Source organism: Phyllobates terribilis, unplaced genomic scaffold, assembly GCF_046119375.1.
Source record: "Phyllobates terribilis strain yellow unplaced genomic scaffold, ASM4611937v1 Scaffold_4__5_contigs__length_816908805, whole genome shotgun sequence".
NCBI lineage: Eukaryota > Metazoa > Chordata > Amphibia > Anura > Dendrobatidae > Phyllobates > Phyllobates terribilis.
The window spans coordinates 671,973,078-672,045,166 of record NW_027362764.1 but is presented as its reverse complement, the minus strand read 5'-3'; positions in this window follow the sequence as shown (position 1 = coordinate 672,045,166).

Below are 72,089 nucleotides of genomic sequence, written 5' to 3'. Positions count from 1 at the left end.
ACCGCGATGCCTCCTGGTGGCTCGTTGCTTGTGGACCATTCCATTACGGTGGAAGGCAGGTAGCTCAATCTCCTCCAGGTCATCCACTTCTTCTTCAGTGTCCGACTGGTGAGGCATCCTGGACAGGGAATCAGCGTTGGCATTCTTGCGGCCTGCCCGATACTTAATGGTGAACTGGTAGTTTGACAGCCGAGCCATCCATCATTGTTCCATGGCTCCTAACTTGTCTGTTTCCAGATGAGTCAAGGGGTTATTATCAGTGTAGGCAGTGAACTTACTGGAGGCCAGGTAGTGCTTGAACCGCTCAGTGATGGCCCAGACCAAGGCCAGGAACTCCAAATTGAGGCTGCTATAATTCTCTGGGTTCCTCTCGGTCGGGCGGAGCTTCCTGCTTGCATAGGCGATCACCTTCTCTCGGCCATTCTGCATCTGACTTAACACAGCTCCTGCATCATCAGGATTAGTCTCTACTACAATTAGTCCCTGGTCCTTCAGTTCCACTCTTCCCACCTTTACTGCCACATCCTTAACCCCGATTAGGTTAAGGGGAAGGCCATTGGAGGCATACACAGAAAGGTTTGGAGCTGGCGGGCGAAGTTCGTCTATGGACTAGAACCTTTTGTAGAGGACATCTGGCATGATGGTTTCTTGATATCCAGTGTCCAGCAGGGCAGGTGTTGCGATGCCGTCCAGCACAATGGACAGGAAAGGTCTTCCTCCCATGAACCAATGTTACCAGATTGATGGGCCTGCTTGATTTACTTCTGGGTGTCGGCCCTCGGCCCCAGGGTTTGCTTGTTTAAAGGACAGTTCCGCACTGTGTGGCCTGCCTTCTGGCAGCGGTAGCAGATGAATTCTCCTGGAGGGTGACGTTGGTCGTTGGTCCTCCCACGGGGTGGCGTTGTCCTCCTCCGGGGTGGCGTTGTCCTCCTACGGGGTGGCGTTGTCCTCCTTCTTCTTCTCATCCAGGGGACATCCTCAGGGCTGTTGGTGAGTTATATCCTTCCATCTGGCTCGGGCTCCTCGTGTAGCTGCAGGGTGCTCAGGACAGTGGCAAGGGTTTTATTTTACTGGCGCACTTCAGAGCGTAGGCTGTCCAGCTCGCTAGGAGGCACTGTTTGCATCTTTGTTTCGGCCATTAGTGAAGGAGCAGTGGGTGCTGCGGCCACTGGGGTGGCCCCACCCTGGTAACGTTGGACAGCAGTATCTGTTGTTTCCAGGGGCTGTAGACCCTTTATAGCCATGTCCTTCAGGGTGACAAAGGTGGCATCTGGATGATCCAAGACCCACCACTGTACAGTTTTGCTCTCCTCCTGGGACCTTAACCCCCGGATAAACTGTTCCGTCAGCATTTTATTTTTATCTTGTATGCTGGCTGGGCTAACCTGTTTCAGGGCCCGCAGGGCTTCCTGTAAGCACCATGCATAGTCCCTGATACTGTCCTCAGTTTTCTGGACACAATGGTAGAACCTCATCCTGAGATCCGTCTCGGTGCGGTTTTCAAACACAGTCTGCAGTCTCTTAAAGATGATGGATACTGATTCCTGGTTTGCGGCTGGCCAGGTTTCAACCTCCCGCTCTGCAGCACCAGTCAATTTTCCCAAAACTACACCAGCTCTCTGTTTGCCTTTCAAAGAATACATATCTAGCACACTGCATATTCTTCTCTTGAATCCGGACAGGGTGTCCGATTTGCAGTTATACTGGGGGATCCACTTTGCTCCAGGGATATACGGCAGGGCCATAGGTAATAAAGGGGTCACGACCCCTGCTGGTGGAGCGGCCGCTCTGGCCTGTGCAGTGCCAGGCGTTAGTTGGGCATCAGAAGCGTTAACCAATGCTCCGGCGGCTTGCTGGTCGTCGGCCATGTTGGCGCCCCCTTGTGAACCGGAGGCTACCTTCTTCACTTTTTTTATCAGGTAGGCAGCAGCTCCGTGGGCGACGGTCTTCTTCCAGGACCTTGCGTCGCTCGCGTCTGACATCAGAGCGTCCTCTCGGCTCCTTCCAGGACCTGATGCTTCCTGGTTCGACTTCAGGGGCAGGGCGTGTCCTGGGCTTCGAGAGCTTTTCACAATCACGCCTCTCGGGTTCCCGCGGTTACGCCCCTCTTCTTCCCGCGCTGCAGATCGATAATGGCGGCGGTCCTCACCGCAATTTGACACACAGTTCAGTTCAATAAAGGCGCACAGTACCCGATGACAACGGGCACGCAATCCTGTTCGTGACGCCAAAACATGACGCGCCCCCAGGGCCGTGGGGTACTCGGCAGCCGGGCCTCTGGTTGCCGGTAGGATATCACGGTGGCTGGCCCGATCCGTGGCCCAGGGCGGTCAGTGAAATGGGGAAAACTTCTATTATTTGGGGTATTCTTTTCTAAAATTCTAAAAATCGTGACGCCACCTGTGGAATGCGGCTACGGGGTGCCGCCGCTGCAGAGCAGTTCTCTGAGGCAGATGGTAGGGCAGCTTGTGATGGAATGGCTCCCCACAGGTGGAGCGGGCCTCAGGGCAGCATGTGGGATATACTGGATGGTGGTGCAGGGGAGAGACAGCAGGACGGTCCCGGAGGAAGGATGGACACTCACACAGGGGTAAGCTTCAGTACCTTTACTGGTGATGCTGCAGGCACGGTCCAGGGTACTCCAGGTGAAGGGCGCATTTCTGGACTCTCCCCAGTGAGCAGGTATAGGGCCTCCTGATCCATTGCTTTATTCTCTAAGCTTCTGGCCTGCCTGGAGCTGGGCCTAGCTTTTTTACTGTCTCTCTCTGCACCTGCTGACCTGGTGGTAGGGCCTTCTCTTTGGAGATCACTTTTCTGGACGCTGGGACGTCCGTGACTCCTAGCGCTGGTACTTTAGTCAGTGTTCGGTGAACCTGGGACCTGTAGTCCTCCAGGGGTTCCGGTGGTTCCCACTGGGTGTAAAGGGGTCCCTGTAGGCGCGGACCCGGTGTCTGGTATATATATCGGGGTGAGCCTGGTATGCTTCTCTGCCTCCTCACTACTTCTTCCATTTCCTCTCGCCTTTGGCCCACTCAAGGCCCTCACTAGGCTTCCACACGTGCTGTAGGCCTTGGCTCGCCTAAGCACAGCAGCCAGCTTGCTTCTTTCTTCACTGCTCTCTGAGCGTCAACACACTCTCAGCTCAATTTGAGCTCTGTCCCTCTGTGTCTCAGCAGGAACTAATCTCTTCTCTAGACTGACTGCCTGGCTCCACCCTCCCTTTATATATCCCTAACAGGCTCCCTCTGCTGGTCTGAGGTGGTAGGGTGGAGGTGTGTGAATGTGTGAGGGCCTCTTGTGGAGAAGTCCATCCATGCACCCTTTTGGGTTCTGTGGCACCACTGCGCAGCAGGGCGCCACATTTACAGTAGACTGTGGGCCAACCTCTGTCTTCTAAAGTGAGGAATTCCCTCTTCTATTTCATAGAATAGCCTTGTAATCAGCGGTGTAACAATCAAAACCACAATTACAAGAGACTGACCACATTATTAAGACTACACTGTGGACTGAATGACCACAGCATTTAAAAGGACTGACAGTCCACAGCGTTTGAATTAGTTGTGGACTGACTGACAACAGCATTTACACTAGATGTGGACTACCTGACCACATTTACAGTAGACTGTGAACCGATTGAGCATAAAATTTAAAATAGACTGTGGACTGTCTGACTACAATTTTTATAATAAAATGCAGACCGACTGACCACAGTCTTTATCTTTGAAACAAGTAATTTTGGCCCTAGAGTGTTATACTTTTTGATGTGTATAGCATGTATATGTAGTGATAACATATTATCACTCTTTTGAATATGTACAGGTGACTGACGCCCATGGTGGGATTTCAAACGTTTCCTTGTAGACTCCAAGAAAAGAATGTTTAAAGTCACATAACAGGTAATTAATATTCATATTAATTACTGATAATAGTCAGTCTAGGCATAAGTTCTAGACCTGCGGAGGTGTGACAACACCTTTCTGATACATGAGAATATACTGTTAGTGGTTTACATATGTATATTTTCTATACACAACTCCTAGTATAACACAACCAAATCTTAGGTAGAGACATAAGGAACATTTCTTTTCCTTATCCTCTGTCTTCTAAAGTGAGGAATCCCTTATTCTGTTTCATAGAATAGCCTTGTAATCAGCGGTGTAGCAATCAATATCGCGATTACAAGAAATTGACCACAGTATTAAGACTACACTGTGGACCAAATTACCACAAAATTTACGAGGACTGACAGTCCACAGCATTTAAATTAGGTGTGGACTGACTGACAACAGCATTTACACTAGTCTATGGATTGACTGGAAGACAGCAATTACTGGAAAGGGATATCATACTCGGAAGAATAGAATGAAGAAGGCAAAGAGGAAGACCAGCAACCAATCCAAAGGATTAACACTATCAAGATAAAATGGTGAAGAAAACCATAGTGGACCTATCTAGTCTTGCACAAAATTGATCTTCCCAAAGATCGTTAATTCATCCAGTCGTCATGGCTAGAGTTTCAACCGAAGGCCGTTAATAATAAAAAATGGACTGACTGACCACAGCATTCACACTAGTTGTGGACTGCCTGATCATCTTTACAGTAGACTGTGGGCCAACCTCTGTCTTCTAAAGTGCGGAATCCTCTATTCTATTTCATAGAATAGCCTTGCATTTAGCGGTGTAACAATCAATACCGCGATTACAAGAGATTGACCACACTATTAAAATTACACTGTGGACTGAATGACCACAACATTTAAAAGGACTGACAGTCCACAGCGTTTGAACTAGTTGTGGATTTACTAACAAGAGCATTTACACTAGTCTAAGGATTGAATGGAAGTCAGAAATCAATCTAAAAGGACATCATACTTTGAAGTATAGAAGGAAGAAAGCAAAGAGCAAGACCAACAACCAATCCAATGGATTGATACTATTAAGATAATGGTGAAGAAGACCCTAGTGGACCTATTTAGTCATGCACAAGATTTATCTTCCTATAGATCGTTAATTCATCAAGTCGTCATGGCTCGAGTTTCAACCTAAGGCCTTTAATTATAAAGAATGGACTGACTGACTGACCACAGCAGACACACTAGATGTGGAATGACTGACCACATTTACAGTAGACTGTGAACCGATTGAGCTTAAAATTTAAAATAGACTGTGGACTGTCTGACTACAATTTTTATAATAAAATGCAGACCGACTGACCACAGTCTTTATCTTTGAAATAAGTAATTTTGGCCCTAGAGTGTTATACTTTTTGGTGTGTATAGCATGTAGCAGGAACATATTATCACTCTTTTGAATGTTTACAGGTGACTGACGCCCATTGACATGGTTGGATTTGAAATGTTTCCTTGTGGACTCCAAGAAAAGAATATGGAAAGTCACATAACAGGTAATTAATATTCATATTAATTACTGATAATAGTCAGTCTAGGCATAAGTTCTAGACCTGCGGAGGTTTGACAACACCTTTCTGATACATGAGAATATACTGTTAGTGGTTTACATATGTATATTTAATATACACGACTCCTAGTATAACACAACCATATCTTAGGTAGAGACATAAGGAACATTTATTTTCATTATCCTCTGTCTTCTAAAGTGAGGAATCCCTTATTCTGTTTCATAGAATAGCCTTGTAATCAGCGGTGTAACAATCAATACCGCGATTACAAGAGACTGACCACAGTATTAAAACGACACTGTGGACCAATTGACCACAAAATTTACGAGTACTGACAGTCCACAGCATTTAAATTAGGTGTGGACTGACTGACAACAGCATTTACACTAGTCTATGGATTGACTGGAACACACCAATAATTGGAAAGGGATATCATTCTCGGAAGAATAGAAGCAAGAAGGCAAAGAGGAAGACAAGCAACCAATCCAAAGGATTGACATTATCAAGGTAATGGTGATGAAAACCCTAGTGGACCAATCTAGTCTTGCACAAAATTGATCTTCCCAAAGATCGTTAATTCATCCTGTCGTCATGGCTAGAGTTTCAACCGGAGGCCGTTAATAATAAAAAATGGACTGACTGACCACAGCATTCACACTAGGTGTGGAGTGCCTGACTACAGCATTCACACTAGCTGTGGGCTGCCTGATCATATTTACAGTAGACTGTGGGCCAACCTCTGTCTTCTAAAGTGAGGAATCCCCTATTCTATTTCATAGAATAGCCTTGTAATCAGCGGTGTAACAATCAATACCGCTATTACAAGAGACTGACCACAGTATTAAGACTACACGGTGGACCAATTGACCACAAAATTTACGAGGACTGACAGTCCACAGCATTTAAAGTAGGTGTGGTTTGACTGACAACAGCATTTACACTAGTCTATGGATTGACTGGAACACACCAATAATTGGAAAGGGATATCATTCTCGGAAGAATAGAAGCAAGAAGGCAAAGAGGAAGACCAGCAACCAATCCAAAGAACTGACACTATCAAGATTATGGTGAAGAAAACCCTAGTGGTTCTATGTAGTCTTGCACAAAATTGACCTTCCCAAAGATCATTAATTCATCCAGTCGTCATGGCTAGAGTTTCAACCGAAGGCTGTTAATAATAAAATATGGACTGACTGACCACAGCATTCACACTAGTTGTGGACTGCCTGATCATGTTTATGACGCGCCCCCAGGGCCGTGGGGTACTCGTCAGCTGGGCCTCTGGTTGCCGGGGGGATATCACGGTGGCTGGCCCGGTCCGTGGCCCAGGGCGGTCAGTGAAATGGGGAAAACTTCTATTATTTGGGGTTTTCCTTTGGAATTATTCGTGACGCCACCTGTGGAATGCGGCTACAGGGTGCCGCCGCTGCGGAGCAGTCCTCTGAGGCAGATGGTAGGGCAGCTTGTGATGGAATGGCTCCCCACAGGTGGTGCGGTCCTCAGGGCAGCGTGGGGGATGTACTGGATGGTTGTGCAGGGAAGAGACGGGAGGACGGTCCCGGAGGAAGGATGGACACTCACACAGGGGAAGCTTCAGTACCTTTACTTTTGATGCTGCAGGCACGGTCCATGGTACTCCAGGTGAAGGGTCAACTTCTGGACTCTACCCAGTGAGCGGGTAGAGGGCCTCCTGATACGTTGCTTTATTCTCTAAGCTTCTGGCCTGCCTGGAGCTGGGCCTAGCTTGGTTACTGTCTCTCTCTGCACCTGCTGACCTGGTGGTAGGGCCTTCTCTTTGGAGATCACTCTCCCTGAACGCTGGGACCTCCGTGACTCCTAGCCCTGGTACTTTAGTCAGTGTTCGGTGAACCTGGGACCTGTAGTCCTCCAGGGGTTCCGGTGGTTCTTACTGGGTGTAAAAGGGGTCCCTGTAGGCGCGGACCCGTTGTCCCGTATATGTATCGGGGTGAGCCTGGTATGCTCCTCTGCCCCCTCACTACTTCTTCCTTCTCCTCTCGCCTTTGGCCCACTCAAGGCCCTCACTAGGCTTCCACACATGCTGTAGGCCTTAGCTTGCCTAAGCACAGCAGCCAGCTTGCTGCTTTCTTCACTGCTCTCTGAGCGGCAGCACACTCTCCGCTCACTCTGAGCTCTGTCCCTCTCTGTGTCTCAGCAGGAACTAATCTCTTCTCTAGACTGACTGCCTGGCTCCACCCTCCCTTTATATATCCCTAACAGGCTCCCTCTGCTGGTCTGAGGTGGTAGGGTGGAGGTGTGTGAATGTGTGAGGGCCTCTGGTGGAGAAGTCCATCTATGCACCCTTCTGGGTTCTGTGGCACTACTTCGCAGCAGGGTGCCACATTCCCCCATAGTAAAACTCAGTTCTCCTGGACTGAAGCATTTTTCCAAAACAGGTTGACAATAACATTTCTTCCCTTTATGGCAGGCACTTTCTTGAGCGTTACAGATAACATTATGAACAAATATTTATAAAGCAAGTTCAGAGTCTTTCAAGTAAATGGTGTCCATTTCACCGATGAAGGAATATGAGGGACCCGCCTGAAAACCCTCAACTTAGGCCCTGGGCGTGGCTACAGGGCATAGGTGATCCAGGTGCTGGACCACGTTTTCCGACACGCCAAACGGGTTTTTGTTCAGTGGTCACTTAAAAGGGCACTCCATGGAGTGCAACTATGTACAGGACAGTTTTTGGGCTGCTCACAGTCCTCAGCCTACAAGTCTTTTTTTACCCTTACGGGTAACTAAATGCTCATATATTTAATTTTAGTTTATACAATAAACATTATGCAATATCCTACTGGGTAACTATTTATACTACAGGTATTTTTAACTTACTCCTTATACCTGACAGGGACCTGGCCTTTTGTACTGCGTGTTGACCTACGTAGTACTGGGGTGTTGTTGTTGTCTGTGTTTGCATTGTCCGCTACCCTATCAGATCTACGTGTGGGTAAATTGTAGAACTGTCTTAACCTCTCTATGGGGCTGGCAAGTACACTGGTTACTGGGCCTTCTGACTCTGCTTCTACTGGTGATCCCTCTTCCGGGGATTCTTCCTGAGCAGTCTCTTCTTGGGCACTTCTGGGGCACTCTACTTGCTGTGGAGGGTCTTCTGGCTGTTGGTAGAAGTGGATCACAACTATTATCACTGCTCCTCCTAGTTGGGGCCAATCTGCCGGGAAATCTCCTAATTCAGTATGTATTACTGCTTCTTTAGGCTCCTCCGGTACGATGAGAGGCACTTCTTTCTGGGGCTTTAGCAGACCTGGACACAACTTCAGATGGTCTCTAGATACCGTTGCAGTGGTTTTTCCTCCGTCCTTGGTAATTACACAGGTCTTCCTGTTATCAAATTTGAATTTAACACAGTGTAGGGTTCCCTCTCCCACTGGTCATCAAGTTTGTGGTTTCTTCTTTTTCTCTTTAGCACAACTTCTCCAGGTGCTATTGGTTCTGCTGGCGCACTCTTGTTGTACTGTGCTTCCTGCTTGTCTCTTACCCTATTCAGACTGTCTTCGACACAGGCTTGTACTCTCCTGTACTGTTCCTGTCGCGTCGTGTCCCAGTCCTCAGTGGACTTATCTGCTTCTACTACACCATGCTCCAGGTCCATAGGCCAATTTCCGGGTCTTGCTCGCATGAGATATGCCGGAGTACAATTGGTGGAACTCACAGGTATGTGGTTGTACAGATCTACCAGGTCAGATAGCTTGTCTGGCCACTGGTTTCTTTCTTCTAGCGGTAAGGTCTTCAATAGGTCGATGACGATATTATTCATCTTTTCACATAACCCATTGGTTTGTGGGTGGTACGGTGTAGTCCGGATCTTCTTACACCCGTACAGATGGCAGAACTCCTTGAACAATTCGGCTTCAAAGGCAGGGCCTTGATCTTTCAGCACCTGCTCCGGGTATCCATGGGGCCTGCAGAAGTACACCTGAAACGTCTTCGCCGCAGTTTCTGCCGTCAGATCCTGGACGGGGGCGACCACCAGGAACCGGGAGTAGTAATCCACAATGGTCAGGGCATAGGAATATCTTGACCTGCTGGGAGACAGCTTGACATGATCCAGGGCCACGGTCTCCAAGGGTCGAGTTGTCTTGGTGGGTTGCAGGGGTGCCTTCTGGCGGCTGCAGTCTTTTCTTCTGAGGCTACAGGGTCCACAATCCCGGCACCATCTCTCTATGGAACTGCACATTCCAACCCAATAAAACCGACCTTTCATCAGGGTTTCTAGCTTCTTCTTGTGGAGACGCGTCCTTCTCCAGGGAGGAACCTTCCTGGGTTATCAGTTCTTTGATACGGCTGACAACCGGGTCGCTGTCCTGGGTCTCCTTTCAGCTGTGGTGAGGCAAAGGGTCTAACGTCTTACCGCGATGCCTCCTGGAGGCTCGTTGCTCGTGGACCATTCCATTATGGTGGAAGGCAGGTAGCTCAATCTCCTCCAGGTCATCCACTTCTTCTTCAGTGTCCGACTGGTGAGGCATCCTGGACAGAGCATCGGCATTGACATTCTTGCGGCCTGCCCGATACTTAATGGTGAACTGGTAGTTTGATAGCCGAGCCATCCATCGTTGTTCCATGGCTCCTAACTTGGCTGTTTCCAGATGAGTCAAGGGGTTATTATAAGTGTAGGCAGTGAACTTACTGGAGGCCAGGTAGTGCTTGAACCACTCAGTGATGGCCCAGACCAGGGCCAGGAACTCCAACTTGAAGCTGCTATAGTTCTCTGTGTTCCTCTCGGTCGGGCGGAGCTTCCTGCTTGCATAGGATCTCCTTCATCACCTCAAAGGATTCAGATTTCTCCTTACCCCACTGGAGAGGGGGGTTTCTGCCTCTTCTGGACTGTCCTACCAGGAGATCTTGCAAAGGTGCCGCTTTCTTGGTATAGTCCTTCACAAAACTCCGGTAATGCCCGACTAGTCCCAGGAACTGACGTATTTCCTTGAGGCTCTTCGGCTCCGGCCATTTCTGGATGGCAGCGACCTTCTCCGGGTCCGGTGCTACTCCTTCTGGACTGATGATGTGCCCCAGGTACTGTACCTTTCGCTTGAGCAGGTGGCACTTGGAGGGCTACAGCTTCATCCCATACCGGGACAGCGACTCAAATACCTCTGCCAGGTGCTTCAAATGGTCCTCGTACGATTTGGAGTACACTATCACGTCATCCAGGTATAGCAGTACAGTCTTGAAGTTGCGGTGTCCCAGGCAGCACTCCATCAATCTCTGGAACGTTCCAGGGGCGTTGCAGAGTCCGAATGGCATACTGTTGAGCTCGCAGAGTCCCATCGGGGTAGTGAAGGCCGTCTTTTCCCTGATCCTCCTCAGCAACAGCTACTTGCCAGTACCCACTAGTGAGGTCAAGGGTGGAGAAGTAATTTGCAGACTTTAAAGCAGCCAGGGATTCCACTATACGGGGCAAAGGGTATGCATCTTTGTGTGTTATGCGATTTACCTGTCTGTAATCTACACACATTCTCATGCTTCCATCCTTTTTCCTGACTAGAACCAGGGGAGCTGCCCAGGGACTACAGCTATCCCTTACTACCCCTGCCTTCTTCATGTCGTGCAACATCTCCTTCGCCTTCTGGTAGTGTGCTCGTGGTATGGGCCTGTAACATTCTTTGATGGGTGGATGGTCACCTGTGGGTATATGGTGTTGTACCCCTTTAATCCTCCCAAAGTCAAGTGGGTGTTTACTGAATACCTGCTCGTATTCCTGAACCACCCGGTGTACACCCTGTTTCTGATGGGCAGGAGTGGTGTCTGTCCCAACATGGAGCTGTTGACACCAATCCTCCACCTGTGTTCCCGGGTCATTATCCTCCACTCTGTCTGGTGAGGTTAAGGACTCCGCCGTGTGTATGGAGCGGTTATCTACTGTGTACAGTTTGACAACAGTGGCGTAGCGTGGTAATCTAACCTCGTCCTCCCCATAGTTTAGGAGGCGTATGGGCATCCTCCCATTGCGTACATCCACTACCCCTCTGGCAGTCAAGAGTGTAGGTCTATGCTCTGAGCTAAGGGGCTCTACTACCGCCTGGTAGCTCCATCCTTTGAGACCTATTGCTGCTCTACAACAAATCAGCATCTCACTCACAGGGGGGATCACAATGGGTATCGGGTCTGTCACCCGTACATTACCAATTTCACCACCTGCTAGCTTTACCTGTTGCTGGTACATAAGGGCTCGGATCTCTTTCTGGAGCACCCTCCGCTGCCCTGGTTTGGCAGTGTCGAGGGGAAGGCCATTGGAGGCATGCACGGAAAGGTTTGGACCTGGCGGGCGAAGTTCGTCTATGGAACAGAACCTTTTGTAGAGGACATCTGGCATGATGGTTACTTGAGATCCAGTGCCCAGCAGGGCAGGTGTCGCGATGCCGTCCAGCACAATGGACAGGAAAGGTCTTCCTCCCACGAACCGATGGTACCAGTTTGATGGGCCTGCTTGATTTACTCCTGGGTGTCGACCCTCAGCCCCCAGGTTTACTTGTTTAAAGGACAGTTCCGCACTGTGTGGCCTGCCTTCTGGCAGCGGTAGCAGATGAATTCTCCTGGAGGGTGACGTTGGTCGTTGGTCCTCCCACGGGGTGGCGTTGTCCTCCTCCGGGGCGGCGTTGTCCTTCTACGGGGTGGCTTTGTCCTCCTTCTTCTTCTCATCCAGGGGACATCCTCAGGGCTGTTGGTGAGTAGTATCCTTCCATCTGGCTCGTGCTCCTCGTGTAGCTGCAGGGTGCTCAGGACAGTAGCAAGGGTTTTATTTAACAGGCGCACTTCAGAGCGTAGGCTGTCCTGCTCGCTAGGTGACACTGTTTGCATCTTTGTTTCGGCCATTAGTGAAGGAGCAGTAGGTGCTGCGGCCACTGGGGTGGCCCCACCCTGGTAACGTTGGACAGCAGTATCTGTTGTTTCCAGGGGCTGCAGACCCTTTATAGCCATGTCCTTCAGGGTGGCAAAGGTGGCATCTGGATGATATAAGGCCCACCACCGTACAGTTCTGCTCTCCTCCTGGGACCCTAACCTCCGGATAAACTGTTCCGTCAGCATTTTATTTTAATCTTGTATGCTGGCTGGGCTAACCTGTTTCACGGCCCGCAGGGCTTCTTGTAAGCACCAGGCATAGTCCCGGATACTGTCCTCAGTTTTCTGGACACAATGGTAGAACCTCATCCTGAGATCCGTCTCGGTGCGGTTTTAAAACACAGTCTGCAGTCTCTTAAAGATGATGGATACTGATTCCTGGTCTGCGGCTGGCCAGGTTTCAACCTCCCACTCTGCGGCACCAGTCAATTGTCCCAAAACTACAGCAGCTCTCTGTTTGCCAGTCAAAGAATACATATCTAGCACACCGCATATTCTTCTCTTGAATCCGGACAGGGTGTCCGGTTTTCCGTTTTACTGGGGGAGCAACTTTGCTCCAGAGATATACGGTAGGGCCATAGGTAATAACGGGGTCATGACCCCTGCCGGTTGAGCGGCCGCTCAGGCCTGTGCAGCGCCGGGTACAAATTGGGCATCAGGAGCGTTAACCGGTGCTCTGGCGGCTTGCTGGTCATCAGCCATGTTTGCTCACCCCTAGTGAACCAGAGCCTACCTTCTTCACTTTCTTTATCAGGTAGGCCGCAGCTCCGCGGGCGACAGTCTTCTTCCAGGACCTTACGTTGCTCACATCTGATGTCAGAGCGTCCTCTCGGCTCCTTCCAGGACCTGACTCTTCCTGGTTCGACGTCAGGGGCGGGGCGTGTCCTGGGCTTCGAGCACTTTTCACAATCACGCCTCTCGGGCTCCCCCTGTTAGGCCCCTCTTCTTCCCGCGCTGCAGCGCGATAAAGGCGGCGGGCCTCACCGCAGTTTGACACACAGTTCAGTTCAATAAAGGCGCATAGTACCCGATGACAATGGGCTCGCAATCCTGTTCTTGACGCCAAAACATGACTCGCGCCCATGGCCGTGGGGTACTCGGCAGCCGGGCCTCTGGTTGTCGGGGGGATATCACGGTGGATGGCCCGGTCCGTGGCCCAGGGCGGTCAGTGAAATGGGTAAAACTTCTATTATTTGGGGTTTTCTTTTGGAATTTTTCGTGACGCAACCTGTGGAATGCGGCTACGGGGTGCCGCCGCTGCGGAGCAGTTCTCTGAGGCAGATGGTAGAGCAGCTTGTGATGGAATGGCTCCCCACAGGTGGAGCGGGCCTCAGGGCAGCGTGGGGGATGCACTGGATGGTGGTGCAGGGGAGAGACGGCAGGACGGTCCCGGAGGAAGGATGGACACTCACACAGGGGTAAGCTTCAGTACCTTTACTGGTGATGCTGCAGTCACGGTCCATGGTACTCCAGTTGAAGGGGGCATTTCTGGACTCTCCCCCGTGAGCGGGTATAGGGCCTCCTGATCCATTGCTTTATTCTCTAAGCTTCTGGCCTGCCTGGAGCTGGGCCTAGCTTGGTTACTGTCTCTCTCTGCACCTGCTGACCTGGTGGTAGGGCCTTCTCTTTGGAGATCACACTTCCTGGATGCTGGGAACTCCGTGACTCCTAGCGCTGGTACTTTAGTCAGTGTTCGGTGAACCTGGGACCTGTAGTCCTCCAGGGATTCCGGTGGTTCTTACTGGGTGTAAAGGGGTCCCTGTAGGCGCGGACCCGGTGTCTGGTATATATATCGGGGTGAGCCTGGTATGCTTCTCTGTCTCCTCACTACTTCTTCCTTCTCCTCTTGCCTTCGGCCCACTCAAGGCCCCCACTAGGCTTCCACACGTGTTGTAGGCCTTGGCTCGCCTAAGCACAGCAGCCAGCTTGCTGCTTTCTTCACTGCTTTCTGAGCGTCAACACACTCTCAGCTCACTTTGAGCTCTGTCCCTCTCTTTGTTTCAGCAGGAACTAATCTCTTCTCTAGACTGACTGCCTGGCTCCACCCTCCCTTTATATATCCCTAACAGGCTCCCTCTGCTGGTATGAGGTGGTAGGGTGGAGGTGTGTGAATGTGTGAGGGCCTCTTGTGGAGAAGTCCATCCATGCACCCTTCTGGGTTCTGTGGCACCACTGCGCAGCAGGGCGCCACATTTACAGTAGACTGTGGGCCAACCTCTGTCTTCTAAAGTGAGGAATCCCCTATTCTATTTCATAGATTAGCCTTGTAATCAGCGGTGTAACAATCAATACCGCAATTACAAGAGACTGACCACATTATTAAGACTACACTGTGGACTGAATGACCAAAGCATTTAAAAGGACTGACAGACCACAGCGTTTTAATTAGTTGTGGACTGACTGACAACAGCATTTACACTAGTCTAAGGACTGAATGGAAGACAGCAATCACTGGAAATGGACATCATACTTTGAAGTATAGAACGAAGAAAGCAAAGAGGAAGAGCAGCAGCCAATCCAAAGGATTGACACTATCAAGATAATGGTGGAGAAGTCCCTAGTTAACCTATGTAGTCTTTCACAAAATTGATCTTCCTAAAGATCGTTAATTCATCCAGTCGTCATGGCTCGAGTTTCAACCGAAGGCCATTATAAAAAAAATGGGCTGACTGACCTCAACATTCACACTAGGTGTGGACTGCCTGACTACAGCATTCACAGTAGGTGTGGACTGCTTGACCACATTTACAGTAGACTAGACTGTGGGCCAACCTCTGTCTTTTAAAGGGAGGAATCCCCTTTTCTTTTTCATAGAATAGCCTTGTAATCAGCGGTGTAACAATCAATACCGCGAATACAAGAGACTGACCACACTATTAAAATTACACTGTGGACTGAATGACCACAACATTTAAAAGGACTGACAGTCCACAGCGTTTGAATTAGTTGTGGACTTACAGACAACTGCATTTACACTAGTCTAAGGATTGAATGGAAGACAGAAATCAGTGGAAAAGGACATCATACTTTGAAGTATAAAAGGAAGAAAGCAAAGAGGAAGACCAGCAACCAATCCAATGGATTGATACTATCAGGATAATGGTGAAGAAGACCCTAGTGGACCGATCTAGTCTTGCACAAGATTGATCTTCCTAAAGATCATTAATTCATCAAGTCGTCATGGCTCGAGTTTCAACCGAAGGCCATTAATTATAAAGAATGGATTGACTGACTGACCACAGCATATACAGTAGATGTGGACTGCCTGTCCACATTTACAGTAGACTGTGAACCGATTGAGCATAAAATTTAAAATAGACAGTGGACTGTCTGACTACAATTTTTATAACAAAATGCAGACCGACTGACCACAGTCTTTGTCTTTGAATTAAGTAATTTTGGCCCTAGAGTGTTATACTTTTTGGTGTGTATAGCATGTAGCAGGAACATATTATCACTCTTTTGAAAATTTACAGGTGACTGACGCCCACTGACATGGGGGGATTTGAAATGCTTCCTTGTGGACTCCAAGAAAAGAATGTGGAAAGTCACATAACAGGTAATTAATATTCATATTAATTACTGATAATAGTCAGTCTAGGCATAAGTTCTAGACCAGCGGAGGTGTGACAACACCTTTCTGATACATGAGAATATACTGTTAGTGGTTTACATATGTATATTTTCTAAACACAACTCCTAGTATAACACAACCATATCTTAGGTAGAGACATAAGGAACATTTCCTTTCTTTATCCTCTGTCTTCTACAGTGAGTAATTCCTTATTCTGTTTCATAGAATAGCCTTATAATCAGCGATGTAACAATCAATACCGTGATTAGAAGAGACTGACCACAATATTAAGACTACACTGTGGACTGACTGACAACAGCATTTACACTAGTCTAAGGATTGACTGGAAGACAGCAATCAATGGAAAAGGACATCATACTTTGAAGTATAGAAGGAAGAAAGCAAAGAGGAAGACCAGCAGCCAATCCAAAGGATTGACAATATCAAGATAACGGTGGAGAAGACCTAGTGGACCTATGTAGTCTTTCACAAAATTGATCTTCCTAAAGATCGTTAATTCATCCAGGTATCATGGCTCGAGTTTCATTTTAAGGCCATTATTAATAAAAAATGGGCTGACTGACCACAGCATTCACAGTAGATGTGGACTGCCTGACTACAGCATTCACACTAGGTGTGGACTGCTTGACCACATTTACAGTAGACTAGACTGTGGGCCAACCTCTGACTTCTAAAGTGATGAATCCCGTATTCTATTTTATAGAATAGCCTTGTAATCAGTGGTGTAACACTCAATACCGTGATTGCAAGAGTCTGACCACACTATTAAAGTAACACTGTGGACTGAATGACCTCAACATTTAAAAGGACTGACAGTCCACAGCGTTTCAATTAGTTGTGGACTGACTGTCAACAGCATTTACACTAGTCTAAGGATTGAATGGAAGACAGCAATCACTGGAAAAGGACATCATAATTTGAAGTATAGAAGGAAGAAAGCAAAGAGGAAGACCAGAAACCAATCCAATGGATTGATACTATCAAGATAATGGTGAAGAAGACCCTAGTGAACCGATCTAGTCTTGCAGAAGATTGATCTTATTAAAGATCGTTAATTCATCAAGTCGTCATGGCTCGAGTTTCAACCGAAGGCCGTTAATTATAAAGAATGGACTGACTGACCACAGCATATACACTAGATGTGGACTGTCTGACCACATTTACAGGAGACTGTGAACCGATTGAGCATAAAATTTAAAATAGACTGTGGACTGTCTGACTACAATTTTTATAATAAAATGCAGACCGACTGACCACAGTCTTTATCTTTGAAATAAGTAATTTTGGCCCTAGAGTGTTATGCTTTTTGATGTATATAGCATGTAGCAGTAACATATTATCACTCTTTTGAATATTTACAGGTGACTGACGCCCATTGACATGGTGGGATTTCAAACTTTTCCTTGTGGACTCCAAGAAAAGAATGTGGAAAGTCACATAACAGGTAATTAATATTCATATTAATTACTGATAATAGTCAGTCTAGGCATAAGTTCTAGACCTGCGGAGGTGTGACAACACCTTTCTGATACATGAGAATATACTGTTAGTGGTTTACATATGTATATTTTCTATACACAACTCCTAGTATAACACAACCATATCTTAGGTAGAGACATAAGGAACATTTCTTTTCCTTATCCTCTGTCTTCTAAAGTGAGGAATCCCTTATTCTGTTTCATAGAATAGCCTTGTTATCAGCGGTGTAACAATCAATACCGTGATTACAAGAGACTGACCACAGTATTAAGACTACACTGTGGACCAATTGACTACAGAATTTACGAGGACTGACAGTCCACAGAAATTAAATTAGGTGTGAACTGACTGATAACAGCATTTACACTAGTCTATGGATTGACTGGAAGACAGCAATTACTGGAAAGGGACATCATACTCGGAAGAATAGAATGAAGAAGGCAAAGAGGAAGACCAGCAACCAATCCAAAGGATTGACACTATCAAGATAACGGTGGAGAAGACCCTAGTGGACCTATGTAGTCTTTCACAAAATTGATCTTCCTAAAGATTGTAAATTCATCCAGTCGTCATGGCTCGAGTTTCATCCGAAGGCCTTTAATAATAAAAAATGGACTGACTGACCACAGCATTCACACTAGTTGTGTACTGCCTGACCTTATTTACAGTAGACTGTGGGCCAACCTCTATCTTCTAAATTGAGGAATCCCCTATTCTATTTCATAGAATAGCCGTGTAATCAGCGGTGTAACAATCAATTCCGCGATTACAAGACACTGACCACTCTACTAATACTAAACTGTGGACTGAATGACCACAGCATTTAAAAGGACTGACAGTCCACAGCGTTTGAATTATTTGTGGACTAACTGACAACAGCATTTACACTAGTCTAAGGATTGACTGGAAGACAGCAATCACTGGAAAAGGACATCATACTTTGAAGTATAGAAGGAAGAAAGAAAAGAGGAAGACCAGCAGCCAATCCAAAGGATTAACACTATCAGGATAATGGTGGAGAAGACCATGGTGGACCTATCTAGTCTTTCACAAAATTGATCTTCGTAAAGATTATTTATTCATCCAGTCGTCATGGCTCGAGTTTCAACCGAAGGCCGTTAATGATAAAAAATGGGCTGACTGACCACAGCATTCACAGTAGGTGTGGACTGCCTGACTACAGCATTCACACTAGGTGTGGACTGCTTGACCACATTTACAGTAGACTAGAATGTGGGCCAACCTCTGACTTCTAAAGTGATGAATCCCGTATTCTATTTTATAGAATAGCCTTGTAATCATTGGTTTAACACTCAATACCGTGATTGCAAGAGTCTGACCACACTATTAAAGTAACACTGTGGACTGAATGACCTCAACATTTAAAAGGACTGACAGTCCACAGCGTTTCAATTAGTTGTGGACTGACTGACAACAGCATTTACACTAGTCTAAGGATTGAATGGAAGACAGAAATCAGTCTAAAAGGACATCATACTTTGAAGTATAGAAGGAAGAAAGCAAAGAGCAAGACCAACAACCAATCCAATGGATTGATACTATTAAGATAATGGTGAAGAAGACCCTAGTGGACCTATCTAGTCTTGCACAAGATTGATCTTCCTAAGGATCATTAATTCATCAAGTCGTCATGGCTCGAGTTTTAACCGAAGGCCATTAATTATAAAGAATGGACTGACTGACTGACTGACCACAGCATATCCTCTAGATGTGGACTGCCTGACCACATTTACAGTAGACTGTGAACCGATTGAGCATAAAATTTAAAATAGACTGTGGACTGTCTGACTACAATTTTATAATAAAATGCAGACTGACTGACTGCAGTCTTTATCTTTGAAATAAGTAATTTTGGCCCTAGAGTGTTATACTTTTTGGTGTGTATAGCATGAAGCAGGAACATATTATCACTCTTTTGAATATTTACAGGTGACTGACGCCCATTGACATGGTTGGATTTGAAATGTTTCCTTGTGGACTCCAAGAAAAGAATGTGGAATGTCACATAACAGGTAATTAATATTCATATTAATTACTGATAATAGTCAGTCTAGGCATAAGTTCTAGACCAGCGGAGGTGTGACAACACCTTTCTGATACATGAGAATATACTGTTAGTGGTCTACATATGTATATTTTCTATACACAACTCCTAGTATAACACAACCATATCTTAGGTAGAGACATAAGGAACATTTCTTTTCTTTATCCTCTGTATTCTACAGTGAGGAATTCCTTATTCTGTTTCACAGAATAGCCTTGTAATCAGCGGTGTAAGAATCAATACCGTGATTGCAAGAGACTGACCACAGTATTAAGACTACACGGTGAACCAATTGACCACAAAATTTACGAGGACTGACAGTCCACAGCATTTAAATTAGGTGTGGACTGACTGACTACAGCATTTACACTAGTCTATGGATTGACTTGAAGACAGCAATTACTGTAAAGGGATATCATACTCGGAAGAATAGAAGGAAGAATGCAAAGAGTAAGACCAGCAATCAATCCAAAGGATTGACACTGTCAAGATAATGGTGAAGAGAACACTAGTGGACCTATCTAGTCTTGCACAAAACTGATCTTCCCAAAGATCGTTAATTCATCCAGTCATCATGGCTAGAGTTTCAACCGAAGGCTGTTAATAAAAAATAGAGTGATTGACCACAGCATTCACACTAGTTGTGGACTGCCTGATCATATTTACAGTAGATTGTGGGCCAACCTCTGTCTTCTAAAGTGAGGAATCCCCTATCCTATTTCATAGAATAGCCTTGTAATCAGCGGTGTAACAATCAATACCGTGATTACAAGAGATTGACCACACTATTAAAATTACACTGTGGACTGAATGACCACAACATTTAAAAGGACTGACAGTCCACAGCGTTTCAATTAGTTGTGGACTGACTAACAACAGCATTTACACTAGTCTAAGGATTGAATGGAAGACATCAATCACTAGAAAAGGACATCATACATTGACGTAGAGAAGGAAGAAAGCAAAGAGGAAGACCAGCAGCCAATCCAAAGGATTAACACTATCAGGATAACGGTGGAGAAGACCCTAGTGGACCTATCTAGTCTTTCACAAAATTGATCTTCCTAAAGATTATTTATTCTTACAGTCGTCATGGCTAGAGTTTCAACTGAAGGCTGTTAATAATAAAAAATAGGCTGACTGACCACAGCATTCACACTAGGTGTGGACTGCCTGACTACAGAATTCACACTAGGTGTGGACTGCTTGATCACATTTACAGTACACTAGACTGTGGGCCAACCTCTGTCTTCTAAAGTGAGGAATCCCCTATCCTATGTCATAGAATAACCTTGTAATCAGCGGTGTAACAATCAATACCGCGATTACAAGAGATTGACCACACTATTAAAATTACACTGTGGACTGAATGACCACAACATTTAAAAGGACTGACAGTCCACAGCGTTTGAACTAGTTGTGGACTGACTAACAACAGCATTTACACTAGTCTAAGGATTGAATGGAAGACAGAAATCAATCTAAAAGGACATCATACTTTGAAGTATAGAAGGAAGAAAGCAAAGAGCAAGACCAACAACCAATCCAATGGATTGATACTATTAAGATAATGGTGAAGAAGACCCTAGTGGACCTATCTAGTCTTGCACAAGATTGATCTTCCTAAAGATCATTAATTCATCAAGTCGTCATGGCTCGAGTTTCAACCGAATGCCATTGATTATAAAGAATGGACTGACTGACTGACTGACCACAGCATATACACTAGATGTGGACTGCCTGACCACATTTACAGTAGACTGTGAACCGATTGAGCATAAAATTTAAAATAGACTGTGGACTCTCTGACTTCAATTTTTATAATAAAATGCAGACCGACTGACTACAGTCTTTATCTTTGAAATAAGTAATTTTGGCCCTAGAGTGTTATGCTTTTTGGTGTGTATAGCATGTAGCAGGAACATATTATCACTCTTTTGAATATTTACAGGTGACTGACGCCCATTGACATGATTGGATTTGAAATGTTTCCTTGTGGACTCCAAGAAAAGAATATGGAAAGTCACATAACAGGTAATTAATATTCATATTAATTACTGATAATAGTCAGTCTAGGCATAAGTTCTAGACCAGCGTAGCTGTGACAACACCTTTCTGATACATGAGAATATACTGTTAGTGGTTTACATATGTATATTTTCTATACACAACTCCTAGTATAACACAACCATATCTTAGGTAGAGACATAAGGAACATTTATTTTCATTATCCTCTGTATTCTAAAGAGAGGAATCCCTTATTCTGTTTCATAGAATAGCCTTGTAATCAGCGGTGTAACAATCAATACCGCAATTACAAGAGACTGACCACAGTATTAAAACTACACTGTGGACCAATTGACCACAAAATTTACGAGGACTGACAGTCCACAGCATTTAAATTAGGTGTGGACTGACTGACAACAGCATTTACACTAGTCTATGGATTGACTGGAAGACAGCAATTACTGGAAAGGGATATCATACTCGGAAGAATAGAAGGAAGAAGGCAAAGAGGAAGACAAGCAACCAATCCAAAGTATTAACACTATCAAGATTATGGTGAAGAAAACCCTAGTGGTTCTATGTAGTCTTGCACAAAATTGATCTTCCCAAAGATCGTTGATTCATCCTGTCGTCATGGCTAGAATTTCCAACGAAGGCCGTTAATAATAAAATATGGACTGACTGACCACAGCATTCACACTAGGTGTGGACTACCTGATCATATTTATGACGCGTCCCCAGGGCCGTGGTGTACTCGTCAGCCGGGCCTCTGGTTGCCGGGGGGATGTCACTGTGGCTGGCTAGGTCCGTGGCCCAGGGCGGTCAGTGAAATGGGGAAAACTTCTATTATTTGGGGTTTTCTTTTGGAATTATTCGTGACGCCACCTGTGGAATGCGGCTACGGGGTGCCGCCGCTGCAGAGCAGTCTTCTAAGGCAGATGGTAGGGCAGCTTGTGATGGAATGGCTCCCCACAGGTGGTGCGGTCCTCAGGGCAGCGTGGGGGATGTACTGCATGGTTGTGCAGGGGAGAGACGGGAGGACGGTCCCGGAGGAAGGATGGACACTCACAGAGGGGTAAGCTTCAGTACCTTTACTGGTGATGCTGCAGGCACGGTCCAGGGTACTCCAGGTGAAGGGTGAATTTCTGGACTCTACCCAGTGAGCGGGTAGAGCGCCTCCTGATCCGTTGCTTTATTCTCTAAACTTCTGGCCTGGCTGGAGCTAGGCCTAGCTTGGCTACTGTCTCTCTCTGCACCTGCTGACCTGGTGGTAGGGCCTTCTCTTTGGAGATCACTCTCCCTGGACGCTGGGACCTCCATGACTCCTAGCCCTGGTACTTTAATCTGTGTTCGGTGAACCTGGGACCTGTAGTCCTCCAGGGGTTCCGGTGGTTCCTACTGGGTGTAAAGGGGTCCCTGTAGGCGCGGACCCGGTGTCCGGTATATATATCGGGGTGAGCCTGGTATGCTCCTCTGCCTCGTCACTACTTCTTCCTTCTCCTCTCGCCTTCGGCCCACTCAAGGCCCTCACTAGGCTTCCACATGTGCTGTAGGCCTTGGCTCGCCTAAGCACAGCAGCCAGCTTGCTGTTTTCTTCACTGCTCTCTGAGCGTCAGCACACTCTCAGCTCACTCTGAGCTCTGTACCTCTCTGTGTCTCAGCAGGAACTAATCTCTTCTCTAGACTGACTGCCTGGCTCCACCCTCCCTTTATATATCCCTAACAGGCTCCCTCTACTGGTCTGAGGTGGTAGGGTGGAGGTGTGTGAATGTGTGAGGGCCTCTTGTGGTGAAGTCCATCCATGCACCCTTCTGGGTTCTGTGGCACTACTGCGCAGCAGGGTGCCACATTCCCCCCTAGTAAAACTCAGTACTCCTGGACTGAAGCATTTTTGCAAAACAGGTTAACAATAACATTTCTTCCCTTTATGGGAGGCACTTTCTTGAGCGTTACAGATAACATTATGAACAAATATTTATAAAGCAAGTTCAGAGTTTTTCAAGTGAATGGTGTCCATTTCACCGATGAAGGAACATGAAGGACCCGCCTGAAAACACTCAACTAAGGCCCTGGGCGTGGCTACAGGGCATAGGTGATCCAGGTGCTGGACCACGTCTTCCGCCACGCCAAACGGGTTTTTGTTCAGTGGTCACTTAAAAGGGCACTCCATGGAGTGCAACTATGTACAGGACAGTTTTTGGGCTGCTCACAGTCCTTAGCCTACAAGTCTCTTTTTACCCTTACGGGTAACTAAATGCAAATATATTTAATTTCAGTTTATACAATAAACATTCTGCAATACCCTACTGGGTAACTATTTATACTACAGGTATTTTTAACTTACTCCTTATACCTGACAGGGACCTGGCCTTTTGTACTGCGTGTTGACCTACGTAGTACTGGGGTGTTGTTGTTGTCTGTGTTTGCATTGTCCGCTACCCTATCAGATCTACGTGTGGGTAAATTGTAGAACTGTCTTAACCTCTCTATTGGGCTGGCAAGTACAATGGTTACTGGGCCTTCTGGCTCTGCTTCTACTGGTGATCACTCTTCCGGGGATTCTTCCTGAGCAGGCTCTTTTGGGGCACTTACAGGTTCTACTTGCTGTGCAGGGTCTTCTAGCTGTTGGTAGAAGTGGATCACAGGTATTATCACTGCTCCTCCTAGTTGGGGCCAATCTGCCGGGAATTCTCCTAATTCAGTATGTATTACTGCTTCTTTAGGCTCCTCCGGTACGATGAGAGGCACTTCTTTCTGGGGCTTTAGCAGACCTGGACACAACTTCAGATGGTCTCTAGATACCATTGCAGTCGTTTTTCCTCCGTCCTTGGTAATTACACAGGTCTTCCTGTTATCAAATCTTGAATTTAACACAGTGTAGGGTTCCCTCTCCCACTGGTCATCAAGTTTGTGGTTTCTTCTTTTTCTCTTTAGCACAACTTCTCCAGGTGCTAGGGGTTTTGCTGGCGCATTCTTGTTGTACTGTGCTTCCTGCTTGTCTCTTACCCTATTCAGACTGTCTTCGACACAGGCTTGTACTCTCCTGTTCTGTTCCTGTCGCGTCGTGTCCCAGTCCTCAGTGGACATATCTGCTTCGGGTTCTACTACACCAAGCTCCGGGTCCATGGGCCACTTTCCGGGTCTTGCTCGCATGAGATATGCCTGAGTACAATTGGTGGAACTCACAGGTATGTGGTTGTACAGATCTACCAGGTCAGATAGCTTGTCTGGCCACTGGTTTCTTTCTTCTAGCGGTAAGGTCTTCAATAGGTCGATGTCGATATTATTCATTTTTTCATATAACCCATTGGTTTGGGGGTGGTACGGTGTAGTCCGTATCTTCTTACACCCGTACAGATGGCAGAACTCCTTGAACAATTCGGCTTCAAAGGCAGGGCCTTAATCTGTCAGCACCTGCTCCGGGTATCCATGGGGCCTGCAGAAGTATGCCTGAAACATCTTCGCCGCAGTTTCTGCCGTCAGATCCTGGACGGGGGCGACCACCAGGAACCGGGAGTAGTGATCCACTATGGTCAGGGCATAGGAATATCCTGACCTGCTGGATGACAGCTTGACATGATCTAGGGCCACGATCTCCAAGGGTCGAGTTGTCTTGATGAGTTGCAGGGGTGCCTTCTGGCTGCTGTAGTCTTTTCTTCTGAGACTACAGGGTCCACAATCCCGGCACCATCTCTCTATGGAACTGCGCATTCCAACCCAATAAAACCGACCTTTCAGCAGGGTTTCTAGCTTCTTCCAGCCAAAGTGCCCCGCTTCATCGTGGTAGGCCTCCAACACCATCTGGATGTCCGTCCTAGGCACTACGATCTGCCATACCATCTCATGGGTCCTCGGGTTGACTTACCTTCGGCACAGCTTCTCTCTATAGATAAACAGGCGGCTTCTCTCATTCCAAAGTTGCTTGCTTGGCTTGTGGTGACGCGTCCTTCTCCAGGGAGGAACCTTCCTGGGTTAGCAGTTCTTTGATACGGCTGACAACCGGGTCGCTCTCCTGGGTCTCCTTCCCGCTGTGGTAAGGCAAAGGGTTTAACGTCTTACCGCGATGCCTCCTGGAGGCTCGTTGCTCGTGGACCATTCCATTACGGTGGAAGGCAGGTAGCTCAATCTCCTCCAGGTCATCCACTTCTTCTTCAGTGTCCGACTGGTGAGGCATCCTGGACAGGGCATCGGCATTGGCATTCTTGCGGCCTGCCCGATACTTAATGGTGAACTGGTAGTTTGACAGTCGAGCCAACCATCGTTGTTCCATGGCTCCTAACTTGGCTGTTTCCAGATGAGTCAAGGGGTTATTATCAGTGTAGGCAGTGAACTTACTGGAGGCCAGGTAGTGCTTGAACCGCTCAGTGATGGCCCAGACCAGGGTCAGGAACTCCAACTTGAAGCTGCTATAGTTCTCTGGGTTCCTCTCGGTCGGGCAGAGCTTCCTACTTGCATAGGCGATCACCGTCTCTCGGCCATTCTGCTTCTGACTTAACACAGCTCCTGTATCATCAGGATTAGTCTCTACTACAATTAGTCCCTGGTCCTTCAGTTCCACTCTTCCCACCTTTACTGCCACATCCTTAAACCCGACTAGGTTAAGGGGAAGGCCATTGGAGGCATACACGGAAAGGTTGGGAGCTGGAGGGCAAAGTTCGTCTATGGACCAGAACCTTTTGTAGAGGACATCTGGCATGATGGTTACTTGATATCCAGTGTCCAACAGGGCAGGTGTCGCGATGCCGTCCAGCACAATGGACAGGAAAGTTTTTCCTCCCATGAACCGATAGTACCAGTTTGATGGGCCTGCTTGATTTACTCCTGGGTGTCAGCCCTCGGCCCCAGGGTTTGCTCGTTTAAAGGACAGTTCCACACTGTGTGACCTGCCTTCTGGCAGTGGTAGCAGATGAATTCTCCTGGAAGGTGACGTTGGTCATTGGTCCTCCCACGGCGTGGCGTTGTTCTCCACCGGGGCGGCGTTGTCCTCCTACGGGGTGGCGTTGTCCTCCTTCATCTTCTCATCCAGGGGAAATCCTCAGGGCTGTTGGCGAGTAGTATCCTTCTGGAATGGGCTCCTCGTGTAGCTGCAGGGTGCTCAGGACAGTGGCAAGGGTTTTATTTAACTGGCGCACTTCAGAGCATAGGCTGTCCAGCTTGCTAGGAGGCACTGTTTGCATCTTTGTTTCGGCCATTAGTGAAGGAGCAGTGGGTGCCCCACCCTGGTAACGTTGGACAGCAGTATCTGTTGTTTCCAGGGGCTGTAGACCCTTTATAGCCATGTCCTTCAGGGTGGCAAAGGTGGCATCTGGATGATCTAAGGCCCACCACCGTACAGTTCTGCTCTCCTCCTGGGACCTTAACCCCTGGATAAACTGTTCCATCAGCATTTTATTTTCATCTTGTATGCTGGCTGGGCTAACCTGTTTCAGGGTGCGCAGGGCTTCCTGTAAGCACCAGGCATAGTCCCGGATACTGTCCTCAGTTTTCTGGACACAATGGTAGAACCTCATCCTGAGATCCATCTTGGTGCGGTTTTCAAACACAGTCTGCTGTCTCTTAAAGATGATGGATACTGATTCCTGATCTGCGGCTGGCCAGGTTTCAACCTCCCGCTCTGTGGCACCAGTCAATTGTCCCTAAACTACAGCAGCTCTCTGTTTGCCAGTCAAAGAATACATATCTAGCACACTGCATATTCTTCTCTTGAATCCGGACAGGGTGTGTTGCAGTTATACTGGGGGAGCCACTTCGCTCCAGGGATATACAGCAGGGCCATACTTAATAACGGGGTCACGACCCCTGCTGGTGGAGCGGCCGCTCTGGCCTGTGCAGCGCAGGGCGTTAGTTGGGCATCAGAAGCGTTAACCGGTGCTCCGGCGGCTTGCTGGTCGTCGGCCATGGTTGCACCCCCCTAGTGAACCGGAGCCTGCCTTCTTCACTTTCTTTATCAGGTAGGCCGCAGCTCCGCGGGCGACGGTCTTCTTCCAGGACCTTGTGTCGCTCGCGTCTGACGTCAGAGCGTCCTCTCGGCTCCTTCCAGGACCTGACGCTTCCTGGTTCGACGTCAGGGGCGGGGCGTGTCCTGGGCTTCGAGCGCTTTTCACAATCATGCCTCTCGGGTTCCCGCGGTTACGCCCCTCTTCTTCCTGCGCTGCAGATTGATAATGGCGGCGGTCCTCACCGCAGTTTGACACACAGTTCAGTTCAATAAAGGCGCACAGCAAACAGTGACAACGGGCACGCAATCCTGTTTGTGACGCCAAAACATGACACGCCCCCAAGGCCGTGGGGTACTCGGCAGCCGGGCCTCTGGTTGCTGGGGGGATATCAGGGTGGCTGGCCCGATCCGTGGCCCAGGGCGATCAGTGAAATGGGGAAAACTTCTATTATTTGGAGTATTCTTTTGGAATTATTCGTGACGCCACCTGTGGAATGCGGCTACAGGGTGCCGCCGCTGCGGAGCTGTTCTCTGAGGCAGATGGTAGGGCAGCTTGTGATGGAATGGCTCCCCACAGGTGGAGCGGGCCTCAGGGCAACGTGGGGATGTACTGGATGGTGGTGCAGGGCAGAGACGGCAGGACGGTCCCGGAGGAAGGATGGACACTCACACAGGGGTAAGCTTAAGTACCTTTACTGGTGATGCTGCAGGCACGGTCCAGGGTACTCCAGGTGAAGAGCGCATTTTTGGACTCTCCCCAGTGAGCGGGTATAGGGCCTCCTGATCCGTTGCTTTATTCTCTAAGCTTATGGCCTGCCTGGAGCTGGGCCTAGCTTGGTTACTGTCTCTCTCTGCACCTGCTGACCTGGTGGTAGGGCCTTCTCTTTGGAGATCACTTTCCTGGACGCTGGGACCTCCGTGACTACTAGTGCTGGTACTTTAGTCAGTGTTCGGTGAACCTGGGACCTGTAGTCCTCCAGGGGTTCCGGAGGTTCCTACTGGGTGTAAAGGGGTCCCTGTAGGCGCGGACCCGGTGTCCGGTATATATATCGGGGTGAGCCTGGTATGCTTTTGACTAGCCCAGGGGAATGGGGATGACTCGGTACCCAAGCCTTTAGCCTGGTCTTTAGGGATGTCGCGGTGGTCGGCTTCCGGGCCCGTACCCTGGGCCTCTCTTTAAAAAGGGGGTTGATATTTTTAAAGTTTATAAAAGAAAGAGTTCGTGACGCCACCTGTGGCTTCTGGTGAGGATCACCAGCGCTGTGCAGTCCACTGAGGCTGATGATAGGGCAGCTTGATGGTATTGCTCTCCACAGGTAGAGCTGGGCCTCAGGGCAGTATAGGAACAGGGATGCAGGACAAAGAGACTACACCGGGCCAGAGCAAGAACAGAGATGGACACAATAGTCACTTCAGTACCTTTTACTGGTGGAATTTCAGGCACTCCCCGGAGCACTGTAGGGTGAAGGGTGTATGTCCGGATCCTCCCCAATGAGCAGGTTTTGGGCCTCCTAGTTCTGGCTTCTGCGTAGTAAGTTTCTGACCTGCCTGGAGCTAGGCCTAACTTTGTCTCTGTCCTGCGCTGGCTGACCTTGTGGTAGGGCCTTCTCTTGGAGTGCACGCTCCCGACTTACGGGGCCTAAGTGTCTCCTGGCTCTGGTACGTATCGGCACTTTAGCGATCCTGGGACCTGTAGTTCTCCAGGGATTCTGGTTTATCTTACTGGGTCGTGGAGATCCCAGTAAACTTCGGACCCGGTGCCCGGTAACTTATTCTTAGTGGTGAGCTAGTAAGGCTCCTCTGCCCCCTATGTACTAACTCTCTACTCCTTCGCCTTCGGCCTACTCGAGCCCTCAATAGGCCGCTCACACAAACGGCAGCGTGCCGCGGTTCACCGATCTTATGGCGCCGGCACACCTACAGCTCACCTCACTGAGCTACACTGAGTCTTGATCTGGATAAGCTCCACTGCAGACCGACCTCTCTCAGGCTTTTACACTGCAGGAACTCTCTCAAGAGGTTTACTCTCTGTCAGTTCCAGTCTAGACTAACGGCTGCCTGGCTCCACCTTCCCTTATATATCTCCCTAAGGAGCTCCCTCTGGTGGTCTGAGGTGGATGGTGGAGATGTGTGAATGGTTATGGGGGCCTCTTGTGGAGGAATCCTTCAATACACCCTTCTGGGTCTGTGATGCCAAGCACAGCAAGGCTTCACATTCCCCCCTAGTTCAACTCAGCACTCCCGGGCTGAAATACATTTTATAAAGAAGAGAAACATGAAACATAAGCAATTCTTGAACATTCTTCCCTTTATGGGAGGCACGAATCTTAAACGTTGCATAACAAAACAATTACAGAGTGTCCTCAGAACCCAAGTCTCCTGTGGTGAGGTTCCCATACAGGATGTCCATCTCACAAGGTAGAGTACTTTGGTAGTTTTGAGGGACCTGTCCTAAACCCTCTACGTAGGCCCTGGGGTGGCTGCAGGGCATGAAGATCCGGTGTTGGACCTCCACACGTGCCACTCCTGACAGGTTTTCCTTCTGAGGTCACCTAAAGGGGCACTCCAGGGAGCGCAATTATATACAATAAGAGTTTTTGGGATGCACACAGTCCTCAGCCACGCAGTTCATTATGTAAATAAAGAATTTGTAGGAAAAAGCACAAATTAATAAGCATGCATGAAAACAAACAATTATTCAGTACATTATAATTTAATATATAATACCCCAGGGGTAACTATCTACACTCCCAGAAATTGTACTATTTTAGTCAGTGCACCTAGCAGGAGGTTTACCTTTTGTGCTGCGTACTGATCTGCGTAGTGCTGTGGTTGGTGGAGTGTCACTATCTGTATCCTCAGTTGCTCTACCAGTTCTACGTGTAACCATGTTGTAAAACTGCCTTAACCTCTCTCTGGGACTGGTAAGTCTACCATTGGCTGGGCCCTCTTGCTCTGCTCCTGCTGGGGATCCTTCATCCGGGGATACTTCTTGAGCTGGCTCTTCTGCAGCACTTACAGGTACAACTTGCTGTTGAGGGTTCTCTGGCTGTTCATAGAATTGGAGTACTGGAATGATTACTGCACCTACAATGTGAGGCCAATCCGCTGGGAAGTCTCCTAGGTCAGTGTGGATCACTGCTTCTTTAGGTTCTTCCTGGGTAGTGAAAGACACTTCATCTTGGGGTTTCAGTACATCTGGACACAACTTTAAGTGGTCCCTGGACACTGTAGCAGATGTTTTTCCTCCATCACGACTAATTATACAGGTCTTTTTGTTGTCAAATTTTGATGGTAACACAGTATAGGGGTCTTTTTCCCATTGATCGTCGAGTTTGTGGTTGCGTCTTTTCCTTTTTAGTACTGATTCACCAGGTGTGAAAGGTTCTGCGGGTGCGTTTTTGAATTTCCTGTTTTTCTCTCACCCGAGTAAGACTGTCCTTGACACAAGCTTGTGCTCTTCTGTATTGCTCTTGTCTGGTGGTGTCCCAGTCCTCAGTGGTCATATCAGCTTCAGGCTCCACAACACCAAGCTCCAGATCCATGGGCTGCTTTCCTGGCCTTGCCCGTATGAGATATGCCGGAGTGCAATTGGTGGAACTGACTGGTATATGATTATACAGATCCACTAGGTCAGGTAGTAGGTCTGGCCACTGATTTCTCTCTTCAAGTGGTATGGTCTTCAGTAGGTTGATGATGATGTTGTTCATCTTTTCACAGAGACCGTTTGTTTGTGGGTGATATGGTTTAGTTCTGATCTTTTTACACCCGTAGAGATGGCAGAACTCTTTGAACAATTCAGCCTCAAAGGTCGGGCCTTGGTCAGTCAGTACCTGCTCAGGGTATCCATGGGGTCTACAGAAGTACGCTTGGAACGTCTTTGCTGCTGTCTCTGCTGTCAGGTCTTTGACAGGGGCGACCACCAGGAAACGTGAGTAGTGATCCACCATAGTCAGAGCATAGGAGTACCCTGACCTGCTGGGGGACAGCTTGACATGGTCCAGGGCGACAATCTCCAGGGGCCGAGTCGTCTTGATAGGCTGCAGGGGCGCCTTCTGGCTGCTGAAGTCTTTCCTTCTTAGGCCGCAGGGTCCACAGTCCCGGCACCACCTTTCAATGGAGCTGCGAATTCCTACCCAGTAGAATCGACACTTCAGCAGGGTCTCTAGCTTTTTCCAGCCAAAGCGCCCCGCCTGATCATGGTAAGCTTTTAATACCATCTGGATGTCTGTCTTCGGGACCACTATCTGCCATACCATCTCATGAGTTTTTGGATTAACGTACCTCCAGCACAGCTTCTCACGGTAGATAAACAGCCGGCTTCTCTCGTTCCACAGCTGCTTTGCTTGGAGTGACGCGTCCTTCTCCAGGGAGGCACCTTCTTGGGTTATCAGCTGTTTAATGCGGCTGACAACTGGGTCGCTGTCCTGGGTCTCTTTCCAGCTGTGGTGAGGCAGGGGGTTTAACATCTTTCCACGCTGCTTGTTGGAGACTCTCTGCTCATGGATCATCCCATTCCGGTGAAAGGCAGGTAGCTCAATCTCTTCCAAGTCATCCACTTCTTCCTCCGTGTCTGACTGGTGAGTCATCCTAGACAGGGCATCTGCGTTGGCGTTCTTGCGGCCCGCCCGGTATTTGATTGTAAATTGGTAGTTTGACAGCCGAGCCATCCATCGCTGTTCCAGAACCCCCAACTTTGCAGTTTCAAGATGGGTCAAGGGGTTGTTATCAGTAAAGGCAGTGAACTTGCTGGAAGCCAGATAGTGCTTGAACCTTTCTGTGAGGGCCCAGACTAAGGCCAGGAACTCCAACTTGAAACTGCTATAGTTCTCTGGGTTCCTCTCAGTCGGACGGAGCTTCCTGCTGGCGTACGTGATGACTTTCTCTTGCTCTTCTGCTTCTGACTCAAGACAGCTCCCAGACCTTCGTTGCTGGCATCTGTATACAGCAGGAACGGTTGGCTGTAGTCAGGGTAGGCTAGGATCTCATCACCTGTCAGGATCTCCTTCATCTCTTGAAATGATTCAGCCTGTTCTTTACCCCAGTGGAATGGAGGGTTTTTGCCTTTGGGGGACTTCCCTACCAGGAGGTCTTGCAGAGGAGCTGCTTTCTTAGTATAGTCCTTTATGAACCTCCGGTAGTATCCTACTAGCCCCAAGAACTGACGCACCTCCTTGAGGTTCTTTGGCTCCGGCCACTTCTGGATGGCTGTGACTTTCTCCTGGTCTGGTGCTACCCCTTCCGGACTGACAATGTGTCCCAGGTACTGTACCTTCTTCTTGAGCAGGTGGCACTTTGAGGGTTTTAACTTCATCCCGTACCGGGACAGTGACTCAAATACCTCTGCCAGTTGTTTCAAGTGGTCCTCGTACGTTCTGGAGTACACAATTACGTCATCCAGGTAAAGTAACACAGTCTCAAAATTGCGGTGTCCCAGGCAGCACTCCATCAGTCTTTGGAACGTTTCGGGGGCATTGCAGAGTCCAAACGGCATGCTATTGAACTCGCAGAGTCCCATCGGGGTGGTGAAGGCCGTCTTCTCCCAATCCTCCTCAGCCACAGCGGCCTGCCAGTAACCACTAGTGAGGCCAAGGGTAGAAAAGTAATTTGCAGACTTCAAGGCAGCTAGGGACTCCTCTATGCGTGGTAAAGGGTATGCATCTTTATGTGTAATGCGATTTACTTGACGGTAATCTACACACATTCTCATGCTCCCGTCCTTTTTCCTAACCAGCACTAGGGGAGCCGCCCAGGGACTACAACTATCCCTTATCACTCCCGCCTTCCTCATGTCATGCAGCATTTCTTTTGCCTTCTGGTAGTGAGCTGGGGGTATAGGCCTATAACGTTCTTTAATTGGGGAATGGTTGCCTGTGGGGATATGATGTTGAACCCCCTTAACCCTCCCGAAGTCTAGTGGATGTTTACTGAACACCTGCGAGTATTCTTGAACCACCCGGTGTACACCCTGTTTTTGATGGGCAGGAGTGGTGTCTGTCCCAACATGGAGCTGTTGACACCAATCCTCCACCTGGGTTGCAGGGTCATTATCCTCCTCTTCTTCTGGGGAAGTTAAGGACTCCGCCTCATGGATACAATTGTTGTTGACAGCATGTAATTTAGCAACAGTGGCATAACGTGGCAGTTTGACCTCATCTTCCCCTAGGAACGGACAGGCACTGTCCCATTACGTACATCTACCACCCCCCTGGCGGTTAAGAGCGTGGGTCTGTGCTCAGAGCAAAGGGGTTCTACTACCGCCTGGTAGCTCTGTCCTCTAAGACCTATGGCAGCTCTACACCAGATGAGCATTTCACTCATTGGGGGAACAACAATGGGTATAGGGTCTGTTACCCTCACGTTACCGATTTCACCATCTGTTAACTGTACTTGCTGTTGATACATCAGGACGCGGATCTCTCTCTGGAGTGCCCTTCTCTGTCTCGGTCTGGCAGTGTCGGCGATCTGTTGGAGCAAGAACACAACCTCTCCCAAACAGTTACCAACAACATTAGTGCCTAGTACCATATATGGGTTGCTGTCATCAGGGTTAGTCTCCACTACAATAAGTCCCTGGTCCTTCAGCTCCACTCTCCCCACTTTTACAGTCACATTCTTAACCCAGAGTAGGTTAAGGGGGAGTCCATTTGAGGCATATACAGACAAATTTGGAGCTGGCGGACGCAGATCGTCCATGGACCAGAACCTCTTGTAGAGGACTTCAGGCATGATGGTTACCTGAGATCCTGTGTCCAGCAGGGCATGCGTTGGGATCCCGTCCAACACAATGGACAGGAAAGGTCTTCCTCCGACGAACCTGTTGCACCAGTCTGATGGGCCTGGTGAGTCTACTCCTGGGTGGCGGCCCTCGGACCCAGGGTTTTCCAGTTTAAAGGACAATTCTGAGTGATGTGTCCGGTCTTACGGCATCGGTAGCTGATTGGTTCCCTCGGTGGACGGCGTTGGTCACTGGTCCTCGGCGAAGGCTGTGTTGGCCATCCTCCTCCTCCGCATCCAGGGGACATCCTCAGGGCTGTCGGCTAGCACGATTTTCCCTCCTTCCTCAGGCTCCGTCCGCAGCTGCAGAGCACTCAGCACTGTGGACAGGGTTTTGCTCAACTGACGCACCTCAGAGCGCAGACTGTCCAGTTCTTTAGGGGACGTTGCTGGAACCTTAGCTTCAGCAGTCACTGGGGAAAAGGTGGGTGTTGCAGGCTCTGGAGTAGTCCCACCCTGGTAACGTTGGGTGGCATTTGTTTCCAGGGGCTGCAGTCCTTTTATAGCCATGTCCTTGAGATTGCCAAAGGTGGCATCTGGATGATCCAGGGACCACCAACGCACAGTCCTGCTCTCCTCTGGAGACCTCAGTCCCCGGACAAACTGTTCCTTCAGCATTCGGTTCTCATTCTCAAAGCTGGTCGGACTAACCTGGTTCAGAGCCCGCAGGGCCCCTTGGAGACTCCAGGCGTAGTCCCGAACATTGTCCTCTGGTTGTTGGGAGCAGCTGTAGAACCTCATCCGGAGGTCCGCCTCAGTAAGGTCCTCAAATACAGTCTGTAGTTTTTGGAATATTGTGGACACTGTCTCCCGGTCTGCGGCCGACCATGTTTCCACATCTCGTTCCGCAGCACTGGTCAGCTGTCCTAATACAATGGCAGCTCTTTGTTTGCCGGTCATAGAGTACATGTCCAAAATACCACATATTTTCCGCTTAAATCCAGACAGGGCATCTGGTTTGCCGTTGTACTGGGGGAGCCACTTTGCTCCAGGAATGTACGGTAAAGTCATAGGAATCACAGGTGTTACAGGCGCTGCTGGTGGAGCGGTGGCTTCGGCCTGCCCATTATCGGACACGGGCTGGGCTTCAGGGACGTTGACCGCTAGGTCGGCGTTCTGCTGTTCGACGGACATCTTAGCGCCCCCCTAGTTAACCGTGGCCTACCTTCTGGTTTTTCTTCCGGTAGGCCACAGCTCCGCAGGTGAGGGTTGCCTTCAGGACCTTGCGTTGCTTGCGTCCTACGTCAGAGCGTTCAGCTACGCTCCGTACAGGACCTGGCGCTTCCTGATTTTACGTCAAGGTGTGGGGCGTGTCCGGGACTTCAGGCTCTTTTGCAGGTACGCCCCTAATTTTCCCGCGGTTATGCCCTTCTTCTTGCTCAACGGCCAAACAATGGCGGCTATCTTCACCACAACTTTACGTACACAGTTCAGAATAAAGGCGCACAGTACCCGGTGGCAATGGGCAAAACACGGCGTCGTTGCAGCGGGCACGCAATCCTGTTCATGACGCCAGGAAAGAGATGACTAGCCCAGGGGAATGGGGATGACATGGTACCCGGGCCTTTAGCCTGGCCTTTAGGGATGTCGCGGTGGTTGGCTCCCGGGCCCGTACCCTGGGCCTCTCTTTAAAAAGGGGGTTGATATTTGTAAAGTTTATAAAAGAAAGAGTTCGTGACTCCACCTGTGGCTTCTGGTGAGGATCACCAGCGCTGCGCAGTCCACTGAGGCTGATGATAGGGCAGCTTGATGGTATTGCTCTTCACAGGTAGAGCTGGGCCCCAGGGCAGTATAGGAACGGGGATGCAGGACAAAGAGACTACGCCGGGCCAGAGTAAGAACAGGGACTGACACGATAGTCACTTCAGTACCTTTTACTGGTGGAATTTCAGGCACTCCCCGGAGCACTGTAGGGTGAAGGGTGTATGTCCGGATCCTCCCCAATGAGCAGGTTTTGGGCCTCCTAGTTCTGGCTTCTGCGTAGTAAGTTTCTGACCTGCCTGGAGCTAGGCCTAACTTTGTCTCTGTCCTGCGCTGGCTGACCTTGTGGTAGGGCCTTCTCTTGGAGTGCACCCTCCCGACTTACGGGGCCTAAGTGTCTCCTGGCTCTGGTACGTATCAGCACTTTAGCGATCCTGGGACCTGTACTTCTCCAGGGATTCTGGTTTATCTTACTGGATCGTTTAGATCCCAGTAAACTTCGGACCCGGTGTCCGGTAACTTCTTCTTAGGGGTGAGCTAGTAAGGCTCCCCTGCCCCCTATGTACTAACTCTCTACTCCTTCGCCTTCGGCCTACTCGAGCCCTCAATAGGCCGCTCACACAAACGGCAGCGTGCCGCGGTTCACCGATCTTATGGCGCCGACACACCTACAGCTCACCTCACTGAGCTACACCGAGTCTTGATCTGGATAAGCTCCACTGCAGACCGACCTCTCTCAGGCCTTTACACTGCAGGAACTCTCTCAACAGGTTTACTCTCTGTCAGTTCCAGTCTAGACTAACGGCTGCCTGGCTCCACTTTCCCTTATATATCTCCCTAAGGAGCTCCCTCTGGTGGTCTGAGGTGGAAGGTGGAGATGTGTGAGTGGTTATGGGGGCCTCTAGTGGAGGAATCCTTCAATACACCCTTCTGGGTCTGTGATGCCAAGCACAGCAGGGCTTCACACTTCTCTGCCCCCTCACTACTTCTTCCTTCTCCTTTCGCCTTTGGCCCACTCAAGGCCCTCACTAGGCTTCCACACGTGCTGTAGGCCTTGGCTCGCCTAAGCACATCAGCCAGCTTGCTGCTTTCTTCACTGCTCTCTGAGCGTCAACATACTCTCAGCTCACTTTGAGCTCTGTCCCTCTCTGTGTCTCAGCAGGAACTAATCTCTTCTCTAGACTGACTGCCTGGCTCCACCCTCCCTTTATATATCCCTAACAGGCTCCCTCTGCTGGTCTGAGGTGGTAGTGTGTGAATGTGTGAGGGCATCTTGTGGAGAAGTCCATCCATGCACCCTTCTGGGTTCTGTGGCACCACTGCGCAGTCCACATTTACAGTAGACTGTGGGCCAACCTCTGTCTTCTAAAGTGAGGAATCCCCTATTCTATTTCATAGAATAGCCTTGTAATCAGTGGTGTAACAATCAATACCACAATTACAAGAGACTGACCACATTATTAAGACTACACTGTGGACTGAATGACCACAGAATTTAAAAGGACTGACTGTCCACAGTATTTTAATTAGTTGTGGACTGACTGACAACAGCATTTATACTAGTCTAAGGACTGAATGGAAGACAGCAATCACTGGAAAAGGACATTATACTTTGAAGTATAAAACGAAGAAAGCAAAGAGGAAGACCAGCAGCCAATCCAAAGGATTGACACTATCAAGATAAGGTGGAGAAGACCCTAGTGGACCTATGTAGTCTTTCACAAAATTGATCTTCCTAAAGATCATTAATTCATCCAGTCATCATGGCACGAGTTTCATTTTAAGGCCATTATTAATAAAAGATGGGCTAACTGACCACAGCATTCACAGTAGGTGTGGACTGCCTGACTACAGCATTCACACTAGGTGTGGACTGCTTCACCACATTTACAGTAGACTAGACTGTGGGCCAACCTCTGACTTCTAAAGTGATGTATCCCCTATTCTATTTTATAGAATAGCCTTGTAATCAGTGGTGTAACAATCAATACCGCGATTACAAGAGACTGACCACACTATTAAAATTACACTGTGGACTGAATGACCACAACATTTAAAAGTACTGACAGTCCACAGCGTTTCAATTAGTTGTGGACTGACTGACAACAGCATTTACACTAGTCTAAGGATTGAATGGAAGACAGCAATCACTGGAAAAGGACATCATAATTTGAAGTATAGAAGGAAGAAAGCAAAGAGGAAGACCAGCAATCAATCCAATGGATTGATTCTATCAAGATAATGGTGAAGAAGACCCTAGTGGAACGATCTAGTCTTGCACAAGATTGATCTAATTAAAGATCGTTAATTCATCAAGTCGTCATGGCTCGAGTTTCAACCGAAGGCCGTTAATTATAAAGAATGGACTGACTGACCACAGCATATACAGTAGATGTGGACTGCCTGACCACATTTACAGTAGACTGAACCGATTGAGCATAAAATTTAAAATAGACTGTGCACTGTCTGACTACAATTTTTATAATAAAATGCACACCGACTGACCACAGTCTTTATCTTTGAAATAAGTAATTTTGGCCCTAGAGTGTTATGCTTTTTGATGTGTATAGCATGTAGCAGGAACATATTATCACTCTTTTGAATATTTACAGGTGACTGACGCCCATTGAAATGGTGGGATTTCAAACCTTTCCTTGTGGACTCCAAGAAAAGAATGTGGAAAGTCACAAAACAGGTAATTAATATTCATATTAATTACTGATAATAGTCAGTCTAGGCATAAGTTCTAGACCTGCGGAGGTGTGACAACACCTTTCTGATACATGAGAATATACTGTTAGTGGTTTACATATGTATATTTTCTATACACAACTCCTAGTATAATACAACCATATCTTAGGTAGAGACATAAGGAACATTTCTTTTCCTTATCCTCTGTCTTCTAAAGTGAGGAATCCCTTATTCTGTTTCATAGAATAGCCTTGTAATCCGCGGTGTAACAATTAATACCGCGATTACAAGAGACTGACCACAGTATTAAGACTACACTGTGGACCAATTGACTACAGAATTTACAAGGACTGACAGTCCACAGAATTTAAATTAGGTGTGGACTGACTGACAACAGCATTTACACTAGTCTATGGATTGACTGGAAGATAGCAATTACTGGAAAGGGACATCATACTCGGAAGAATAGAAGGAAGAAGGCAAAGAGGAAGAGCAGCTACCAATCGAAAGGATTGACACTATCAAGATAATTGTGAAGAAAACCGTAGTGGACCTATCTAGTCTTGCACAAAATTGAACTTCCCAAAGATCGTTAATTCATCCTGTCGTCATTGCTAGAGATTCAATCGTTGGCCGTTAATAATAAAAAATGGACTGACTGACCACAGCATTCACACTAGTTGTGGACTGCCTGATCATATTTACAGTAGACTGTGGGCCAACCTCTGTCTTCTAAAGTGAGGAATCCCCTATTCTATTACATAGAATAGCCTTGTATTTAGCGGTTTAACAATCAATACCGCGATTACAAGAGATTGACCACACTATTAAAATTACACTGTGGACTGAATGATCACAACATTTCAAAGAACTGACAGTCCACAGCTTTTGAATTAGTTGTGGATTTACTAACAACAGCATTTACACTAGTCTAAGGATTGAATGGAAGACAGCAATCAATGGAAAAGGACATCATACTATGAAGTTTAGAAGGAAGAAATCAAAGAGCAAGACCAGCAACCAATCCAATGGATTGATATTATCAAGATAATGGTGAAGAAGACCCTAGTGAACCAATCTAGCCTTGCACAAGATTGATCTTTCTAAAGATCGTTAATTCATCAAGTCATCATGGCTCTAGTTTCAACCGAAGGCCATTAATTATAAAGAAAGGACTGACAGACCACAGCATTCACTCTAGTTGTGGACTGCCTGATCATATTTACAGTAGACTCTGGGCCAACCTCTGTCTTCTAAAGTGAGGAATCCTCTATTCTATTTCATAGAATAGCCTTGTATTTAGTGGCGTAACAATCAATACCGCGATTACAAGAGATTGACCACATTATTTAAATTACACTGTGGACTAAATGACCACAACATTTAAAAGGACTGACAGTCAACAGCGTTTGAAATAGTTGTGAATTGACTAACAACAGCATTTACACTAGTCTAAGGATTGAATGGAAGACAGCAATCACTGGAAAAGGACATCATACTATGAAGTATAGAAGTAAGAAAGCAAAGAGCAAGATCAGCAACCAATCCAATGGATTGATACTATCAAAATAATGGTGAAGAAGACCCTAGTGAACCTATCTAGTCTTGCACAAGATTGATCTTCCTAAAGATCGTTAATTCATCAGGTCGTCATGGCTCGAGTTTCAACCGAAGGCCATTAATTATAAAGAATGGACTGACTGACCACAGCATTCACACTAGTTGTGGACTGCCTGATCATATTTGCAGTAGACTGTGGGCCAACCTTTGTCTTCTAAATTGAGGAATCCCCTATTCTATTTCATAGAATAGCCTTGTATTAAGCGGTGTAATCATCAATACCGTGATTACAAGAGACTGACCACAGTATTAAGACTACACTGTGCAATGAATGACCACAGCATTTAAAAGGACTGACAGTCCAAAGCATTTGAATTAGTTGTGGACCGACTGACAACAGCATCTACACTAGTCTAAGGATTGACTGGTAGACAGCAATCACTGGAAAAGAACATCATACTTTGAAGTATAGAACGAAGAAAGCAAAGAGGAAGACCAGTAGCCAATCCAAAGGATTGACACTATCAAGATAACGGTGGAGAAGACCCTAGTGGACCTATGTAGTTTTTCACAAAATTGATCTTCCTAAATATCGTTAATTCATCCAGTCATCATGTCTTGAATTTCAACCAAAGGCCGTTAATATAAAAAATGGGCTGACTGACCACATCATTCACACTAGGTGTGGACTGACTGACTACAGCATTCACACTAGGTGTGGACTGCTTGACCACATTTACAGTAGACTAGACTGTGGGCCAACCTCTGTCTTTTAAAGGGAGGAATCCCTTATTCTGTTTCATAGAATAGCCTTGTAATCAGCGGTGTAACAATCTATACCGTGATTACAAGAGACTGACCACAGTATTAAGACTACACAGTGAACCAATTGACCACAAAATTTGCGAGGACTGACAGTCCACAGAGTTTAAATTAGGTGTGGACTGACTGACAACAGCATTTACACTAGTCTATGGATTGACTTGAAGACAGCAGTTACTGTAAAGGGATATCATACTCGGAAGAATAGAAGGAAGAAGGCAAAGTGGAAGACCAGCAATCAATCCAAAGGATTGACACTATCAAGATAATGGTGAAGAAAACCCTGGTGGACCTCTCTAGTCTTCCACAAAATTGATCTTCCCAAAGATCGTTAATTCATCCAGTCGTCATGGCTAGAGTTTCAACCGCAGGCCGTTAATAAAAAATAGAGTGATTGACCACAGCATTCACACTAGTTGTGGACTGCCTGAACATATTTACAGTAGACTGTGGGCCAACCTCTGTCTTCTAAAGTGAGGAATCCCCTATTCTATTTCATAGAATAGCCTTGAAATCAGCGGTGTAACAATCAATACCGCGATTACAAGAGACTGACCACTCTATTAAAATTACACTGTGGACTGAATGACCACAACATTGAAAAGGACTGACAGTCCACATCGTTTGAATTAGTTGTTGACATTCTGACAACTGCATTTACTAAAGTCTAAGGATTGACTGGATGACAGCAATCACAAGAATAGGACATCATACTTTGAAGTATAGAAGGAAAAAAGCAAAGAGGAAGACCAGCAGCCAATCCAAAGGATTGACACTATCAAGTTAACGGTGGAGAAGACCCTAGTGGACCTATGTAGTCTTATACAAAATTGATCTACCTAAAGATCGTTAATTTATCCTGTCGTCATGGCTCGAGTTTCAACCGAAGGCCGTTATAAAAATATGGGCTAACTGACCACAGCATTCACACTAGGTGTGGATTGCTTGACCACATTTACAGTAGACTAGACTGTGGGCCAACCTCTGTCTTTTAAAGGGAGGAATCCCCTATTCTATTTCATAGAATAGCCTTGTAATCAGCAGTGTAACAATCAATACCGCGATTACAAGAGACTGACCACACTATTAAAATTACACTGTGGACTGAATGACCACAACATTGAAAAGGACTGACAGTCCACATCGTTTGAATTAGTTGTTGACATTCTGACAACTGCATTTACAAAAGTCTAAGGATTGACTGGATGACAGCAATCTCTGGAAAAGGACATCATTCTATGAAGTATAGAAGGAAGAAAGCAAAGAGTAAGACCAGCAACCAATCCAATGCATTGATACTATCAGAAAATGGTGAAGAAGACCCTAGTGGACCGATCTAGTCTTGCACAAGATTGATCTTCCTAAAGATCATTAATTCATCAAGTCGTCATGGCTCGAGTTTCAACCGAAGGACATTAATTATAAAGAATGGACTGACTGACTGACCATAGCATATACACTAGATGTGGACTGCCTGACCACATTTACAGTAGACTGTGAACCGATTGAGCATAAAATTTAAAATAGACTGTGGACTGTCTGACTACAATTTTTATAATAAAATGCAGACCGAATGACCACAGTCTTTGTCTTTGAATTAAGTAATTTTGGCCCTAGAGTGTTATACTTTTTGGTGTGTATAGCATGTAGCAGGAACATATCACTCTTTTGAATATTTACAGGTGACTGACGCCCATGGTGGGATTTCAAATGTTTCCTTGTAGACTCCAAGAAAAGAATGTGGAAAGTCACATAACAGGTAATTAATATTCCTATTAATTACTGATAATAGTCAGTCTAGGCATAAGTTCTAGACCTACGGAGGTGTGACAACACCTTTCTGATACATGAGAATATACTATTAGTGGTTTACATATGTATATTTTCTATACACAACTCCTAGTATAACACAACCATATCTTAGGTAGAGACATAAGGAACATTTCTTTTCCTTATCCTCTGTCTTCTACAGTGAGGAATTCCTTATTCAGTTTAACAGAATAGCCTTGCAATCAGCGGTGTAACAATCAATACCGCGATTACAAGAGACTGACCACAGTATTAAGACTACACAGTGAACCCATTGACCACAAAATTTACGAGGACTGACAGTCCACAGCATTTAAATTAGGTGTGGACTGACTGACAACAGCATTTACACTAGTCTATGGATTGACTTGAAGACAGGAATTACTGTAAAGGGATATCATTCTCGGAAGAATAGAAGGAAGAATGCCAAGTGGAAGACCAGCAATCAATCCAAAGGATTGACACTATCAAGATAATGGTGAAGAAAACCGTAGTGGACCTATCTAGTCTTGCACAAAATTGATCTTCCCAAAGATCGTTAATTCATCCAGTCGTCATGGCTAGAGTTTCAACAGAAGGCCGTTAATAAAAAATAGAGTGATTGACCACAGCATTCACACTAGTTGTGGACTGCCTGATCATATTTACAGTAGACTGTGGGCCAACCTCTGTCTTCTAAAGCGAGGAATCCCCTATTCTATTTCATAGAGTAGTCTTGTAATCAGCGGTGTAACAATCAATACCGTGATTACAAGAGACTGACCACAATATTAAGACTACACTGTGGACTGAATGACCACAGCATTTAAAAGGACTGACAGTCCACAGCGTTTGGTTTAGTTGTTGACTTACTGATGACTGCATTTACAAAAGTCTAAGGATTGACTGGAAGACAGCAATCACTGGAAAAGGACATCATACTTTGAAGTATAGAAGGAAAAAAGGAAAGAGGAAGACCAGCAGCCAATCCAAAGGATTGACACTATCAAGATAACGGTGGAGAAGACCCTAGTGGACATATGTAGTCTTTCACAAAATTGATCTTCATAAAGATCGTTAATTCATCCAGTCGTCATGGCTCGAGTTTCAACCGAAGGCCGTTATAAAAAGATGGGCTAACTGACCACAGCATTCACACTAGGTGTAGACTGCCTGACCACATTTACAGTAGACTAGACTGTGGGCCAACCTCAGTCTTCTAAAGGGAGGAATCCCCTATCCTATTTCATAGAATAGCCTTGTAATCAGCGGTGTAACAATCAATACTGCGATTACAAGAGATTGACCACACTATTAAAATGACACTGTGGACTGAATGACCACAATATTTAAAAGGACCGACAGTCCACAGCGTTTGAATTAGTTGTTGACTGACTAACAACAGCATTTACACTAGTCTAAGGATTGAATGGAAGAGAGCTATCTATGGAAAAGGACATCATACTTTGAAGTATAGAAGGAAGAAAGCAAAGAGCAAAACCAACAACCAATCCAATGGATTGATGCTATCAAGATAATGGTGAAGAAGACCCTAGTGGACCGTTCTACTCTTGGATAAGATTGATCTTCCTAAATATCAGTAATTCATCAAGTCGTCATGGCTCGAATTTCAACCTAAGGTCATTAATTATAAAGAATGGACTGACTGACTGACCACAGCATTCACACTAGTTGTGGACTGCCTGATCATATTTATGACGCGCCCCCAGGGCCGTGGGGTACTCGGCAGCCGGGCCTCTGGTTGTCGGGGGGATATCACGGTGGCTGTCCCGGTCCGTGAAATGGGGAAAACTTCTATTATTTGGGGTTTTCTTTTGGAATTATTCGTGACGCCACCTGTGGAATGCGGCTACGGGGTGCCGCCGCTGCGGAGTAGTCCCCTGAGGCACATGGTAGGGCAGCTTGTGATGTAATGGCTCCCCACAGGTGGAGCGGGCCTCAGGGCTGCGTGGGGGATGTACTGCATTGTTGTGCAGGGGAGAGACGGCAGGACGGTCCCGGAGGAAGGATGGACACTCACACAGTGGTAAGCTTCAGTACCTTTACTGGTGATGCTGCAGGCACGGTCCAGAGTACTCCAGGTGAAGGGTGCACTTCTGGACTCTACCCAGTGAGCGGGTATAGGGCCTCCTGATCCGTTGCTTTATTCTCTAAGCTTCTGGCCTGCCTGGAGATGGGCCCAGCTTGGTTACTGTCTCTCTCTGCACCTGCTGACCTGGTGGTAGGGCCTTCTCTTTGGAGATCACTCTCCCTGGACTTTGGGACCTCCGTGACTCCTAGCCCTGGTATTTTAGTCAGTGTTCGGTGAACCTGGGACCTGTAGTCCTCCAGGGGTTCCGGTGGTTCCTACTGGGTGTAAAGGGGTCCCTGTAGGCGCGGACCCTGTGTCCGGTATATATATTGGGGTGAGCCTGGTATGCTCCTCTGTCCCCTCACTACTTCTTCCTTCTCCTCTCGCCTTCGGCCCACTCAAGGCCCTCACTAGGCTTCCACACGTGCTGTAGGCCTTGGCTCGCCTAAGCACAGCAGCCAGCTTGCTGCTTTCTTCACTGCTCTCTGAGCGTCAACACACTCTCAGCCCACTCTGAGCTCTGTCCCTCTCTGTGTCTCAGCAGGAACTAATCTCTTCTCTAGACTGACTGCCTGGCTCCACCCTCCCTTTATATATCCCTAAGAGGCTCCCTCTGCTGGTCTGAGGTGGTAGGGTGGAGGTGTGTGAATGTGTGAGGGCCTCTTGTGGAGAAGTCCATCCATGCACCTTTCTGCATTCTGTGGCACCACTGCGCAGCAGGGCGCCGCATTCCCCCCTAGTAAAACTCAGTACTCCTGGACTGAAGCATTTTTGCAAAACAGGTTAACAATAACATTTCTTCCCTTTATGGGAGGCACTTTCTTGAGCGTTACAGATAACATTATGAACAAATATTTATAAAACAAGTTCAGAGTTTTTAAAGTAAATTGTGTCCATATCACAGATGAAGGAACATGAGGGACCCGCCTGAAAACCCTCAACGTAGGCCCTGGGCGTGGCTGCAGGGCATAGGTCATCCAGGTGCTGGACCACGTCTTCCGCCACGCCAAACGGGTTTTTGTTCAGTGGTCACTTAAAAGGGCACTCCATGGAGTGCAACTATGTACAGGACAGTTTTTGGGCTGCTCACAGTCCTCAGCCTACAAGTCTCTTTTTACTCTTACTGGTAACTAAATGCACATATATTTAATTTCAGTTTATACAATAAACTTTATGCAATACCCTACTGGGTAACTATTTATACTACAGGTATTTTTAACTTACTCCTTATACCTGACAGGGACCTGGCTTTTTGTACTGCGTGTTGACCTACGTAGTACTGGGGTGTTGTTGTTGTCTGTGTTTGCATTTTCCGCTACCCTATCAGATCTACGTGTGGGTAAATTGTAGAACTGTCTTAACCTCTCTATGGGGCTGGCAAGTACAATGGTTACTGGGCCTTCTGTCTCTGCTTCTACTGGTGATCCCTCTTCCGGGGATTCTTCCTGAGAAGGCTCTTCTGGGGCACTTACAGGTTCTACTTGCTGTGGAGGGTCTTCTGGCTGTTGGTAGAAGTGGATCACAAGTATTTTCACTACTCCTCCTAGTTGGGGCCATTCTGCCAGGAAATCTCCTAATTCAGTATGTATTACTGCTTCTTTAGGCTCCTCCGGTACGATGAGAGGCACTTCTTTCTGGGGCTTTAGCAGACCTGGACACAACTTCAGATGGTCTCTAGATACCGTTCCAGTAGTTTTTCCTCCATCCTTGGTAATAACACAGGTCTTCCTGTTATCAAATCTTGAATTTAACACAGTGTAGGGTTCCCTCTCCCACTGGTCATCAAGTTTGTGGTTTCTTCTTTTTCTCTTTAGCACAACTTCTCCAGGTGCTAGGGGTTCTGCTGGAGCACTCTTTTTGTACTGTGCTTCCTGCTTGTCTCTTACCCTATGCAGACTGTCTACGACACAGGCTTGTACTCTCCTGTACTGTTCCTGTCGCGTCGTGTCCCAGTCCTCAGTGGACATATGTGCTTCGGGTTCTACTACACCAAGCTCCAGGTCCATGGGCCACTTTCCGGGTTTTGCTCGCATGAGATATGCCGGAGTACAATTGGTGGAACTCACAGGTATGTGGTTCTACAGATCTACCAGGTCAGATAGCTTGTCTGGCCACTGGTTTCTTTCTTCTAGCGGTAAGGACTTCAATAGGTCGATGACGATGTTATTCATCTTTTCACATAACCCATTGGTTTGGGGGTGGTACAGTGTAGTCCGGATCTTCTTACACCCGTACAGATGGCAGAACTCCTTGAATAATGTGGCTTCAAAGGCAGGGCCTTGATCTGTCAGCACCTGCTCTGGGTATCCATGGGGCCTGCAGAAGTACGCCTGAAATGTCTTCGCCGCAGTTTCTGCCATCAGATCCTTGATGGGAGCGACCACCAGGAACCTGGAGTAGTTATCCACCATGGTCAGGGCATAGGAATATCCTGACCTGCTGGGTGACAGCTTGACATGATCCAGGGCCACGATCTCCAAGGGTCGAGTTGTCTTGGTGGGTTGCATGGGTGCCTTCTGGCTGCTGTAGTCTTTTCTTCTGAGGCTACAGGGTCCACAATCCCGGCACCATCTCTCTATGGAACTGTGCATTCCAACCCAATAAAATCAACCTTTCAGCAGGGTTTCTAGCTTCTTCCAGCCAAAGTGCCCCGCTTGATCGTGGTAGGCCTCCAACACCATCTGGATGTCCGTCCTAGGCACTACGATCTGCTATACCAACTCATGGGTCCTCGGGTTGACGTACCTTCGGCACAGCTTCTCTCTATAGGTAAACAGCCGGCTTCTCTCATTCCACAGTTGCTTGGCTTGTGAAGACGCGTCCTTCTCCAGGGAGGAACCTTCCTGGGTTATCAGTTCTTTGATACGTCTGACAACCAGGTCACTGTCCTGGGTCTCCTTCCCGCTGTGGTGAGGCAAAGGGTTTAACGTCTTACCGCGATGCCTCCTGGAGGCTCGTTGCTCATGGACCATTCCATTACGGTGGAAGGCAGGTAGCTCAATCTCCTCCAGGTCATCCACTTCTTCTTCAGTGTCCGACTGGTGAGGCATCCTGGACAGGGAATCGGCGTTGCCATTCTTGCGGCCTGCCCGATACTTAATGGTGAACTGGTAGTTTGACAGCCGAGCCATCTATCGTTGTTCCATGGCTCCTAACTTGGCTGTTTCCAGATGAGTCAAGGGGTTATTATCAATGTAGGCAATGAACTTACTGGAGGCCAGGTAGTGCTTGAACCGCTCAGTGATCACCCAGACCAGGGCCAGGAACTCCAACTTGAAGCTGATATAGTTCTCTGGGTTCCTCTCGGGCGGGTAGAGCTTCCTGCTTGCATAGGCGATCACCTTCTCTCGGCCATTCTGCATCTGACTTAACACAGCTCCTGCATCATCAGGGTTAGTCTCTACTACAATTAGTCCCTGGTCCTTCAGTTCCACTCTTCCCACCTTTACTGCCACATCCTTAACCCCGACTAGGTTAAGGGGAAGGCCATTGGAGGCATACACGGAAAGGTTTGGAGCCGGCGGGCGAAGTTCGTCTATGGACCAGAACCTTTTGTAGAGTACATCTGGCATGATGGTTTCTTGAGATCCAGTGTCCAGCAGGGCAGGTGTCGCGATTCCGTCTAGTAAAATGGACAGGAAAGGTCTTCCTCCCATGAACCGATGGTACCAGTTTGATGGGCCTGCTTGATTTACTCCTGGGTGTCGGCCCTCGGCCCCAGGGTTTGCTCGTTTAAAGGACAGTTCCGCACTGTGTGGCCTGCCTTCTGGCAGCGATAGCAGATGAATTCTCCTGGAGGGTGACGTTGGTCGTTGGTCCTCCCATGGGGCGGCGTTGTCCTCCTCCGGGGCGGCGTTGTCCTCCTACGGGGTGGTGTTGTCCTCCTTCTTCTTCTCATCCAGGGGACATCCTCAGGGCTGTTGGCGAGTTATATCCTTCCATCTAGCTCGGGCTCCTCGTGTAGCTGCAGGGTGCTCAGGACAGTGGCAAGGGTTTTATTTAACGGGCGCACTTCAGAGCATAGGCTGTCCAGCTCGCTAGGAGGCACTGTTTGCATCTTTGTTTCGGCCATTAGTGAAGGAGCAGTGGGTGCTGCGGCCACTGGGGTGGCCCCACCCTGGTAACGTTGGACAGCAGTATCTGTTGTTTCCAGGGGCTGTAGACCCTTTATAGCCATGTCCATCCAGATGCCACCTTTGCCACCCTGAAGATCTAAGACCCACCACCGTACAGTTCTGCTCTCCTCCTGGGACCTTAACCCCCGGATAAACTGTTCCGTCAGCATTTTATTTTCATCTTGTATGCTGGCTGGGCTAACCTGTTTCAGGGCCCGCAGGGCTTCCTGTAAGCATCAGGCATAGTCCCGGATACTGTCCTCAGTTTTCTGGGCACAATGGTAGAACCTCATCCTGAGATCCGTCTCGGTGCGGTTTTCAAACACAGTCTGCAGTCTATTAAAGATGATGGATACTGATTCCTGGTTTGTGGCTGGCCAGGTTTCAACCTCCCGCTCTGCGGCACCAATTAATTGTCCCAAAACTACAGCAGCTCCCTGTTTGCCAGTCAAAGAATACATACAGTATCCAGCACACTGCATATTCTTCTCTTGAATCCGGACAGGGTGTCCGGTTTGCTGTTATACTGGGGGAGCCACTTCGCTCCAGGGATATACGGCAGGGCCATAGGTAATAACAGGGTCACGACCCCTGCTGGTGGAGCGGCCGCTCTGGCCTGTGCAGCGCCGGGCGTTAGTTGGGCATCAGAAGCGTTAACCAGTGCTCCGGCGGCTTGCTGGTCTTCAGCCATGGTTGCGCCCCCCTAATGAACCGGAGCCTACCTTCTTCACTTTTTTAATCATGTAGGCCGCAGCTCCGCGGGCGATGGTCTTCTTCCAGGACCTTGCGTCGCTCGCGTCTGACATCAGAGCGTCCTCTCGGCTCCTTCCAGGACCTGACGCTTCCTGGTTCGACGTCAGGGGCGGGGCGTGTCCTGGGCTTCGAGAGCTTTTCACAATCACGCCTCTCGGGTTCCCGCGGTTACGCCCCTATTCTTCCCGCGCTGCATATCGATAATGGCGGCGGTCCTCACCGCAATTTGACACACACTTTAGTTTAATAAAGGCGCACAGTACCCGGTGACAACGGGCACACAATCCTGTTCGTGACGCCAAAACATGACGCGCCCCCAGGGCCGTGGGGTACTCGGCAGCCTGGCCTCTGGTTGCCGGGAGCATATCACGGTGGCTGGCCCGATCCGTGGCCCAGGGCGGTCAGTGAAATGGGGAAAACGTCTATTATTTGGGGTATTCTTTTGGAATTATTCGTGACGCCACCTGTGGAATGCGGCTACGGGGTGCCGCCGCTGCAGAGCAGTTCTCTGAGGCAGATGGTAGGGCAGCTTGTGATGGAATGGCTCCTCACAGGTGGAGCGGGCCTCAGGGCAGCGTGGGGGATGTACTGGATGGTGGTGCAGGGGAGAGACGGCAGGACAGTCCTGAATGAAGGATGGACACTCAAACAGGGGTAAGCTTCAGTACCTTTACTGATGATGCTGCAGGCACGTTCCAGGGTACTCCAGGTGAAGGGCGCATTTCTGGACTCTCCCCAGTGAGCGGCTATAGGGCCTTCTGATCCATTTCTTTATTCTCTAAGCTTCTGGCCTGCCTGGAGCTGGGCCTAGCTTGATTACTGTCTCTCTCTGCACCTGCTGACCTGGTGATCATATTTACAGTAGACTGTGGACCAACCTCTGTCTTCTAAAGTGAGGAATCCCCTATTCTATTTCATAGAATAGCCTTGTAATCAGTGGTGTAACAATCAATACCGCGATTACAAGAGACTAACCACACTATTAAAATTACACTGTGGACTGAATGACCACAACATTGAAAAGGACTGACAGTCCACAGCGTTTGAATTAGTTGTTGACTTACTAACAACTGCATTTACTAAAGTCTAAGGATTGACTGGATGACAGCAATCACTGGAAAAAGACATCATACTATTAATTATAGAAGGAAGAAAGCAAAGAGGAAGACCAGCAACCAATCCAATGGATTGATACTATCAGATAATGGTGAAGAAGACCCTAGTGGACCGATCTCTTCTTGCACAAGATTGATCTTCCTAAAGATCATTAATTCATCAAGTCATCATGGCTCGAGTTTCAACCGAAGGCCATTAATTATAAAGAATGGACTGACTGACTGACCACAGCATATACACTAGATGTGGACTGCCTGACCACATTTACAGTAGACTGTGAACCGATTGAGCATAAAATTTAAAATAGACTGTGGACTGTCTGACTACAATTTTTATAATAAAATGCAGATCGACTGACCACAGTCTTTGTCTTTGAAATAAATAATTTTGGCCCTAGAGTGTTATACTTTTGGTGTGTATAGCATGTAGCAGGAACATATTATCACTCTTTTGAATATTTACAGGTGACTGACGCCCATTGACATGGTGGGATTTGACATGTTTCCTTGTGGACTCCAAGAAAAGAATATGGAAAGTCACATAACAGGTAATTAATATTCATATTAATTACTGATAATAATCAGTCTAGGCATAAGTTCTAGACCTGCGAAGGTGTGACAATACCTTTCTGATTCATGAGAATATACTATTAGTGGTTTACATATGTATATTTTCTATACACAACTCCTAGTATAACACAACAATATCTTAGGTAGAGACATAAGATGTGATGCTCTCAGCCCTGCCCTTGGAAAAGATGGGGGATACTCGGAGCCGGGTCAGATGTTGAGGGGGGATGCAGCCGTGGCCTGGACCCGTTCCGTGCCCAGGGCCGTCACATTAAAAATGATGTTAGGGCTTTCCGGGTTGAGTGGTAATTGTCGACTACGCCACCTGTGGTGTCTGGTGATGGGGCCACCAGCGCCGCTACAGTCCGCTGAGGCCCGGTGTCATAGCGGGCGGCTAAAGTTCTCGCTGCTCCCCACAGGCGGAGCGCGATCTCAGGGCAGGCAAGGCAGGATCGAATGGGAGTCGTAGTGTGGGAGTACGGGCACCGCGTCGCGTGGTATGGCGCGTAATGAACAGTCCGGAGGCCATAGGGATGAACTTCCAAGGCTTTATTCACAGTTCTCTCAAGCAGCGCAAGGCTTTTCCCTGCTCCTCGCGGAGTCCTGCGGCCACCAGGGACGGGGGTCTGACTACCTCCGAGGAAGTCCAGTGTGAGGTAGCATCCCTACACCAGAGTGTTCCTGCACTACAGACTTTACCCTTTCCCTTCTATGCGTGTGTAGATAGGCCGGGTCTCCCTCTGAGCTCCTCTCAGGTGTAGGGCTCGGGTGGCAATTCCTCTCCATCCGAAGCCTGGCGGGATCTTCAGGGCCTAACCGGGCTTTCCCAACCTGGACATAGAGTACGAGGTCGGGTGTCGGGGGCCGGTACCCCTCTTACAGCCGGAATCCCTCTGAATAGATCAGGTAGGCGAGGACAGGTGGCGTGCTCCGCTCCGTCTGCATCCTCCCCGGGACCCATTTGCTAGGGAGCCACACTCTAAAGCTCCCGGGCCTTCTTGATCCTGGTCCTTGGCCGGGTTGAGACATTCCTTGTCTGCAACCTACCTCTCGCCCCATAGATCGGGGTATGAGAGCTGTGTCCCATGCCGGTGCAGGCCCACACAGGATCTGCGCTCCCGGAGGGAAGTCACATTACACACAGTATTTTGACAGCACAGTGACAGCCGACAGACTAGCAAAGGCTAGACTAAGGATGGACCACTTGACAGACAGACTGCCAGAGACCAAGATCAAAGATGGCATTCTATTAAGTATGAAATTTGAAATGTAACTTACTAACTGTAACTCCACCCACACCCACTAACTGGTTCCTAATACTTTGTGTTCCCCAGTCTCCCTGTAACCAGGGGAGCAGCACTAGTGCATACTAGCTCCCTCTGGTGGAATGTGGTGTTGGATGCAAAAAGCTAGGTCACTACCATCACACCAGCCTTACCTCAGAGGAGGAACATCACACTCCATTAAAGAGGTGCAGCATTCCTGTGGCGGTCAAACCCTCAGGGGCGCCACATAAGGAACATTTCTTTTCCTTATCCTCTATCTTCTAAAGTGAGGAATCCCTTATGCTGTTTCATAGAATAGCCTTGTAATCAGCGGTGTAACAATCAATACCGCGATTACAAGAAACTGACCACAGTATTAAGACTACAGTGTGGAACAATTGACCACAAAATTTACGAGGACTGACAGTCCACAGCATTTAAATTAGGTGTGGACTGACTGACAACAACATTTACACTAGTCTAGGATTGACTGGAAGACAGCAATTACTGGAAAAGGACATCATACTTTGAAGTATAGAAGGAAGAAAGCAAAGAGGAAGACTAGCAGCCAATCTAAAGGATTGACACTATCAAGATAACGGTGTAGAACACCCTAGTGGACCTATGAAGTGTTTCACAAAATTGATCTACCTATAGATCGTTAATTCATACAGTCGTCATGGCTCGAGTTTCAACCGAAGGCCATTAATAAAAAAAATGGGCTAACTGACCACAGCATTCAAACTAGGTGTGGACTGCCTGACCACATTTACAGTAGACTAGACTGTGGGCCAACCTCTGTCTTTTAAATGGAGGAATCCCTTATTCTGTTTCATAGAATAGCCTTGTAATCAGCGGTGTAACAATCAATACCGCGATTACAAGAAACTGACCACAGTATTAAAACTACACTGTAGACCAATTGACCACAAAATTTACGAGTTCTGACAGTCCACAGCATTTAAATTAGGTGTGGACTGACTGACAACAGCGTTTACACTAGTCTATGGATTGACTGGAAGACAGCAATTACCGGAAAGGGATCTCATACTCATAAGAATAGAAAGAAGAAGGCAAAGAGGAAGACTAGCAACCAATCCAAAGGATTAACACTATCAAGATAAAATGGTGAAGAGAACCCTAGTGGACCTATCTAGTCTTGCACTAAATTGATCTTCCCAAAGATCGTTAATTCATTCAGTCGTCATGGCTAGAGTTTCAACCGAAGGCCGTTAATAATAAAAAATGGACTGACAGACCACAGCATTCACACTAGTTGTGGACTGCCTGATCATATTTACAGTAGACTGTGGGCCAACCTCTGTCTTCTAAAGTGAGGAATCCCCTATTCTATTTCACAGAATAGCCTTGTAATCAGCGGTGTAACAATCAATACCGCGATTACAAGTCACTGATCACACTATTAAGACTACACTGTGGACTGAATGACCACAGCATTCAAAAGGACTGACAGTCCACAGCATTTGAATTAGTTGTGGACTGACTGACAACAGCATTTGCACTAGCCTAAGGTTTGACTGGAAGACAGCAATCACTGGAAAAGGACATCATACTTTGAAGTATAGAAGGAAGAAAGCAAAGAGGAAGACCAGCAGCCAATCCAAAGGATTTACACTATCAAGATAACGGTGGAGAAGACACTAGTGGACCTATGTAGTCTTTCACAAAATTGATCTTCCTAAAGATAGTTAATTCATCCAGTCATCATGGCTCGAGTTTCAACCGAAGGCAGTTAGTAATAAAAAATGGGCTGACTGACCACAGCATTCACACTAGGTGTGGACTACATGACTACAGCATTCACACTAGGTGTGGACTGCGTGACCACATTTACAGTAGACTAGACTGTGGGCCAACCTCTGTCTTATAAAGGGAGGAATCCACTATTCTATTTCATAGAATAGCCTTGTAATTAGCGGTGTAACAATCAATACAGCGATTACAAGAGACTGACCACGCTATTAAAATTACACTGTGTACTGAATGACCACAACATTGAAAAGGACTGACAGTCCACAGCATTTGAATTAGTTGTGCACTCACTGACAACAGCATTTACACTAGTCTAAGGATTGAATGGAAGACAGCAATTACTGGAAAAGGACATCATGCTTTGAAGTATAAAAGGAAGAAAGCAAAGAGTAAGACCAGCAACCAATCCAATGGATTGATACCATCAAGATAATGGTGAAGAATACCCTAGTGGATCGATCTAGTCTTGCCCAAGATTGATCTTCCGAAAGATCGTTAATTCATCAAGTCGTCATGGCTCGAGTTTCAACCGAAGGCCATTAATTATAAAGAATGGACTGACTGACTGACCACAGCATATACACTAGATGTGGACTGCTTGACCACATTTACAGTAGACTGCGAATGAGCATAAAATTTAAAATAGACTGTGGGCTGTCTGACTACAATTTTTATAATAAAATGCAGATCGACTGACCACTGTCTTTCTTTGAAATAAGTAATTTTGGCCCTAGAGTGTTATACTTTTTGGTGTGTATAGCATGTAGCAGGAACATATTATCACTCTTTTGAATATTTACAGGTGACTGACGCCCATTGACATGGTGGGATTTGAAATGTTTCCTTGTGGACTCCAAGAAAAGAATATGGAAAGTCACATAACAGGTAATTAATATTCATATTAATTACTGATAATAGTCAGTCTAGGCATAAGCTCTAGACCTATGGAGGTGTGACCACACCTTTCTGATACATGGGAATATACTGTTAGTGGTTTACATATGTATATTTTCTATACACAACTCCTAGTATAACACAACCATATCTAAAGGTACAGACATAAGGAACATTTCTTGTCCTTATCCTCTGTCTTCTAAAGTGAGGAATCCCTTATTCTGTTTCATAGAATAGCCTTGAAATCAGCGGTGTAACAATCAAAGCCGCGATTACAAGAGACTGACCACAGTATTTAGACTACACTGTGGACCAATTGACCACAAAATTTACGAGGACTAACAGTCCACAGCATTTAAAGTAGGTGTGGACTGACTGACAACAGCATTTACACGTCTATGGATTGACTGGATGACAGCAATCACTGGAAATGGACATCATACATTGAAGTATAGAAGGAAGAAAGCAAAGAGGAAGAACAGCAGGCAATCCAAAGGATTGACACTATCAAGATAACCGTGGAGAAGACCCTAGTGGACCTATCTAGTCTTTCACAAAATTGATCTTCCTAAAGATTGTTAATTCTTTCAGTCGTCATTGCTCGAATTTCAACCGAAGGCCGTTAATAAAAAAAATAATCTGACTGACCTCAGCATTCACACTAGGTGTGGACTGACTGACTACAGCATTCACACTAGGTATGAACTGCTTGACCACATTTACAGTAGACTAGACTGTGGGCCAACCTATGTCTTTTAAAGGGAGGAATCCCCTATACTATTTCATAGAAGAGCCTTGTAATCAGCGGTGTAACAATCAATACCGCGATTACAAGAGACTGACCACACTATTAAAATTACACTGTGGACTGAATGACCACAACAGTTAAAACGACTGACAGTCCATAGCATTTGAATTAGTTCTGGACTGACTGACAACAGCATTTACACTAGTCTAAGGATTGAATGGAAGACAGCAATCACTGGAAAAGGACATCATACTTTGAAGTATAGAAGGAAGAAAGCAAAGAGTAAGCCCAGCAAACAATCCAATGGACTGATACTATCAAGATAATGGTGAAGAAGACCCTAGTGGACCCATCTAGTCTTGCACAAGATTGATATTCCCAAAGATCGTTAATTCCTCAAGTTGTCATGGCTAGAGTTTCAACCGAAGGCCGTTAATAATAAAAAATGGACTGACTGACCACAGCATTCACACTGGTTGTGGACTGCCTGGTCATATTTGCTGTAGACTGTGGGCCAACCTCTGTCTTCTAAAGTGAGGAATTCCCTATTCTATTTCATAGAATAGCCTTGTAATCAGCTGTGTAACAATCAATACCGCGATTACAAGAGACTGACCACACTATTAAAATTACACTGTGGACTGAATGACCACAACATTTAAAAGGACTGACAGTCCACAGTGTTTGAATTATTTGTGATCTGACTGACAACAGCATTTACACTGTTCTAAGGATTAAGTGGTAGACAGCGATCACTGGAAAAGGACATCATACTTTGAAGTACAGAAGGAAGAAAGCAAAGAGGAAGACCAGCAGCCAATCCAAAGGATTGAAACTATCAAGATAACGATGGAGAAGACCCAAGTGGACCTATGTAGTCTTTCACGAAATTGATCTTCCTAAAGATCGTTAATTCATCCAGTCATCATGGCTCGAGTTTCAACCGAAGGACGTTAATAAAAAAAATGGGCTGACTGACCACAGCATTCACACTAGGTGTGGACTGCCTGACTAAAGCATTCACACTAGGTGTGGACTTCTTGACCACATTTACAGTAGACTAGACTGTGGGCGAACCTCTGTCTATTAAAGAGAGGAATTCCTTTTTCTGTTTCATAGAATAGCCTTGTAATCAGCGGTGTATCAATCAATAAATTAGGTGTGGACTGACTGACAACAGCATTTACACTAGTCTATGGATTGACTGGAAGACAGCAATTACTGGAAAGGGATATCATACTCGGAAGAATAGAAGGAAAAAGGCAAAGAGGAAGACCAGCAACCAATCCAAAGGATTAGCACTATCACCATAAAATGGTGAAGAAAACCCTAGTGGACCTATCTAGTCTTGCACAAATTTAATCTTCCCAAAGATCGTTAATTCATCCACTCGTCATGGCTAGAGTTTCAACCGAAGGCCGTTAATAATAAAAAATGGACTGACTGACCACAGCATTCACACTAGTTGTGGACTGCCTGATCATATTTACAGTAGACTGTGGGCCAACCTCTGTCTTCTAAAGTGAGGAATTCCCTATTCTATTTCATACAATAGCCTTGTAATCAGCGGTTTAATAATCAATGCTGCAATTACAAGAGACTGACCACACTATTAAGCCTACTCTGTGGACTGAATGACCACAGCATTTAAAAGGATTGACAGTCCTCAGCATTTGAATTAGTTGTGGACTGACTGACAACAGCATTTACACTAGTCTAAGGATTGAATGGAAGACAGCAATCACTGGAAAAGGACATCATGCTTTGAAGTATAGAAGGAAGAAAGCAAAGAGGAAGACCAGCAGCCAATCCAATGGATTGATACTATCAAGAGAATGGTGAAGAAGACCCTAGTGGACCTATCTAGTCTTGCACAAGATTGATCTTCCTAAATATCATTAATTCATCAAGTCGTCATGGCTTGAGTTTCAACCGAAGGCCATTAATTATAAAGAATGGACTGACTGACTGACCACAGCATTCACACTAGTTGTGGACTGCCTGATCATATTTACAGTAGACTGTGGTCCAACCTCTGTCTTTTAAAGGGAGGAATCCCCTATTCTATTTCATAGAATAGCCTTGTAATTAGCGGTGTAACAATCAATACAGCGATTACAAGAGACTGACCACACTTTTAAAATTACATTGTGGACTGAATGACCACAACACTGAAAAGGACTGACAGTCCACAGCGTTTGAATTAGTTGTGGACTGACTGACAACAGCATTTCCACTAGTCTAAGGATTGAATGGAAGACAGCAATCAATGGAAAAGGACATCATGCTTTGAAGTATAGAAGGAAGAAAGTATAGAAGGAAGAAAGCAACGTGTAAGACCAGCAACCTATCCAATGGATTGATACTATCAAGATAATGGTGAAGAAGACCCAAGTGGATTGATCTAGTCTTGCACAAGATTGATCTTCCTAAAGATTGTTAATTCATCAAGTCGTCATGGCCATTAATTATAAAGAATGGACTGACTGACTGACTGACCACAGCATATACACTAGATGTGTACTGCCTGACCACATTTACAGTAGACTGTGAACCGATTGAGCATAAAATTTAAAATAGACTGTGGACTGTCTGATTAGAATTTTTATAATAAAATGCAGACCGACTGACCACAGTCTTTATCTTTGAAATAAGTAATTTTGGCCCTAGAGTGTTATACTTTTTGGTGTGTATAGTATGTAGCAGGAACATATTATCACTCTTTTGAATATTTACAGGTGACTGACGCCCATTGACATGGTTGGATTTGAAATGTTTCCTTGTGGACTCCAAGAAAAGAATGTGGAAAGTCACATAACAGGTAATTAATGTTCATATTAATTACTGATAATAGTAAGTCTAGGCATAAGTTCTAGACCTGCGGAGGTTTGACAGCACCTTTCTGATACATGAGAATATACTGTTAGTGGTTTACATATGTATATTTTCTATACACAACTCCTAGTATAACACAACCATATCTTAGGTAGAGACATAAGGAACATTTCTCTTCATTATCCTCTGTATTCTAAAGTGAGGAATCCCTTATTCTGTTTCATAGAATAGCCTTTTAATCAGCGGTGTAACAATCAATACCGCGACTACAAGAAACTGACCACAGTATTAAAAATACACTGTGGACCAATTGCCCACAAAATTTACAAGGACTGACAATCCACAGCATTTAAATTAGTTGTGGACTGACTGACAACAGCATTTACACTAGTCTATGGATTGACTGGAAGACAGCAATTACTGGAAAGGGATATCATACTCGGAAGAATAGAAGGAAGAAGGCATAGAGGAAGACTAGAAACCAATTCAAAGGATTGACACTATCAAGATAATGGTGAAGAAAACCCTAGTGGACTTTTCTAGTCTTGCTCAAAATTGATCTTCCCAAAGATCATTAATTCATCCAGTCGTCATGGCTAGAGTTTCAACCGAAGGCCGTTAATAATAAAAAATGGACTGACTGACCACAGCATTCACACTAGTTGTGGACTGCCTGACTACAGCATTCACACTAGTTGTGGACTGCCTGATCATATTTACAGTAGACTGTGGGCCAACCTCTGTCTTCTAAAGTGAGGAATCCCCTATTCTATTTCACAGAATAGCCTTGTAATCAGCGGTGTAACAATCAATACCGCGATTACAAGTCACTGATCACACTATTAAGACTACACTGTGGACTGAATGACCACAGCATTCAAAAGGACTGACAGTCCACAACATTTGAATTAGTTGTGGACTGACTGACAACAGCATTTACACTAGCCTAAGGATTGACTGGAAGACAGCAATCACTGGAAAAGGACATTATACTTTGAAGTATAGAATGAAGACAGCAAAGAGGAAGACCAGCAACCAATCCAAAGTATTGAAACTATCAAGATAACGGTGAAGAAGACTCTAGTTGACCGATCTAGTCTTGCACAAGATTGATCTTCCTAAAGATCGTAAATTCATCAAGTCGTCATGGCTCGAGTTTCAACCAAAGGCCTTTAATAATAAATAGTGGACTGAGAGACTGACCACAGCATATACACTAGATGTGGACTGCCTGACTACATTTACAATAGGCTGTGAGCCGATTGAGCATAAAATTTAAAATAGACTGTGGACTGTCTTACTACAATTTTTATAATAAAATGCAGACCGACTGACCACAGTCTATATTTCAAATAAGTAATTTTGGCCCTAGAGTGTTATACTTTTTGGTGTGTATAGCATGTAGCAGGAACATATTATCACTCTTTTGAATATTTACAGGTGACTGACGCCCATTGATATGGTGGGATTTGAAATGTTTCCTCGTGGACTCCAAGAAAAGAATGTGGAAAGTCACATAACAGGTAATTAATGTTCATATTAATTACTGATAATAGTAAGTCTAGGCATAAGATCTAGACCTGCGGAGGTGTGACAACACCTTTCTGATACATGAGAATATACTGTTAGTGGTTTACATATGTATATTTTCTATACACAAAACCTAGTAAAACACAACCATATCTTAGGTTCAGATATAAGGAGCACTTCTTTTCCTTATCCTCTGTCTTCTAAAGTGAGGAATCCCCTATTCTATGTCATAGAATAGCCTTGTAATCAGTGGTGTACCAATCAATACCGCGATTACAAGAAACTGACCACAGTATTAAGACTACACTTTGGAATGAATGGCTACAGCATTTAAAAGGACTGACAGTCCACAGCGTTTGATTTAGTTGTGGATTGACTGACAACAGCATTCACACTAGTCTAAGGATTGACTGGAAGACAGCAATCACTGTAAAAGGACACTATACTTTGAAGTATAGAAGGAAGAAAGCAAAGAGGAAGACCAGCAGCCAATCCAAAGGATTGACACTATCAAGATAATAGTGGAGAAGACCCTAGTGGACCTATGTAGTCTTTCACAAAATTAGATCTTTCTAAAGATCGTTAATTCATCCTGTCGTCATGGCTCGAGTTTCAACCGAAGGCCATTAATAATAAAAAATGGGCTGACTGACCACAGCATTCACACTAGTTTTGGACTGCCTGATCATACTTACAGTAGACTGTGGGCCAACCTCTGTCTTTTAAAGGTAGGAATCCCCTATTCTATTTCATAGAATAGCCTTGTAATCAGCGGTGTAACAATTACAAGAGACTGACCACACTATTAAAATTACACTGTGGACTGAATAACCACAACATTTAAAAGTACTGACAGTCCACAGCTTTTGAATTAGTTGTGGATTGACTGACAACAGCATTTACACTAGTCTAAGGATTGAATGGAAGACAGCAATCACTGGAAAAGGTCATCATACTTTGAAGTATAGAAGGAAGAAAGCAAAGAGGAAGACCAGCAGCCAATCCAAAGGATTGAAATTATCAAGAAAACGGTGGAGAAGACCCAAGTGGACCTACGTAGTCTTTCACGAAATTGATCTTCCAAAAGATCGTTAATTCATCCAGTCGTCATGGCTCGAGTTTCAACCGAAGGCCGTTAATAAAAAAATGGGTTGACTGACCACAGCATTCACACTAGGTGTGGACTGCCTGACTAAATCATTCATACTAGGTGTGGACTTCTTGACCACATTTATAGTAGACTAGACTGTGGGCGAACCTCTGTCTATTAAAGGGAGGAATTCCTTTGTCTGTTTCATAGAATAGCCTTGTAATCAGCGGTGTATCAATCAATACCGCGATTTCAAGAAACTGACCACAGTATTAAGACTACACTGTGGACCAATTGACCACAAAATTTATGAGGACTGACAGTCCACAGCATTTAAATTAGGTGTGGATTGACTGACAACAGCATTTACACTAGTCTATGGATTGACTGGAAGACAGCAATTACCGGAAAGGGATATCATACTCGGAAGAATAGATGGAAAAAGGCAAAGAGGAAGACCAGCAACCAATCAAATAGATTGATGCTATCAAGATAATGGTGAAGAAGACCCTAGTGGACCTATCTAGTCTTGCACAAGATTGATCTTCCTAAAGATCATTAATTCATCCAGTCGTCATGGCTAGAGTTTCAACCGAAGGCCATTAATTATAAAGAATGGACTGACTGACCACAGCATATACACTAGATGTGGACTGCCTGACCACATTTACAGTAGACTGTGAACCGATTGAGCATAAAATTTAAAATAGACTGTGGACTGTCTGACTACAATTTTTATAATAAAATGCAGACCGACTGACCACAGTCTTTGTATTTGAAATAAGTAATTTTGGCCCTAGAGTGTTATACTCTTTGGTGTGTATAGCATGTAGCAGGAACATATTATCACTCTTTTGAATATTTACAGGTGACTGACGCCCATTGACATGATGTGATTTGAAAAGTTTCCTTGTGAACTCCAAGAAAAGAATGTGGAAAGTCACATAACAGGTAATTAATATTCCTATTAATTACTGATAATATTCAGTCTAGGCATAAGTTCTAAATCTGCGGAGGTGTGACAACACCATTCTGATACATGAGAATATACTGTTAGTGGTTTACATATGTATATTTTCTATACACAACTCCTAGTATAACACAACCATATCTTAGGTAGAGACATAAGGAACGTTTGTTTTCCTTTTCCTCTGTCTTCTAAAGTGAGGAATCCCTTATTCTGTTTCATAGAATAGCCTTGTAATCAGCGGTGTAACAATCAATACCGCGATTACAAGAAACTGACCACAGTATTAAGTGTAACGGGTCTGGGAGGCGGAACATCTGAGCAACTATACAAGGGGGAGGTCCTTGTAAGGAAGCGGGTGGCTCCCAGGGAAGACGGGCAGATAGTCACGGCAAGTGACAGGGACAGTCTCTGGGTAGAAGGGCAGGTAGTCACGGCAAGTGACAGGGACAGTCTCTGGGTAGAAGGGCAGGTAGTCACGGCAAGTGACAGGGACAGTCTCTGGGTAGAAGGACAGCAGGCAGGTGGCTGGTGAGCGCTCCCAGGTGAGCGGGCGAGAGTCTCTGGACTGGCAGGTGGTCACGGCAAGTGACGGCAGAGCCTCCAGGTAGACTAGCAGACAGGTAGCAGGTGGACGCTCCCAGGTGAGCGGGCAAGAGTCTCTGGACAGGCAGGTGGTCACGGCAAGTGACGGCAGAGCCTCCAGGCTAGCAGGCAGGTAGCAGGTGAGCGCTCCCAGGTGAGCGGGCAAGAGTCTCTGGACAGGCAGGTGGTCACGGCAAGTGACGGCAGAGCCTCCAGGCTAGCAGGCAGGTAGCAGGTGAGCGCTCCCAGGTGAGCGGGCAAGAGTCTCTGGACAGGCAGGTGGTCACGGCAAGTGACGGCAGAGCCTCCAGGTAGGCTAGCAGGCAGGTAGCAGGTGAGCGCTCCCAGGTGAGCAGGCAAGAGTCTCTGGACAGGCAGGTGGTCACGGCAAGTGACGGCAGAGCCTCCAGGTAGGCTAGCAAGCAGGTAGCAGGTGAGTGCTCCCAGGTGAGCGGACAGGCTGGTCCATAGACAGACTGACAGGTGTCGGAAGGCAGACCGTCGGACCGCAGGCTTGCAAGCAGGTAAGCGGATATAAGGCAGGTATCAAGCAGGAATATGGCAGGTGACTGGCAGGTAACAGGCAGGAATCTGGCAGGCGACTGGCAGGTAACAAGCAGGAATCTGGCAGGTGACTGGCAGGTAACTGGTAACGGGACCTGAGGGCTGAAGCAGAGTGATGGCTTTGCAACAACATTGCTCGGGCACCTCCATCTTGGAGGAGGTGCCTTATATATGGAGAGGTCCTCCGGCCATTGGCCGGGGACTCCTTAGGACGGCGCGCGCGGCCCCTTTAAGAGATGGGGATCGCGCGCACGCCCTAAGCACAGTGACCGGGGAGGAGCGCGCGCTGCCAGCAGAGCGGGAGGAAGACGCCGGGCACGGAGCGGAGAGGTGAGGGGAACAGCGTCCCTGCCTAGCAGGAGGCAGGGACGCCGACGCTACAGTACCCCCCCCTTTAGGCCCCCCCTTTTTTAGGCCAGACAGAAATTTACCAAGGATGAGAGGGGCATGGATGTTCTCCTGGGGCTCCCACGTTCTCTCCTCAGGACCAAACCCCTTCCAATCTACTAGAAAAAAGGTCTTTCCTCTTACCCTTTTGGTGGCCAGAATGTTCTCTACCTCAAACTCGTTTTCAGCGGAAACCGGAGCAGGAGGCGTACCTGTAGACTTGGAAAAAGAGTACCACGGGTTTGAGGAGAGATACATGGAAGGAGTTAGGGATCCGCAAGTTGGCCGGGAGTTTCAATTTATAGGCCACTGGGTTGATCTGTTTGATAACCTCCAGTGGGCCGATGAACCGAGGCCCTAACTTGTAGGAAGGAATCTTGAGCCGGACATACTTGGACGAGAGCCAGACTTTATCTCCAGGACGAAATTGTGGAGTATCCAGGCGTTTCTTGTCAGCGTGTTTTTTCATCCGCTCGGACGACTGAAGGAGTGCGGATCGGGTACTCTCCCAAATGGAGGAAAATTTGCTAACGAGAGATTCCGCAGCCGGATTGTCCACCGAGGTGGAGACGGGAAATGGGATCCGAGGATGCTGTCCGAAGACTACAAAAAACGGGGATTTGGAGGAAGATTCGCTCTCGTGATTATTGTAAGAGAATTCGGCCCATGGTAGGAGATCCACCCAGTCTGAATGGTAGGCATTAACGAAGTGCCGGAGGTAACTGGTCAGGATCTGATTGATCCGTTCCACTTGACCATTGGACTGTGGATGGTAAGCGGAGGAGAAGTCCAGGGTGACGTCTAGCAGCTTACATGTGGCTCTCCAGAAGCATGAGGTGAACTGAACCCCACGATCCGACACGATGTGGAGGGGCAGGCCATGGAGATGGAAGATGTGGCGAATAAAGTCTTTGGCCAGCTCGGGTGCAGACGGGAGGCCTGGCAGGGGAATGAAATGAGCCATTTTGGAAAAGCGGTCAGCGACCACCCAAATGACCATACAACCGGCAGAGACAGGGAGATCAGTTATGAAGTCCATAGCTATATGCTGCCAGGGGGCAGCAGGTACTGGAAGAGGAAGGACCGGCTGGCAGGTGTCTCGGAACCTTGTTGCGGGCTCAGGACACACAGGCAGAAACAAAGTCTATACGTCCTTGTGCAGGGTAGGCCACCAGTAGTGCCGGGTAATTAGCTGGAGGGTCTTTTTCTGACCGGCGTGGCCAGCTAGCTTAGATGAGTGACCCCAGTGTAGGATCTTCTCCCGATCAGGTACCGTTACGAACGTCTTACCGGGAGGGAGGGAGACGATTTAGACTCACGGGGGCCACCTGCATTACTCTGGCGGGATCGATGATGTGTTTAGGCTCCTCCTCAAGATCAGACACCAGGAAGGATCGGGACAAGGCGTCAGCTTTGATGTTTTTGTCAGCCGGGCGAAAATGAAGAACGAAATCAAAGCGGGCAAAAAACAAGGACCACCGGGCTTGGCGCGGGTTAAGTCTCTGGGCGTTCTGGAGATAGGCCAAGTTCTTGTGGTCTGTGTAAATTATTACCGGGTGAAGAGCCCCCTCGAGCAGGTAACGCCAGTCCTCCAGTGCCAGCTTAATGGCCAATAATTCTCGGTCTCCTATAGAATAATTGCACTCAGAAGAGGAGAAGAGTTTGGAGAAAAAAACCGCAGGTTACCATTCTTCCGGAAGATGACTTTTGGGTAAGTACCGCCCCGGCTCCGGAGGAGGAAGCATCAACTTCTAGGAAGAATTGTTTGTTGCCGTCCGGACGATGCAGCACCGGGGCGGAGGAGAAAGCCTGTTTTAAGGAAAGAAAGGCCTCCTCAGCTTCGGGCGGCCATTCTCTGGGATTAGTACCCTTACGGGTGAGCGCAGAGATAGGGGCAGTCCGGGAAGAGAAGTGCGGTATGAAGAGGCGGTAATAGTTGGCGAAGCCCAGGAACCGCTGAATAGCCTTCAACCCCTCTGGTCGGGGCCGCTTCTGGATGGCAGACAGTTTCTCAGGATCCATTTGTAGGCCGGTCTGAGAGATTATGTAGCCCTGAAATGGAAGAGAGGTCTGCTCAAAGATGCACTTCTCATATTTAGCGTAGAGGTGGTTCTACCTGAGCCTGAGCAGGACCTGACGAACTTCCCTCCGGTGAGTAGGAAGGTCCGGAGAGAAGACCAAGATGTCGTCCAGGTACACCACCACGCAGGAGTAGAGAAGGTCACGGAAGATGTCATTGACCAACTCTTGAAAGAGGGCAGGAGCGTTACAGAGACCGAAGGGCATTACAAGGTACTCATAGTGGCCGTCCCGGGTGTTGAATGCCGTCTTCCACTCATCCCCCTGACGGATAAGGACCAGGTTATACGCCCCACGGAGATCCAGTTTGGTGAAGATTCTAGCCCCCCTCAGACGGTCAAATAATTCAGGAATGAGCGGGAGGGGGTATTTATTCTTCACTGTAATCTGGTTAAGGCCTCTATAATCTATACATGGACGGAGTGAGCCGTCCTTCTTTTTGACGAAGAAGAAGCCTGCTCCCGCCGGGGAGGTAGATTTCCGGATTAATCCCCGGGCCAGATTCTCCTCAATATATTCTGACATGGACCGGGTCTCTGCAGCGGACAAAGGGTAGATACACCCACGGGGAGGAGTAGAGCCGGGTATCAGGTCGATTGGGCAGTCGTATGGTCTATGAGGGGGTAATGTCTCTGCTTCTTTCTTATTGAAGACATCCGCATAAGACCAATAGGGAACCGGTAGACCGGGTAGATTGACTGGGGTAGGAGAAGGAAGAGCAGGATGAACGGGAACTAGACAAGTCTTATGGCAGTCCTGTCCCCAGCGAAGGACTTCTCCGGTCTGCCAGTCAAGCACGGGTGCATGTTTCTGGAGCCAAGGTAGGCCTAGCAAGAGTGCGTGAGAGAGTCCAGGCAGAACATGAAAGGAGATGCTCTCAGAATGCAGCATTCCCACCTGTAGAGTTAGAGATTCGGTGATGAGTTGGATGGGATGTGGTAAGAGGCCCCCATCCACGGCGGCGACAGATAAAGGTACGGCCAGAGGTTTGGTGGGAATGCGGTATTTTTCTACCAGGGATTGAGAGATGAGATTTCCAGCAGCTCCTGAGTCAAGTTGAGCCAGTTCAAAATAGCGGTTCTCTGCGCAGATGATAGAGACTGACAGCATCAGGGATGGAGAGGGTTTACTTTTGTCTAGGGCGACCTCTCTGAGCGATCCTAGACACAGGCATTTCCCGACCTCTCTGGGCAGGAACGGATCCGGTGCTCCTTACTGCCACAGTAGAAGCAGCTCCCCTCGGCACGGCGTAAGTCTTGGCGGGTTTTGACCATCTTGGTCTGGTCGACCTGCATAGGCTCAGGTGAGTGTGGCTGGGGAGTAACGGAGGGAGTGATGGGTTTCTGGAAGGTAGGGGCTAGACGTGGAAACCTCCTCTCACGGGTGACCGCTTTGGCGCGCTCCTGGAACCGGATGTCAATCCGGGTGGCAATTGTTATTAAGTCGTCGAGAGTGGTAGGAATGTCCCGACCGGCGAGTTCATCTTTAATACGACCGGACAGACCCTCCTAGAAGACAGACACCAGGGTGTCGTTATCCCAGGCCAGCTCCGAAGCAAGGGTACGGAACCGTATGGCATATTGGCCCACGGTGAGATTTCCTTGATGGAGGCGTAGCAGAGACGATGCGGATGAGGTCTTCCGCCCGGGTTCGTCAAAAACTTTCCGGAAAGCCATGAGAAAGGCTGGCAGGTCGGACACCAGTGGGTCTCCTCTCTCCCATAGAGGATTTAGCCAAGCCAGAGCCTCCCCCGTGAGGTGGGACATGATAAAGGCTACTTTGGACCGGTCGGAGATAAACTGGTGGGACAAGAGTTCAAAGTGCAGGGTGCACTGGTTTATGAAGCCCCGAGCTTGAGCAGGGTCACCTCCGAAGCGAGAAGGTGCAGAAAGCCGGGGTCCGGGGCAGGATACCATGGTATTGGTGGGCAGCGGCGCTGCCGGGTTGCGAGTCATGACACTAGTGGTGGTTGCTGGTGGAGCAGTCAGAGTGTCCAGGCGAGAGTTGACACTCCGCAGGTGACTCAGGATGGACTCCTGTTGGTACCTCTGACGGGACAGTTCATGACACAGGTCCGAGAGCGAGGGAGCTTGGGTGCCACCGGGTTCCATGGCCCGAGCAAACTGTAACAGGTCTGGGAGGCGGAACCTCTGAGCAACTATACAAGGGGGCGGTCCTTGTAAGGAAGCGGGTGGCTCCCAGGGAAGATGGGCAGGTAGTCACGACAAGTGACAGGGACAGTTTCTGGACAGGCAGGTGGTCACGGCAAGTGACGGCAGAGCCTCCAGGTAGGCTAGCAGGCAGGTAGCAGCTGAGCGCTCCCAGGTGAGCGGGCAAGAGTCTCTGGACAGGCAGGTGGTCACGTCAAGTGACTGCAGAGCCTCCAGGTAGGCTAGCAGGCAGGTAGCAGGTGAGCGCTCCCAGGTGAGCGGGCACGCTGGTCCATAGACAGACTGACAGGTGTCGGAAGGCAGACCGTCGGACCGCAGGCTTGCAAGCAGGTAAGTGGATATCAGGCAGGTATCAAGCAGGAATATGGCAGGTGACTGGCAGGTAACTGGTAACGGGACCTGAGGGCTGAAGCAGAGTGAAGGCTTTGCAACAACATTGCGCGGGCACCTCCATCTTGGAGCAGGTGCCTTATATATGGAGAGGTCCTCCGGCCATTGGCCGGGGACTCCTTAGGACGGCGCGCGCGGCCCCTTTCAGAGAGGGGGATCGCGCGCGCGCGCCCTAAGCACAGTGACCGGGGAGGAGCGTGCGCTGCTAGGAGAGCGGGAGGAAGATGCCGGGCACGGAGCGGAGAGGTGAGGGGAACAGCGTCCCTGCCTAACAGGAGGCAGGGACGCCGATGCTACATTAAGACTACAGTGTGAAACAATTGACCACAACATTTACGAGGAATGACAGTCCACAGCATTTAAATTAGGTGTGGACTGACTGACAACAGCATTTACACTAGTCTATGGATTGACTGGAAGACAGCAATTACTGGAAAAGGACATCATACTTTGAAGTATAGAAGAAAGAAAGCAAAGAGGAAGACCAGCAGCCAATCCAAAGGATTGACACAATCAAGATAACGGTGGACAAGACCCTAGTGGACCTATGAAGTCTTTCACAAAATTGATCTACCTAAAGATCGTTAATTCATCCAGTCGTCATGGCTCTAGTTTCAACCGAACGCCATTAATAAAAAAAATGGGCTAACTGACCACAGCATTCAAACTAGGTGTAGACTTCCTGACTAAAGCATTCACACTAGGTGTGGACTTCTTGACCACATTTACAGTAGACTAGACTGTGGGCCAACCTGTGTCTTTTAAAGGGAGGAATCCCTGATTGTGTTTCATAGAATAGCCTTGTAATCAGCGGTGTAACAATCAATACCGTGACTACAAGAAACTGACCACAGTATTAAGAATAAACTGTGGACCAATTGACCACAAAATTTATGAGGACTGACAGTCCATAGCATTTAAATTAGGTGTGGACTACCTGTCAACAGCATTTACACTAGTCTATGGATTGACTGGAAGACAGCAATTACTGGAAAGGGATATCATACTCGGAAGAATAGAAGGAAGAAGGCAAAGAGGAAGACTAGCAACCAATCCAAGGGATTAACACTATCAAGATAAAACGTGAAGAAAACCCTAGTGGACCTATCTAGTCTTGCACAAAATTGATCTTCCCAAAGATCTTTAATTCATCCTGTCGTCATGGCTAGCGTTTCAACTGAAGGCCGTTAATAATAAAAAAATGGACTGACTGCCCACATCATTCACACTAGTTGTGGACTGCCTGTTCATATTTACAGTAGACTGTGGGCCAACCTCTGTCTTCTAAAGTGAGGAATCCCCTATTCTATTTCATAGAATAGCCTTGTAATCAGCGGTGTAACAATCAATACCGAGATTACAAGAGACTAACCACACTATTAAGAATACACTGTGGACTGAATGACCACAACATTTAAAAGGACTAACAGTCCACAGCGTTTGAATTAGTTGTGGACTGACTGACTACAGCATTTACACTAGTCTAAGGATTGACTGGAAGACAGCAATCACTGGAAACGGACATCATACTTTGAAGTAAAGAAGGAAGAAAGCAAAGAGCACGACCAGCAGCCAATCCAAAGGATTGACACTGTCAAGATAACGGTGGAGAAGACCCTAGTGGACCTATGTAGTCTTTCACAAAATTGATCTTCCTAAAGATCGTTAATTCATCCAGTCGTCATGACTCGTGTTTCAACCGAATGCCGTTGATAAAAAAAATAATCTGACTGATCACAGCATTCGCACTAGGTGTGGACTGCCTGACTGCAGCATTCACACTAGGTGTGGACTGCTTGACCACATTTACAGTAGACTAGACTGTGGGCCAACCTCTGTCTTTTAAAGGGAGGAATCCCCTATTCTATTTCATAGAATAGCCTTGTAATTAGCGGTGTAACAATCAATACCGCGATTACAAGAGACTGACCACACTTTTAAACTTACATTGTGGACTGAATGACCACAACATTGAAAAGGACTGACAGTGCACAGCGTTTGAATTAGTTTCGGACTGACTGACAACAGCATTTCTACTAGTCTAAGGATTGAATGGAAGACAGCAATCACTGGAAAAGGACATCATGCTTTGAAGTATAGAAGGAAGAAAGCAAAGAGTAAGACCAGCAACCAATCCAATGGATTGATACTATGAAGATAATGGTGAAGAATACCCTAATGGACCGATCTAGTCTTGATCGTCCTAAAGATTGTTAATTCATCAAGTCGTCATGGCTCGAGTTTCAACCGAAGGCCATTAATTATAAAGAATGGACTGACTGACTGAACACAGCATATACACTAGATGTGGACTGCCTGACCACATTTACAGTAGACTGCGATTGAGCATAAAATTTAAAATAGACTGTGGACTGCCTGACTACAGCATTCACACTAGGTGTGGACTGCTTGACCACATGTACAGTAGACTAGACTGTGGGCCAACCTCTGTCTTTTAAAGGGAGGAATCCCTTATTCTGTTTCATAGAATAGCCTTGTAATCAGCGGTGTAACAATCAATACCGCGATTACAAGAAACTGACCATAGTATTAAGACTACACTGTGGACCAATTGACCACAAAATTTACAAGGACTGACAGTCCACAGCATTTAAATTAGGTGTGGACTGACTGACAACAGCATTTACACTAGTCTATGGATTGACTGGAAGACAGCAATTAATGGAAAGCGATATCATACTCGGAAGAATAGAAGGAAGATGGCAAAGAGGAAGACCAGCAATCAATCCAAAGGATTAACACTATCAAGATAAAATGGTGAAGAAAGCCCTAGTGGACCTATCTATTCTTGCACAAAATTGATCTTCCCAAAGATTGTTAATTCATCCAAGAGTCATGGCTAGAGTTTCAACCGAAGGCCGTTAATAATAAAAAATGGACTGACTGACCACAGCATTCACACTAGTTGTGGACTGCCTGATCATATTTACTGTAGACTGTGGGCCAACCTCTGTTTTCTAAAGTGAGGAATCCCCTATTCTATTTCATAGAATAGCCTTGTAATCAGCGGTGTAACAATCAATACCGCGATTACAAGAGACTGACCACACTATTAAAATTACACTGTGGACTGAATTACCACAACATTGTAAAGGACTGACAGTCTACAGCGTTTGAATTAGTTGTTGACTTACTGACAACTGCATTTACTAAAGTCTAAGGATTGACTGGATGACAGCAATCACTGGAAAAGGACATCATACTATGAAGTATAGAAGGAAGAAAGCAAAGAGGAAGACCAGCAACCAATCCAATGGATTGATACTATCAGATAATGGTGAAGAAAACCCTAGTGGACCTATCTAGTCTTGCACAAGATTGATCTTCCTAAAGATCATTAATTCATCAAGTCGTCATGGCTCGAGTTTCAACCGAAGGCCATTAATTATAAAGAATGGACTGACTGACTGACCACAGCATA